The sequence below is a fragment of the Aristolochia californica genome, unplaced genomic scaffold, assembly GCF_029961685.1.
Source record: "Aristolochia californica isolate CCGP_79_NKW_82.1479 unplaced genomic scaffold, dmAriCali1.0.hap1 SCAF_4, whole genome shotgun sequence".
NCBI lineage: Eukaryota > Viridiplantae > Streptophyta > Magnoliopsida > Piperales > Aristolochiaceae > Aristolochia > Aristolochia californica.
This window is the reverse complement of record NW_027182103.1, coordinates 41174001-41234948: the sequence shown is the minus strand read 5'-3', so window position 1 is coordinate 41234948 and position 60948 is coordinate 41174001. Positions and strand designations below refer to the sequence as shown.

The window sequence follows — 60948 nt, the reverse complement described above, 5'->3', positions numbered from 1 at the left end:
ACAATAAACACATTTTCGATCCCCTCAACCATTTCGGCCATGACCACGGGTTGTGTAAGAGTGACCTCTACCTCTATTATTACCATCATGAAATTGACCGTTGGGCTTACCAGTAGAAGATTAAAGGTTAAGAGCAGCTGCTTCTGAGAGGGCTCCACCTGACTCATTCTTATTTACAACTGCACCTTCAGCTCAAACAACTCTGTTAAAAGCTTGCTCAAGAGTGGTCACATCCTCATTAACCAATAATCAGGCTCTAAAAGCATCATACTCATGCCCCAACCCATCCAAAAATCGGGCTACTTGAATTTGATTTTATTTCTTACGGATGTCTTCAACATTCGTAGTAAAAGGATGGAATGCATTAATCTCTTGTAGTACTCCCCTCATCTCAGTAAAATAATATGTCACTGATCTACCTCCACGCTTCATATTAAAGAACTTCACATATAACTCATAGATCCTTGATAAATTACTTTCTTGAGACAAAATGGAAGCCAGTGTAGTCCACATTACTAAACTTTTCAAACCAAGCCCGTGGACTCTATTTAAGTCCATAAATAACTTTCTGTAGCTTACACACCTTTTTTGTCCCCCCCTGAGCAACATACCCAGGACGTTGCTCCATATACACTTCCTCATGTAGATCACCATATAAAAATGCATTCTTCACATCGAGTTGAAAGAGAGATCAACCCTTATTAACAACCACAAATATTAAGATACGTACTGAAGTAAGTTGGGCCACAGGAGAGAATATCTCAAAGACATCAACTCCAAAAGTTTGCGTATACCCTTTCGCTACCAACCGAGTTTTGTACCACTCAATAGAGCCATCAACGTTATATTTGATAGTATAAACCCAACGATACCCCACAATAGCTGCTCCTGCAGGTAGATCACATAGATTCCATGTTCCCCGAGACACCAAAGCATTCATCTCATCATCCATAGCTTATTTCCATTCTGGAGAGCACAAGGCTTCCTGCACTGAACGAGGTATATGAAAAGTAGACAATGACATAACAAAGGACTTGAAGGATGGGGACAAAAAATTAAGTGACACATATTTAGATATCGAATGAGAAGTACAAGACTGGTTACCTTTTCGTAGACTAATAGGCAGGTCCAAATCAGAGACAACAGGATCTGCAGGCAATGAGGAAGTTGGTGGATCATGAGAAGAGAGCTTTGTAGAGGTATCTACTAGAGGCACTGCAAGAGTACGAGAGCGATGACTGTAAACACGAAGAGGCAATGAAGAACTCGATGATGCTGGTACATCCAAAACTGCAATAGGAACAGGATAGTCTAAAGGAGATTCAGGTGATACAGGAAGCTCAGTAGATGATGAAACATATGGAGTATGTTCAAAAAAGGTCACATCGGCTAACACATATGTTTTTCGTCGAATAGGATCATAACATTTGTACCATTTTTGTTGACAAGAATATCCCAAAAAAATACATTTGACAAACCTAGGTGACAACTTTTCGATCGAAGTTCCAAGCATATAAACAAAACAGGTACATCCAAAAATACGAGGAACCACACCAAACAATTTACAATTGGGTTTTAAAACCTGAAGTGGAACTTGACCACTCAAAACAATTGAGGGCATACGATTAACCAAGTAGCACGAAGTTAAAACTGCATCTCCCCAAAAAGATTTAGGAACATTCATATACAATAATAGTGTCCTTGTAACCTCAAGGCTATTTTTACATTCAACCACGCCATTTTGTTGTAGTGTATAAGGGCAGGATGTTTGATGGGTAATACCATGAGAATCACAAAAATACTAAAAATTTATGTTTAAGAAATTCCAAACCATTGTCAGTACGAAATACATGAACACATACACCAAATTGATTTTTTATTTCATTGAAAAGTTTGAGAAATACATCAAATACTTCAGACTTCTCCCGTAGGAGATACACCCAAGTGACTCTACTGAAATCATCAATGAACGACACAAAATACTTAAAACCAAATGGGCTAGGAACCCGACATGGACCCCATACATCAGAGTTGACTAATTCAAACAACTTGGTGCTTTGACTAGAACTAACTGAGAAACTGGAGCAACGATGTTTTTCCAGTTGACAGGATTCACAATCAAATGAAATATTGGCTGACAGATAAGGAAAAGACTGACGCAACTCGGGCATAATAAAATTTTGCCATTCTAAAAATAAATAAATTTGTAATATATTCTTTTTGGGCAGTCTTTTGTGAATGTTGAGATGCCAAATAATTGTCAATGGATGTTTTGGTGTTCTAGTCTTTATATCCTTATCATTTGAATCTATAATACTTTGATTTTCTATTGGATCCAGTTCTCAAACATAAGCTTCTTCAAATAATTGAATATGGTTCAATGATGACATTTTAATATTTTGGTCAATTAATTGGCAAAGGGTTAATTGTAATGGATATGTTTCATTAGATATTATGGGATTCATACTTATTCAACTTATCAGTCAATCTCATTTCTCTTTAGGTATCAGGAGTTTGTGTCATAAGTGGTGCTTTCATACTTGCATGACTTGATTAATCACTTCAAATCAACTTGTTAATCTGTTAATTACCACATATTTTTCTGGGATGTGTTTTTTAATCACGAAACTAATCTACGAGCTTTACACTTTTAGTATTATTTTTTCTCGAAATAAAATTTTTATGCCGTTTATGAGGACTAGCAGTCTAAATCTAGTTCATATTTTTAACTCTGGATTTGTTTTTCTAATTACTTCTTGGGTTTTTTTTTCTTGCCAAAAGCAAACACCATGATCAGGACGGTCTCCAAAAGTATTGCTGGTACTGTTGGAAGTTCCACAGCTGAAAATCTTAATGAAGAATGGACTGTTGTTGTTTCACACCGTGGTAAACATAGAACAAGAGCTATTGGAGAAGAACCTTGGGTTCCTGCTGATTCAGAATTTGATCCAGTCAAGAGTAGCAAAGCTTCTGCAAGAACTGGAATCTTCCATAAAGAGACTTGAAAACTCAATTTTTCCAGACCTTCATCAACCAGCTTGAGAACCCTGAGATTCTCAATATATTTTCTGAGGTTGTGTCATCTGAAAGGCAATTTCTGATGGTAATCTATGGCACTGGTAGCATTGAATTTTATGATTCTTCTCGTTTACAGCTCTCCCTAGCTGTCTTGCTCAAGAGAAATTTTGACAATAAATGAGCAAGGAAAGAGAAGCATTCTTGTACGATAATTTGATTGAGGTAAATAGGAAGGCTGAACTTCAGCAGCGGAGGCGGCAACGACGTGACGTGGCGATGTAGGATAAGTAGGCTGACGGGGACAGTTGACCACTCCAGCATGGTCGGTCAAAGTTTAAATACCGTAGGGTAGTTTGGGAAATAAATTTTGGAGTTGGGTATTTTGGTAAATAGAATTTTCAAATTTGGTGTTTTTGTAAATATCGATTATAAAAATAATTTTAGATTATATTATTAATTGAGTTGTTATTAGAAAACCTCGAGAATTTAAATAAAACTAGGAATCTTTAAATTCAGGAGGATGAACAGAATCTCACGGTGGGAGTTGGGACCCGCACTGACACGTGTCGTCTGAGTGTCACATGGGGTGGCAACTATGACACCTAGGCAGGGAAGGTTTTTTAAAAAAACGAAAAGAACAAAATATCACTAAAAATAGAGTTTCCTTTAACTTAGATTTTCTTTCTTCGCATTGAGTTCAATTTTGTATTCAAAAGGGAAAAACCGTAAAAGCAGGACACCATGGTCGTCGCAGACAAGCCATGAAGAACAGCGGACAAGAGGAGCAAAAGAAGGAGGGCAGTTTCAATCTTGACTGGACATTCAACCAAACCCTCAGAAATGTACAGGGGTATGTCTACTGAATCGCTCTTTCACTGTCTTTCAATCAGATTCTTCTTTGGCTTATTTAAATGCTAATATTTTCCGGCCCCGGCATGACGAAAGTTCGCGTTAAATGCTTATTGTCAAATTCGAAATAGATAATATGATTTTTCCGTAGATTTGCAATTCTATTGCGGTGGTGGAATGATAATGACTCTGCCATTCACTTGATCTGTTGCTTTTAGTGATTTAGTTGGAGAATTCATTCTATTTCGTAGATTAGTTGTAATAAGAACAAAATTACGTGATTTGGAGGAACTGGGATCTTCTTTGATATGTGAAAGCGAATAGCCAAATCGAAGGGGGGCCATCTTTAATGCCCCGAAAGGAATGTTTCCAGCTTGGTGAGGTTTCTGCAATAACTGCTTATCAGTTGTCAGTTTTTTTTTTGGGTTAATGAGGACTAATCTTTTGCGTTATTGTGTAAACTATGGCAAGAGTATACTTATTGTGCGTGTTGTCTATGTGATTCCTCTACATCTAGACAATGTAAGAGATATTCCTTCAAGCTACTTGGGAGTTTTCTTCCAAAATACTTTCTTCATCCTGTCAAAGTAACTACTTGTGCTTTGGGTGATCCTCATTATCCAAGTGCACCATCCTTCAAATCATTGTAAACTAGAATTTCCTATAATTTTGTACAAGAAAATCTGCTACTATTTCCTACTTTTCCTTTTAGCTCTCCCCGAGGGTAGGACCCTTGGCACCCTATTAAATATAACCTCAGTGTCATGAAAAAAATTGTTTTTTATCTAGTGAATCTAACAATGATTTTGATAAAGAAAAGTTCTTATTCTTCCTAACATACATTTTTTTTTTCTTTGTCCAGGTTACTTAAAGGTCGCAGTTTTCCTGGTAAAATTTTGCTAACAAGAAAAGAGTCCTTCAATGATTCTAGCTTTCCCGAACAGTCTCCAAGAACTGAAAGGAGTGCATCTGAAAATGATCTTGGACCCAGTGATCACATGGGAAATCCTTCTGAGGTAACATTGATAGAATTCACACTTCTTGTTGTTGGCCTAGTCTTTAACTCTTATACATAACTCTGTGTGTGTGATCATCAAGAATCCCACATTGAAAAAATGGTTTTATACAGGGAGAAGTTCAAAGTACTGGCAAAGCAGTAAGCAGCACAAGTAAAACTAGATTACCAACTACAAACAGTGAGAGCACTTCTGGAGGTGTGCAGAGACCTATATCTGGGGCTAGATCTACAGATTCTGCCAGAATTTCGAAGTTCACAAAGGAACTGTCTGGAACAACTGTTATATTGGGTCCGTTCTTTAATCACCAGATTGCTTGTCTTTGAATTGTTCTATTTATCTCAGTATTGCCATAATCATAGACATTATTTTGCGTGGGACTTTGATATTAAGAAATTTCTATCGATCAAGTCATAGACATGTGTAAAAAGTTAGAAGAGAGAGTTAGAGAGAGAGAAAGTAGAGAAGAGGAGCTCCAAAGAGAGAGCTGCGCCCAACCTGTATTTATTAATGCTGTTTCAGTAAAATTACAAATATGCCCTTACTTAAGTGAAACCCTAATCTCCTTATATCTCCCATTTTACATATCCTATTTACATGAAACTTGGACCATATACATAATTGGACTTACAGAACAAGATTACATCAAGACACAAGTAAAGATAAATTAAAATGACCAAAATATCCTTGTACTTGTTTTTCAACACCCCCTCAAGATAGAGCGTATATGTGAAAAAGTCTCACCTTGCCACAGAAGTTCAGAAATTCGTGCTTTTCCCAACGCTTTAATGAATACATCGCTGAGTTGATCACCAAACCAAACATATGGGGTTGTCACCTCCTTCTTCACCACTGCATCCTGAATGAAATGACAATCTACCTCTATGTGTTTTGTTCTCTCATAAAACACCGGATTGCTAGCAATGAAGATTGTTGTTTGGTTATCACAATACATAGTCATAGGATTTTTCTGATAGAAGCTTAACTTCTGGGTAACCTATTTCACACACATTAGTTCATTGATTGTGGGTTATTGCTTTGTATTCAGTTTTTGCACTAGACTGAGCAACCACATTCCATTTCTTACTCTCCAGTTGATTAGGTTTCCTCCCAAAAATATGCAGTGCCTAGTAGTTGATTTTCAATCAAGCTTGCAACCTGCATAATCAACGTCAGAGAAAACCTCAATCCTCAAGTGATCATTAGGTCTAAAGAGAAGACCTTTCCCTGGTGCTCCTTTCAGATATCATAAGATTCTCTGTGCAACTCTAGATGAATCTTACGTGGATGCTCCATGAATTGACTAGAAATGAAATATCCAGTCTAGTAACTGTAGCATAAATAAGTTTGCCTACTAATCTCTGATACATTGTTTATCCTCCAATTCTGGATTTTGATCATCATGAAGATCATGTCCTACCTCTATAAATGTATCAGTTGGTTTAGCTCTTGACATGCACTCTTAAAGCATATCAGTGACATGCTTCCTTTGAGTCAAAGTCGTTCCCTCCTTGCTTCTTGTAACTTCAATACCCAAAAAAATATTTTAGTTGACCCAAATCTTTAGTCTGAAAGTGATTCGCCAAGTGGGATTTAACTTCTTCAATACTTGACCTGTTACTCCCGAATAAGATGATATCATTTACATATACCAATAAGATAATAATTCCAGTTGATCTCTTCATAATAAACAGTGAATGATCAAAATGGCTTCGAAGAAATCCCATGGATATAACCACCTAACTAAAATTTTCAAACCGTGACTATTTTTTAAGCCATAAAGAGCTTTCTTGAGTTGACATATTTGAGCAACATACCCCGGAGGTTGCTCCATGTAGACCTCTTCTTCAATATCACCATACAAAAAAACATTTTTAATATTCAGGTGAAACAAAGACCACCCTTAATGCACAACAACAAATTCCAGTATTGTGACAAAAGTCAAGCGGGCAACCGGAGAGAAAGTCTCAAAGACATCCACTCTAAAAGTCTGGGTATATCCTTTAGCAACGAGATGAGCTTTATATTTTTCAATAGACCCATTGGAATAATATTTAATTGTATACACTCACCGACAACCAACTACTGTAGCCCTTGGAGGAAAATCACATAACTCCCAAGTCCCTCTATCAACCAGTGTCTCCATCTCAACATCCATGACTTTCTTCCAATGACGAGTCGATAGAGGATCCTGCACTGAAGAAGGAATAGTGCAAGTAGAGATGGACAAAACAAACTTACAATAATTGTCAGAAAAGGAATCAAATGATACAAAGTGATATAGACAATGGCGAGTACCTTTATGAACACCTTTCCGAAGAACAATAGGAAGGTGGAGATCACTTACCTCAGGATCAAGGGATGATGCAGAGTCATGGCCCAGTGGGAGAGAGGGGTTTGGAGCGGGATGAGATGGTGGCTATTGGTGCCAATATACTTGCAGTGGTTTCTCAGTAGGAGCATCACGTGAAGTATGAATGTAGTCAACAATTGGAATAGGAATGATAGGACTAGGTACCGAGGGAACATGAGAAACTGATTCAAACCTTGAAGACTCAAAGAATAAAACATCTTCAAAGAAAGTAACATCAGCAAATACAAATGTTTTCCTCATAGATGGATAAAAACATTTGTAACCTTTCTGTGCCCGAGAATATCCCAAAAAGATACATTTAAAAGCACGAAGAGACAATTTATCCCTGGATTGATCAAAAGTATGTGCAAAACAGACGCACCCAAGAACATGTGGTGGTACAAGGAAAAGAGATGCAAGGGACAATACAATCTGAATAGGGATTTTACCATCAAGAACAGAGGATGACATTCTATTTATCAAAAAACATACAATGAGGACAACATCACACCAATATGACTCAGGGACATTCATATGAATTAACATAGCTCGAGCCACCTCAAGTAAGTAACAATTCTTGCGTTCAACAACTTCATTTGTTGTGGAGTGAATACACAAAAAATCTTATGAATAATCCATTGAGATTGACAAAAAGAGTCAGACTTCCAATTCATAAACTCGAGAACCATTGGCTATATGCAAGATATTGATAGAGACTGCAAACTGATTCTTTATTTCATTATAAAAAAGTTGAAATACATCAAAGGCTTCAGATTTTTCTTGAAGGAGATAAATCCAAGTACATCTACTAAAATCATCAATGAACGAAATAAAATATCAATGACCAAATTGACTAGTCACAGGACAAGGACCCCAGACATCTGAGTAGACAATCTCAAATAGTTTACTTATTTGATGAGATGAGACTAGAAAAGAACTCTGGTGATGCTTGCCCTGTTGACATGACTTGCATTGATCAGTGATACTGGAATAAAATTCTGGAATTACTTGAATCAGCTATGTGTAACTCATGTAGAGTGTTATCTGGTTTGTGGTTGTTCAGATAATATAATCCTCCTCTGTCATGAGTGGAACTAATTGTCTTCCTCGTCACGAGATCCTAAAAAACCCAATGAGTAGGTTAAAAGGTTAAAAAGTAATTCATGGACTTAGCCACCTGATTGAATGATATTAAATTCAAAGAACTAGCATTGCAGACTGTGGTGAAAGAAAGAAAGCAAAGATGGTATTTCTCACTCCCTGTATTGGTGAAACTGACTCATCAACAAGGTTAACATGCTTAACAAGGAGAAACTCTTTTGTCAAAAAATAGGGAAGACATACCTGAAATGTGTTTTGTAGCTCCAGAATCAAGTACCCAAGACGGGGAATGAAACACTGTAAATGCAGACATACCTGTGGGAGGAGCAGTATGAGCCAAGGATGCAAAAGGAATGGCAAGTTGTGCCATACGCTGTGAAATCTGTTGTTGTTGCTGAATTAATTGTTACAATTCATCTGGGGCACCAAGTGGGATAGGTGTTGTAGTTTCATACACTGGGGCAGTACCCTCGTGTGTAGTAGAGTTTGCCCATACAGGCTTCTCAAACATTATCCAATATTTGTCCAAGTAATGATTAGTACTCCACAATGAATACACTTCCTCTCAGATTTATCATCCTATTTACATGATTGGACCATAGACATGAAATCTATGTCCTATTTACTTGAAACTTGGACCATAGACATAATTGGACTTACAGAACAAGATTACATCTAGACATATAAATAAAGATAAAGGAAAATAACCAAAATGCCCTTGGATTTGTTTTTTAACAATATGCATTTCTCAGTTAAGGTATTCTTGTTTTGTAGTCTAATTGTCTTGATCTATGTATCCATTGGACCTATTTCTACAACTTTTCTCTTAACTTCTGCTAATTCTTCTCAATTTTTTTTTTTTCAGAGAAGTTGTGGGAATTGGCTTGGAGTGGGGTACCATCATATATGCGGCCAAATATATGGAGGCTTCTTTTGGTATGATGGTTTTCTGGAAACTAGTTGCTAATATTGATAGACAAGTTTGGTAAGAGTGATCATGTAGTACAAATTTGTCACTTTGTGGTCATTTATCTCCTGGTTTGTATGTTGTATTTATCACATAATGGAGCTCATTATATTCATGTAAAGTGCATGTTATGATTGGTATTTTTAACATTGTGTATCAGCAGAAAGCAAAAGAGATCTGCTATATTACATGAATCAGATGATTCTAGTTCTTCTATAGAAAGAAACTCATGCTATGGCCATTGACTGTTAAAATTCCTGATGCATCAAAGGGTTTTTCATTTCTGGTAGGAGTGGGCATCATATGGAAGATCTTGTTACTCTTCTGAATATGCTAGCAATATAAGGTGGGAATATGGTCACAGAATATTGAATCAAGGATGAAGTTTTACCCCTTTCCAAATGAAATAATTTGTTTCAGCTGTCCAAGTGAAGTTTTATTTTTATTTTTTTTATCCATGCTCCTTTGAAGTCCTTTTTCTGTCTTGTCGTTTTCCATAACCACAAAATTTATAGTTACTATCATTATTATCATATACGGCAATAATCTTACTGTTTGTGAGAATTAGCCAAAGTTCCTTAAACTTTTTCCTGGTTCTGCTTATATCTTGGAGCCAACACTACAGCACTGCTCAAAAAAGCGTCTTGGAGTTTTATTCACTTGTTTCTCTTTATATTTTAGGATTTAGAGAGTTCTTTATACTTGTTTGAAGTTTAAAAATGAGCTGACGACAGGGATATGCACCACCTAATTCAGATAGAACGGAGGTGGTTCTGAGAAGAAAACGACATGAGTATATTGACTGTGTCTCCCAGTACTATGATATTCCTGATACAGAACGTTCTGAAGATGAAATTAACATGCTCCACCAGGTATGCTTTGTTGAAATCCAAGAAATGGCTGAATCTTTTCCATTTGTTTAAGAAGGATAATGACTTCTTATTCTGTCCTTTGTCTTAGATTGCAGTTGATTGTCCTCGGACTGTACCTGATGTGACCTTCTTTCAGCAACCAGAAATACAAAAATCTCTTGAGCGCATTTTGTATACATGGTTAAGTATTTGTTCTGTTTCTTTTGGTTGATTAAGTTTCACAAGCTCTCAGGTTGATTCAAGGTTCTACTTGATTTTCCCTTGGTTAAGGAATTGTCCCACATGGAGTAGTGAGAACAAATATGACGAGTTTATCAGTTGGGAAAAAGGTTTCCTAAGATGGCTAGTCATTTTGGGATAGGCCTTGGACCCAACTTCACATAGTATTAGAGCAGGTACTCGTATGTGGGCCTCTACCCAAATTATCCACATGTAGAGCCACAAAGAAGAGGGCCTACATGTGAGGGGGAGTGTTAAGGAATTGTCCCACATGGATTAGTGAGAACAAATATGTTGAGTTTATTAGTTGGGAAAGAGGTTTCCTAAGACGACTCTTCATTTTGGGATAGGCTTTGGACCCAACTTCACACCGTTCTATTTTGAAATAGAGTTAATTACTCTTACACTCCTGAAGATTACTGTCACAGTTGATGTAAGAAATACTATCCTCACCCCCTTATTTTATTTTTTAAATACTACCTTTTCCCCTACTTTCTGATGTTGGGAGGAAAGGAGTGGCTGGTCACTGCCCCATCAGCCATCATTGTGCAGGGGAGGGAGGAAGCTCCTCCTTTCCCTATTTATTTCTTCTTTGTTGCTTCTCTGTTTTTACAGAGAAGACAAAAGGGGGAGGTGGGACCTTACCCTTCAGTCACTGAGTGTGGGTGCCCTGAGCCCCTTCCTTTCTCTTGGCATTGGAAGGGAAGGAGGGGAAGAGGCTACCCTCCTTTTATTTAAACATGCATACCATTAATGAACCTGATCTCTGGTACCATCCTTTGGTAAAGACCTTTTCTGTGAAGCTATCCTGTCCTGGAAGATACTGCTTCAATTGCTTTCTTACCAGTCCTGGAAGGGTCTTAAAAAATACTGTGGTAGGTAACTTAGCAGGAGGTTTGGTCCATAAAATACTAATTTTTTTTAATGTCAATAAAATACTAATTTAGTCTAAAAAATAAGGGTATCTTATCCTGCTTTTAAAAAAATCAAAAGAAGGGGTGAATATAAGAGGTGAGAGTAATTTTCACATCTTTAGGTGGGAGAGAGTAATCAATTAGATAACAACTAATAAAGTACATATAGGTATTTGAACATGTTGTAGAATTCCTATCACAATTTATTTTGTTGACTCGTTTTTTTTTTATAATATTTTCAAACAATTTCTTTGTGTATCAGTTGAAAACCACAAACTCCTTCTATGACATTTTTATGCTAGATATTTTCTAAAACCAGATGTATATTTTAGAGATGATGTAAGTGGCTGTTTATGTATTTTGAGTTATTCACCTGCCCAAAATTGCTTTTCAGGGCTATTCGTCACCCAGCAAGTGGATATGTTCAGGGAATAAATGATCTTGTGACACCTTTCTTAGTTGTTTTCTTGTCGGAGCATTTAGAAGACAACATGGATAAATGGTCGATTTCAAACTTATCTTCATCACAAATATCTGATATAGAAGCTGACTGCTATTGGTGTCTGTCAAAATTGCTTGACGGCATGCAAGACCATTACACATTTGCACAACCGGGTATTCAGAGACTTGTGTTCAAACTAAAAGAATTGGTCCAACGAATAGATGGTACTTTTTCCTTTCCTTTGTTGAAGCATTCTTTAACTGTTTAAGTGGATTTTGTTTCTGAGTTTCTGTTGGTGGTGAGAATTTGTTAATACCATTGAAACTTATTTTCTTGACCATTTCACAAATTTGATATTTGTGCATTCTTGCAATTTTCAAAGAGAATTGGCTTAGTTCCTTGTTGAGTGTTTCCAAAGCAATGTCCATGTATACATCATTGTTCTTAGAGCATCATTCTTTCAGTATTGGGATGAGATAGATGGACCCTTTCACTCCATTCCTCATATATGGTGATCATTGTTAGTGTTGAATTTCTGGAAATGAGAAATATTTCATTGACTTGTGTATATTGGGCCTCTATTTATAGTAGAGGAAATACATAGACTTTTTCGTATTTCATTCAAGTTAAACTAGCATAATGCTGTATACTATGGTGCCGTTATGAAGTTTCCATGCCTAAAGAAACAGAAAATAAGGTTTATTATGTGTTTTTCACTAAATCATATTATAATAAAATATAGTAAATAACAAAAACATTATCAAATCTATTGAAAAGTTGTTTTCATATGAACCATTAAAACTTAAAAAACATCATTAAGTGATCAAAGCTATTAGATCATTTATTTATAACTTCAATTGTATAGTACAATATTTGGCTTGGAAAAGGAAAGTTGATTTGACCAAAGAATAAAGTGTCTCTAAACTCATCATATGTATTTTGCTGCTTCTTTGATGAAAGTGATATGAATATGATATAAATGGTTGGGTTCAGTTTTTACTTTTTATAATTATATTTCATATTCTCGATATTTTAAAATGATATTTTAGAACAAATCTGAGACAACCGTTTTATCTCCGGTGCTGCATGTGAACCCAAGACTGAGCTGTGCAATCCTGATGTCACCATTATCTATGTTGTAATACCTTCTGCAAATGTCATCCTTTCTTCTGACTGTCACTATCACCAAAAGTAGCTAGTTTGCACTATCCTTTATTATCTCAGTGAACTCCAATTCTTCAGATTGTCTGCTGTTGTTATTGTTTGCATATAAAGCTTTTGACATACTTTTTGTTGGATTGGTTCTAGAACCAGTTTCAAGGCACATGGAGGAGCAAGGTTTGGAGTTTCTTCAGTTTGCTTTTCGTTGGTTCAATTGCCTTCTGATTCGCGAGGTTTGTTTCAACCAGTTGATAGTTATCTTGACTCCTTGAGTTGATCTAATCTTGGGCTTAAAATTTGGCAGATTCCATTTCATTTAGTAACTCGTTTATGGGATACATATCTGGCTGAAGGAGATGCTCTGCCGGAGTTTCTTGTGTACATATTTGCTAGCTTTCTTTTAACGGTAATATTATGCTTGTTTTCCTTCAACGCTTCGAAAATCTGTTCTTAATATTTGAAAATAAAGATAGAACATTGGCAAAACTGACCTGCTTCCACCTGCTCTGATTTTTTTGTTGACCCAGTAACTTACTTTTTTCCCTATATTGGCTGTTTTTGAATTATTGAAGCTAATCCTTCCGTTTCAATTCAGTGGTCAGACAAGCTGCAGAAACTTGATTTCCAGGAAATGGTCATGTTCCTCCAACACCTTCCTACACAGAACTGGGCTGACCAAGAATTAGAGATGGTCCTATCAAGAGCATACATTTGGCATACCATGTTTGAAAACTCTCCCAGCCATTTACTGAGCTAGAGACCTCCAAATTATTTTTTCTTCATTTCTAGAAATGTTGTTTATTTTCCTTGAGCTTCCTCTTCTTCTTTCCCCCGCTTGTATAAAGTGGTGACCCCCCTTGTGATTTTTTGTATTATTTATGTTTGTAATTCACGTCCCAGGTTTTCTTTGTAGATGTATTGAGTAGAGCAATTCCAGTAGTCGGGTGGGACAACACTCTATAGCCAACTTCAAGTTGCTAAGCTTGTAAAGACTATCTGCCATTCTATCTTATTCATGTGTTCTATTCAAATAAGCAACTAAATAATGGATTACTTGAGGGCTATTTCCCACTCATTTTGTCTCTGAACCTCCACCAGAGGAGTAACCAAATGGGCTTTCAAAAGTCTAGTTTCTGCTATGAAAGATATCTTCTAATCGAGCAATCGCAAACACTGTCGAGGGCAAGGAAGCCTTGACTTTGTCAGAAATCAAGGCGTTCTCGCTCGTGGATGTCATTGTATCCATGCCTGCAACAAGGTTCTCCGACGAATTTCGAATTAGAATCTCTGGAATTGCCGGAAGCGCTGGAATCGCCGAGCTGGGGGCGGGGAAAACTGTGGTGGTGGCTATCACGGCGGTCTATGTCCTAGGAGTTACTACGGTGGTCCATCTTATTTTGTTTGGCAAGGATTCGTGCAGATTTTGTCCTGGTTTATCTAGCATGTAATTATTTATACTGTGAACGTCTAGTGGAATGAGAATTAAGAGTATTCTGTGCAGAAACGCTCAACTACCATTCCAAGGTCAGGCACCTGAATTTTCAATAGCAATGAATACAGATTGTATGATACAACAAATGAAGGAAAGAATTATGGGAGAACAAGATGCATCTTACATAAATAGCTGCTGAGGCAAGGCAATATAATCTGGAAGTTTACTCCGTAATTAACCATCTTATTCTTCGATATCCAGTTCCAGGCCTGGAATGTATTCCAAACTCACGTCGAAAATCACAGGACTGCTTGGAGGGACTCTGGGCCTTCCTGGCGCGGAGGAAAGGCCTTTTGGAAATGCCAACTGTTGGAAACAGGAGAAAAAAAGTGAGAAAACCATTAGGTCATGGTAGTTATGTATTAACCGACAAGGTGTAGTCGAAATACTAAACCGGTAGCGAAACAGATAATGTATTAAAAAGACATGAGCGAGACCTGCTTCACCATTTAAACTTGTAAAAGCCATTTCATAACAAAATAACGTTCCAGTTTTCTGTTGAGATACTTACAGAGCCTGGAATGTATAACCGACGCTTCCCTCCAACTTTCATGCTCAGAATACCTTCATCTAGTCCCTTAATCACCTATTCTACGTCATGGAAATTTATAATCAATACAATAAGGACATGAAAAGAAACTACAGAAATCGTAAGGATATAGTTAGTTGGATGATTCTCCATAATGATGAAAGTTGATACTTGTCCGGTTTCAAGCTCAAAATGAAAGGCAGAAAGCACTCCTTTTCAAAATTCAAAAAGTTTCAATGTATTAAAGCAATCACGCCAATCCACTAGGAGAGGGAGAGGAGGCTCTCAAGAATCATTTGGCTATGTTCCTTTTGGAAATCTGGCTGGCCACTTGACCTATTTGCTGAAAAAACCATAGAAAAACTCTATCTATCTTTTATGGGTCAGTATCCTATTACAAAGTCCTTGGGCCAAACATTGCCAACGATCAAATTTCTTCTCCTGTCTTATAAAATATTCTGCCAAATTGCATGGGCAATTCCCCACAGAAAATATGGTTGCGGCCCAAGCTTAAACTCGTTTCATGAATTTCTTCACTGCCTAACGAATCATTGCCCAGGTGGTCCATGATGTCAAAGATTGCTATGCATTTGTCTTTGATGGCAATATACTAATTTTTTTTGAATGAGACAATTTGCTAAATCTATATAATGTAATTCACTAATCCTTTTGCTGCTCACAGTAAACCACATACAGAATTCATCTAGCTGAACACAAGATGTTCTGCATTAACACAAAATTTTGTGCCCTCTTATATAAGGATCAGTTGTGAAAGAATAAAAACCAACATAATTTGAAAGATAATCTGCCTCAACACACTGAACCTAGCAAAAGCCCCCTCCAAAGCAGTGCTATGTTCGTCTCCAGTGTTTTTAGGACCATTTACATTTTCTATCAGCTAGAATGATAAGAAATTTATGAGACCATTGCAATAGATAAAAAAGATGGGAAACTCAAAGCTCCTTGGATGATGCAGAACTTCCCTGTCATCATGCCCCTGATGAAAATAAGGACATTCTATCCAATCACTTTTACAGTCATGATATGATGCTGGTTAATTCTTCCTAAAGGGTTCTGATGTTCAAAAGGAACTTAGGCCTTTATCATGGATAAGTAAGATACAAATAAACATGCAACCAACACTCAGAAACACAATGCAAATGGGAATCTAGCAGACTCTAGTTGAATGAAGTGCACACTGGATGGTGTTTCAACTTTCAGTTTCACTTTGGAATTTGTTGAGAGACCAATATCTAAAATATTTGGAAGGTTTGAACTGTCTGATGTGATTTGCAATTCAGAAAGATTGTATTTCGAAAGGTGAAAGATAAAGTCCAACAGAAAATGGGATTGTCCAATGCAAGATAGAAGGAAAGAAGGGATTTTCATGACACACCTGACCGGAACCAACACGAAATAGATAAAGCTGCCGTTTCTCGAGAGAGCTGCATTTCCAAATTACAGTAATAAGTTCAACCACCCATGAATTCGATGCATTTACCGGAACAACACTATTGTTTCTTGAGATAATCCACAATAAAATAACACAAGCAATAAAGCATCTCAAGAAGACGCAAATCATAAAGACCCCAACACGATAGAGAAATATAAAACACAAATTGGAGATATATCTAGTAGGAACCTATCAAATATTTGTCCAGATGGTACCATGGCAACATAATTTGCAGCGACCTGCAATGATTGAAGGCATTAGACAAAGAAGTCAAAGTGTAAAAACTACAATTTATATTTTCCTGGCTTCATTTCAATGAATACTTTGAGGGGAGTGATACTATCAGATGTTTTAATTGGCAAGAAATACTACATGCCCTAACAAAAAATGCACACAAGAAACCTCTGCACTGCAGGGTAAAAAGTTAAGAGCAGGTCCTGTGTTCATGGAAGATTCTTATTATATTGTAATTTGAAGACTGCTCTGTTCCATACCTGAAAACCAATGGGAGGGCTTGGACCTGTTCCAACTTTGATTTCCTTGTACTGCAACCCAGACTCAGTTGTTGTCATCGGTACCTGGAGAAAAAGGGTAACATCTGTCATACCAGGGTTTGCATTATAACACAAGATTGCAGAGCAAAGTCCTATAGATTGAAAATTTTGAGAAAAGTTAAGAAAGAGGGCAAAGTGGTCTCACCATACATTTTCAAGTTCCTTTTCACATTCATCATCACATAGTTTTGCCTTTTCTTCTGGGGGCAATCCAGCTCCCTTGGACATAGCAGGTGTCAGACCAAGACCAGAAGTAACAAAAATAAATCCAATTGCAGACCGCCGACTGATGATACGGTCGTCCTTGTTGTACCCATTCACTTCATCAGCTCTGCTTCCATGTCCTGGAGCTGAACATCTAACTTCTAAAGTTTGAAATCTGGGACCCACTAGTTTATGATGACTGAAAGCTGGAATTTTAGGAATGAGAGAACCTACAATGGATTACTTCCATAGTTAGACAATTTTGATGGGTTACAACAGATCCAGTTCGATGAATTATCAAATTCACATGTTCCTACCAGGAAGCCCGCTCACGTATTAATTGTAATATCATTAGTTATGTTGATCAATTTGAAGAAAAACAGATATTGGGAAAACGCGGCATGCTTTTTCCAACGTGTCAGTCTCTAAAACTACAGAGTTTCTTTTATGAGTTCTTACAAACGTCCAAATTGAATTCGCTCCAGTCTTCAGTAATTTGATCAAGCAATGCAACAGCGATGTATATTCTTTACTGTTTCACTGATAATCCCTTCGTTCGTGGCGTCAAAAAATGTCGCACCGTGAGAAACAGAGAGGATATGGTATCAAATGAAAAGATATTACGTCCCAAAACGAGACACCAAAAACTGCAAATACACGAGCGTAATTTTACTCTGGAATCTAGAAAAGGAAACCACAAATTTTCTGCCCATAAAATTGGAACCTTTACGGAGCTAAACGATGAAGAGAACGTAGCTGTTCTCATCCTCGTAGACAGAAACAATTTCATGAATGTTTTTTTTCAGTTTTTTTTCAGAATAAGCGAAGTACAAAGTAAAATCCAGTAGAATGACCTTGCAGTCACGCTCCACGTTATCTGGATTTATAGACGTTCTCGGAAAATTCTGCTTCCATTGATCAAAGAAAAGATAATAAAAGCAAAGAGACGGGGAACAGTGGAGCTTACCCAAGGGCTGAAGTAGGATTGAAGCGGCAGCCATTCGGAAAGGCTGGAACGAAGTGGAACCGGATAATGCTCTCATGCAGTAGTTATTAATTTTATTATCATTAAAAAAAAAAAAAAAAAGGGCAATGACGTAAATGTACCTCTCTAGACAGAACAGTCTCGGTTAAATAAGCTCACCTAGGGGTGGCACAAGCCACTTGACCTGGGCTCCAAAAAACCGTTGGACTCGGTTCAGTTTTTTATTAGAACTTGAACTTGAACTTGACCTGGGCTCCAAAAAACCGTTGGACTCGGTTCAGTTTTTTCTTAGAACTTGAACTTGAACTTGTTAGTACACATGGAAAGTTGAGGGTGAAAATGTTTTTACCTAGTGAATTTAATTTTACTCGCTCTTATAAAAACGAGTGAAAGTGAATTTACTCTCCAAGGAAATTGAATTCTCTTTAGCTGGTTGATAATTGTTCTTATTTTCCTTAAACCTCAAAGACAACGAATCTATTGCAAGGTCTTGAACCAAAGTTCATTTTTGTAATTTTAAGTAGCTTTAATCTATATTAAGCTTGAACCTAACTCAAGTTTTGAGTTTAAACTCATTTAAAAAATTTGAACTTGAACTTGAGTTCCAATTTGAAGCTCAAATTTGAACTCAACTCGAGCTTGAGCTTAAAATCTTCAAAGGTAAGTCAAACTCAAAACCTACACAGAATTGAGCTTAGATTAACTACATGACGACCCTAATCTCACCCTCACCATCTCATCAAGACCAGGATGACTTGGTCCCCTTCCCTACACGGCACTACCCAGTCATCACTGCATAATCAAAAAATGCATTTATTATCCAATGCTTCGTTCCAAACTTAGAAATCAAATTCTGCTTTGTTTCCTTTGATCATGGCTACAATGAAGAACCAGTGAACTGTCTGTCACTCCGAGTAATAATTTAAAGCCTCACAAAAGGCAGAGCGAAGTTTACCATTCAGGTTGAAGGGGAAGCCTGAAATAGAGCTGTCGATCAAAAGGCAGAGGGAGATAGGAATGAAATCATTTATAATCCATGTTTGTTCAATCTACAAAACCCCCAAAACTGAAAATTACATTGAACGCAAGAGCCAGGAGGAAAGCCATGAACAAAATTGGGAGAACCGTCCCCATTAACCAGAACTAACATTATCCCTAATTCAAACAGCGAGCGGAACTACCGAAGCAGCTCCTAAGGAAAATCAAAGCTGCTTGCCAGCGGCAGCGGCGACAATAGGCAAGTATGGCGTCTTCCCCGTGATACACGACACAACACTATACACAAAACACATAGCGATAAACACAAACATCGCGTTATATCCCATGACCACGAACTGCAGCCCTAGTCCCCTGCCAGGGTTAAAAATCCTCTGGAACAGCATAGGGATCGACAGGAGGACGTCCAGTACAACGGCCTGCATCGAATTGAAGCGAACATATCGGCTGAAATTGGGGTTCCGAACAACTCCGAGATAGAGAGCGAAAAAGGCGACAAAGCTCGCGTAAGGGATGGAGCGATAGAAACTCATTAGAGGGAAAAGGGGTTCGAAGGCGAGGGCGAGAGCCGGGTACTTGGTGAACAGATGACGGCCGTACTGAATTCCGTTGAAGAAAGGGAGAAAGTAGGCGGCAGCAGAGATGAGCCTATCGGTGGCGGGAACAGTCTGATAAGACATGGAAATGACGGGCTTCGATGGGGTAAGCTTGGGGCGGACGATCCGGGTTGTTGATCGCAGCGAATGAGGGATACAGACGGTTAAAGTTGGGGAGGAAGTAAACCTGGTCGAGGGTTTGGAAGCTGGGAGGACAGAGAGACGGAGAAGCGGGAGAGAAGCCATTTCTCGTCTGGAGTGGAAATCAGAGGCATCGCAGCTCCCTACTTCAGGGACTTTATTAGGGTGGCACAGACCGACTCTTGCAAACTCATTTTCGTTTCTTAACATTTCAATGCTAAAGGAATCATCAAGAATCAAGAGAAATTTTTTTCTTTCTGATTCCCAGGTAAGTCTACTATTAAGGGTGTGTTTGTGTCATTAGGATAATGTAGGAAAATGCATTAGAAAATTTTTCCATTGACCAAAAATTTTCAGCCTTTGTACCATTTTCAGGGATGGAAAAAATTTTCTCTTAGATTTTTAATTCCTCTTACTTTTATGAAATTTTGAAAAAGATAGGAAAATAAATTTCCTATTGCTCCAATAAGAAACTATAGCATCATTAGTGTCCTTAGGTTGGAAATTTATAATCCAGGAAAAACTACAAATATTTTTTCTAGGATATTCATTTTCAAGAAACTTTCAGATATAATTGTATTAGTGTCTTACTAGGAAATTACATAGAAAATATTATAATTTTCCAAGGAAAATTAAATGGACTTGTTAGTACATTTTTTAGGGAAATAAGTGGAAATTAATAATTAATCTGATACATTACCATCTTTATCCATTAATTTTTTTAGTAAAATAAAATATCAAATACAAAAATTTAATATTTTTTTTTATCTAAAAACAAATTAATCATGTTAAATCAACTATTGTATTCTACATATTGTCCCACATTTGAACTGCATCATCCTTGATGATTTCAAGTGGTTAATTTCCTTCGGTCATTTCATCCTTATGATATGATATTTGTATAAAATTATGAACATTATTAAACACTTTACATTGAAAAGATACATCAAACTCATATAATTTGAAAGACAACAAACAAGTAACACTAATTTTTCGAAAAGAATACTAGAAAAAACTACAAGATAGAGATATATAACAGGAATCAATTACAAGGAGCTAACATGCATGATATAATTCACTACCATTTGTTGTCCAGCAAAGGCCTAACATACATGATTTCGTGATTGAGAAATGAAATGACCGTTCACCCAATTGAACTCTACATGATTTCTCGCAACATATAATTCCTACACAGCCTGCCTTTATGTTGTCTATATTGAACATGTCTAGATTAACAAATGAACCAAAACACATTTTATCAATCTCCAGTTCAAATTAGATACACTTGTCCTTATTATATGCTTTCAAATTAATCATTTATTTTATGTTTATAGATTTTTTTTGCATAATAATTATTTTTCAAAAGTAAATAGTTGTTATTTTTGTTTTTAGTTTATTTAATTTATGTTTTATTTTAATTTAAATTAAAATATATTTTTTTTTTTTTTTAAAATTACAATTTATTTTTCAACTTATGTGTGTATAATCTATTCATTAAAAAACTAGAAATACTTTAAAATCTATTAATTTTTTAAAAATCAATATTTATTATTTGCTTAATTTTATAACAAAATTTGTTCAAAAAATATTTTATATTTCCCATTTTGTATTACTATATAAATTTATAATTTACTTTTATTTTTTTCTTTTAGTTTCTCTTATTTCATATTAAATTATTTACATATTTTTATTTTATTTTTACTTAGTTTAAGTAACCATGTTTGTTTAGGTATATTATTATTTATATTAAATTTAATTAATAATTTTTATATTAATTTTCTTATTTTTTAATTAAATAATTAAATAAAACTATCTAAGATAGTTAAATCTATCAATATTTTATTACTCTCTTATCCTTACATTTTACATTATACACAATAATACAAAAAAATACTTTACACTACACTAACAACATAAATTCATGTAGATGAATGAAATGAAATAAAGATGAACTTCAAATTTCACTAACAACATAAGTTCATGTAGATGAATGAAATGAAATGAAGATGAACTTCAAATTTCCGTTTAGTTGACTTTCAAAAATTCACTTTCCGTTTCACTGCACTAACCCCCCTAAAAGTGCCTCTGATCGATGAGGCCATGGTCGCCATCCTCAGAATCAAGTAACCGCACACACCCTTCTCTCAAAATCTCGATCTAAATCTCTGTGTCGTGTGTTTCTCGCTGCGTCTTCGACAAGGTACAGACTTCAACAGTTCTGTTTCTCAACATAGTCTCAGATTTCTTATTTGATCCATCTTGGAATTGTTTCTAATTAAGCTTCGACAATCTTGTTCTTTCCTCGCTTTCATTTTCTCCACTTTCCCTTTCCTTGTCTCAAAATTTTGCTTTTAGGATGAATTTTATTGTGCCTTATCTGAAGGGTTTGTGATTTTTTTTTTTCCCGTGCGTCTGCTTCTGGCCATTCTTTGCATGTGATTGTTAAACGTTATCTAATAAATTCGTCTTCCTGAGAAACTGAGCCTTCTGATCGTCTGAGAAGAACAATCTAGTTCCAGCTGTTACAATTGAACCTTTAAAAGTTGATAGGCTACTCGAATTTTCTTTCTTTCAGAAAATGTAATTTACGTCGCGTGGATTTATTTTGATTGGTAATTATAAATTTTGTTCCTTGTACTATAATAATTTTTCTCTGATCCTTATTCTCAAAGAAGAGAAACAAATGAGTGTATATGTATTTTTTTTTCCTTCCTACGAAGATAATGTTGCTGCAGTTTGTCTTGGTTGTCTTACAGGATGTTGTTAGGCTTTTTATGTCATTTCTTATTTCTTTTTGAATAAATAATTAGTTTGATTCGTTATTTTGATTAACAGGTAGTTGTCATCATCATCTTATTTTTTTTAGAATTATGTTGATGTCAGCTGTAGTTTTTTTTTTCCTTTCAAACATCTCATCTCCTTTATTTACAGGGCAAAAAGGCACCAAAGCCTCTTCTACCATAGGGAGGTCTAAAGAAAAAAACTGTGAAAGAAAATGTTACTTGCGGTTCTTTTCTCCAATTCCGAGGGCAACATACTGATTGAACGGTACATTATACTGCAACCTTGCTACCCCCATATTTTGTTTTCTCTAAAGAGAGATCTCGACCTGAACAAAAACCATGTATTTCTGCTAATTCTGCTTTATCTTGATATGTCAGACTCACTTACAATTATGGATTAACCTATGAAAGTGGGACTGAGTTCGACATTATAAACTCAAATTTTAAAGTTTCAATTGAATCAGCACCCAAGCTCTTTCTCAGTCATCTTTATTATTGCGACTTAAAACTCAGAGGTTAGCATGATCTAACTGTATAATTTGAGGAACACGTCTATTGCCAGCAGAAACTAACTGATTGATGGTGGTTCTGGCTAGATATTTATTGGACTCATATGTAGAATCTGTTGTTTCATGGATTAGTGAGCTGCTGTTACAGTCACATGTTATAGGTTATTTTGTACCACTCACCGTATGGTTTTATAGATCTGTTGTCCCAGTATGCAACTAGATGTGGGATACATAAAAAATAAAATGAGCATCACATACACTAGAAAGTGATTAGGATATATGCTAAAAATGTTTGTTACAAATGATAACATTGTATGGACACATTCTTGGAAGGTTGAAGTGCCAATTGATCAATGTCATTAAGCAGGTAGAATCATTTTTTTCGAGAGTTGGAAGTGAGGGAAGTTGCTTGACTGTGAGGTTAGAAACCTTATCCATTTTGACTTAAAGTCAAGAGTTGAAACATGTGCTTATATGAAATTATGAATTATATATGTGCGTTCTGGATCATTTGCGTGACTAATAACTCAATGTGTACCCTTTAGGACAAAATTGCACTTCTGCATGTTTTTGCTCATCTTTGCCTCGTTTAGGATTCAGCATGTGATGGGCATATAGCCAAACCAACTAGGTGATTGACTGAACCAAGTTAAGTCAAATTCACTTTGTTTAGGGAATGACTATTTTGTATAGCTTGAACTTTTGACCAGGAATATAGAAGTCTGAGTTCAACATGAAAAGTTCATATCAAGTAGGATACATGGAAATGTCCTATAGGGAAACCCTTGTTATGCCAAAGCCATTCAACCCCAGTCACCCTCCTCAACCCACCTTTTCACCAACCCAGGCTTCTCTTCCTCTCTCAGTCTCTCATCCAACCCCCTCATATTTTCCATCCATACCAAATGAAGCTCTTAGGCTTTAAAAAATGTGAATCTCTAGCAACAGTGCAATTTAATTTAACAATTTGTTGTAATATATATTATCATTATACCATTTTCTAAAAGAGAGAGAAAAATAAGGGTTTTAGAGTTTAAATATTACAACAATGAGTAATGGCGTTTGCTAACTAATTAATGGGGAATTATTTAAACTCAGTTGAAGTCTTTCAAGGGAGCATTGTAATGGTACAAACTTAAAATTTTTGCAACTGGAAACGATTGATCTCTAAAAATTAGGTTCTTTGACAAATCTGATTACCTGGGCTGTTCTATCTTTCCTTTTCTTTTTAATCTGCTTCTGTTTTGTATAAAGCTCCAATTTGTATCGGAATCATCACATCTTAGCATGTTAGGCAGATTATACTGTGGCACTTTCAATCAACACCCAATTTGAGTTTTTTGGATGTACTTAATCCAGTAGTTGTATTATGTTTGTTCTTTTGCAGCTTTCATGGTGTACCAGCTGAGGAGCGGTTGCATTGGAGATCTTTCCTGGTGAAGCTTGGAGCTGATAATCTCAAAGGTGTCAAAAACGAAGAGCTATTCGTTGCTTCACACAAGTATATAAAGCTTCTACATTTTATCAATTACTTTTTTACTAAGTGTGTGTATTGCTTGTTTTTCACAAAGACTTGATGTTCCTTTTAAGTGCCACATTCACCATGGTTGCATCGAAATTTGTCCTCAGCTTATACTTAACAGTAGTTCCCCCATTAGAGGGCCCTTTTATAGTTTTTATTTGATTTTTATGAGCTTCCTTTCAGATCAGTTTATATTGTTTATGCCATGCTCGGAGATGTTTGCATCTATCTTGTTGGCAAGGATGAGTATGATGAGCTGGCATGTAAGTTTCCACTGTCTTACTTTGTCCTTTATGTGTTTTCTTACTTTTTTGTCCTCCATTAATTCTAACTAATTGTATTCCAGTGGCAGAAGTGATGTTTGTGATAACGTCATCAGTAAAAGATGCATGTGGCAAACCACCAACCGAGCGACTTTTCTTGGACAAGTATGGAAAGATCTGCTTGTGCCTGGATGAAATTGTTTGGAAGGTAAGATCAGAGCCTCACTTTCATATGAGATAGATTGCACTTTGCTCCAAATAACTGGTTCCTCGCTTCCTTGGTTTGATGCATGCAATTGATTTCTCCATGTTGATCACTTTCCAGAAGATTGTTTCTAGAATTTTCTTTCTATATCAGTATTATTCCAGAAGTTGTTTACACCCCCCTTCCTCTTTTTTTGTTTTTCACTTGCTTACTGGTATCGAATACTTCTTAATCCTATACCGTCATTTATTTTCTTGTTACCTAATGAAGGGTATGCTGGAGAACACTGACAAAGACAGAATCAGAAGACTCATACGGTTAAAACCTCCCACTGAAGTCTAAATCAGAAGCCTCCTTGTTACTTCACTTCCAAGATGGCAGATATGTTTCCGGGTCCAGGAATTTTATTTGCAGCTTATTATCTACACTCCATTTGGTCATATTTGTATTCTGAAGTTTGTGGCCTCAGAAACCGTATAAACAGTCATTATAAACAGCTCATTACAACTACTGGATTAAGTACATCCTTCATGAACTCGTACTATGGATCTGTTTTCATTCATCCCCAGAGATGATGTGCAAGCTTAGGATTAATTAGTTGGTCTTTGTTTTTTTTCAGTCGGTTATCATCAATGCTCAATTCCGAGATAGACTTGTAAAACACATTTGCTCAAATTGAGATCATCTGGTACTTCGGCATTTCAATTGGAACAAATCAAAAAATGAATAACAAAAATCTACTAAAGAAGACATTTGCTTTTACAGGGTGGGATACAAAGGAAATCATAAACCTGTACACTCTCTTATTCATGGTACAACATTTCCAAGCCAGAAGAAGACAGGGAACTGAGCAGCAGCTATGAAAAGCATGAAGTAGTGATGCCTTTTGGAATGTTTCGCGTAACTTCTGACCTCTGCAAACAAAACCCTTTTCATGGTCTTCACTAAAAATATCCCTGTGCAGATACACATCCAAGGCAGGAGAAAATAGTAAGCATAGCGCCATAAAATTCCTCCCAGAATGGCCACACACATGCCAGTGAAAGGATAGCCTGTGTAGGCCAATATGTCCAGCAAAGGGGCTTCCCCACTACGCAACGAATATAATATTGCTTTAAGCAACAAGAACTGAACAAACCACCCAAGAACTCCCTTCGTAACCAGCACGCTCATGGCTTCCGGGCTGAACCTGCATTGCCATAAAAAACAAGAAAGTAAAGCAATTAGTGATGGAAGCAGCATCGGACCTGAAGAGATGAACCATAGAGAAAAAACGATTAATAGTTCACCCCAAAATCTCCCCAGCAAGTTGTTTTTCAGAATTGAACCTTACACTGATCACTTCCAATTTGAAGAAACATTACCAATGGTCACAGTTCATTAATAGAAACATTTAGGGATACTAACTAATAGGAAACTTTCAGTCATCTAGAGTAACCCACACAAAGTGACACAGAAAACTGATAAATATTTTGTTTTTTCTTTTACTTTTCACGAAAAAACATCTTACCGTCCCACAAGACCCAAGGAGAGACCAGCAAGAAGAACATATGTTCCGAAGGCCATTAATGGAATGTACAAATCTGGAGCATTTATATCATAAATTGGAGCTTTATAGGACAACCTTCCTCCAACAGGCTCAGTCATCCTAGTCCAGTGACCCTGAAAATCAATTGTAATAATTAGCAACAGATTAAGAGAGAAAAAAATGGACGAAATAGAAGAAAGAAAAATCAAATTATCAGTTTACCCTGTGCAGGAACGGAAACAAGATCACCTTCAACTTGTTTATCACATATTGGCCGTTCACTTGAAAATAGTATTGAGGATCAGAGAAATACCTACTGATCTGTTTAATATTCACAAGAAGAACTCAAGGTTATTCATCCAAGTAATAGCATTGCAAGAAGAGCAGTGACGCAGAATAGTATGATACCAATCTGAATGGTCCAAGAAGAGCACTAATGAGTGCGATGAGCTCTTACTGATTCACGATCAGTTTCACAAGCTCTCATATGGCTCTTGCATCAACAAGCATAAGCGCATGCTCGCAAATGAAACAGAGCTTATTTTCATGACAACATAAAAACACGGGAAATCAATTCATTTGTCTTTCTGTATAGGCATCAACTCACGTTGCTCTGTACATAATCTGAGCTTGAACCCAGGATTCTTTCTCCATATGCACTTAGTCCTCCGCGGATGAACCCTGATCCGGTGCCCGTGAATGCCTCTCCAAATGGTTTAGGCTGAGGGATCATTGGTGATCTTGGAATAGCAGATGAACTACCCATATACTCATACATGCTTTAATACAGCAGAAAGAAAGAGCAAAACCAAAGTTTCATCAGCCAGTGCAAATACCAACAAGAGAAATGAATCTATCATAGCCTAAAAGTGCTGGATAACTTCATGGTTTGTAAGTACAGAATGATACACAATAGTTTATCCAGCTCACATTAAACTCTATTAGATTGAATCCATTTCTTCCACAAGCATAGTAATTAAAAATAAAACGAAAATTGAGACAAAAAATACAGAGCAGTTTAACAGATTTAGTATTTTCCTTCTTCCTAATACTGTTTTTTCTTTGCTAAGCTTTTGCAAAACTTAATGAAAATGGTAGTATCGTTCGCTGACAAGGTTGTTGCTGTCTGAGATTTGCCAATGATACCGATCCTTCCCTATTTTAATAAATTTTGCTCCCCAAACAGAACTGCGTGATCTACAGAGCCAGAGTTCTCATAGACAACCTCGATAGGTCATCAGAACTAGCAAACAAGAGATCCTCCATTAACTTGTACAATCCTGATAAAGGCCTGCTTTTCGAGTTTCTTTCTATCCTGATAAAGTTAGTAGAAGCTTTTGGAGTTCTTTCGATTAAAAAAACGAAAACATCAATGAAACTTTGGCCAACCGATATTGATTCGAGGGATTCGGGGGTCCAAAAGCATTACAACATAAAACTTTTGATATTTTCCATTCTAAAAGTGGAAAACAATTTTCTGTATGCTACTGGAACAAGTAAGAAGAATAATGATCCAGAGAATAAATTCTGTCTGCCCTGAGTTGTTCGAATTGCCAAATTTCTTAACAACCCTCACCAAAAAAAAAAAAAAAAAAAAAAAAAAAACAGAAGACTGCTAAACGATTAATCTGACATCTTACAGAAAGCAGTATGCCACGAAAAACTGTACCCAACGAGAAGAAGAAAATCAGCCACTAACAACAAACCAAATTGCAGGGAAAAGCCAAACGATTATAACAAAGAAGAAATCATCACGTGGAAAGGCGCTCGTCGTACATTCAAACCACAAAGTCTCAAACTTGATATCAGACAAGATTCGACAGAAATTATCCAAACAAAGGCGAAGAGGGAATGAGAAAGCATATCGCGTCCACGACAACAGGCAAGAGAAAACGCAGGATTGCCTCTAAGATGAAACCCGTGTCTCTTCGGTTACTACGCATTCGCTGCTGTTGATCCGAAATTCGATGAGGGGAGGTGGTGAAGCGACGACAAGAGTTGCGGACTTGGCAACAAGTATGCTTCGTCGTGAAGCAATTTCGTAAGAGGCGGAGGAGCTATTGCCGACGTGAAACGGCGGAATGCAAGTGGCACCTTAAGCGGCGGGCAAGATGTCTGCGATTCCGCACTTTGCCTGTCACACTCAGGGCCCATCATTGCACATCATCGAATGAGTCAGCCAAGGCCATTGTGTAGGACTGTAATAAGAGTCGGAGAGCAGGGTCGAACCCAATTAAACGGAAAGACTTCACTGGGCTCCCTGGGTCCAGCTTCTTAGGGAGACAACAAAACTGGGCCTCGTTTTCTTTCTCGTACCGAGATCCAGTACCGCATAGAAGCCTGTTGGGTGGGACAGGGTCTTATCACAGTGAGAGATACGGGACGAGATACTGGAAACCCCTTCGGCTCTCGCTTCTCGCAAAGAAAGCCACACGATCTCGACTTCTTCACCTTTTCAAGTTAAAAGAGTACACAGCCAATTTCAGTTCAATTTCTGGGTCGTCTTCGTTTTCCGTTTTGCAACTGGGTTTGCTCTGGAAATGGCACTCGAAGCCCCTATCAGTGGGTTGAGCTTAGCAGCTTCGGTGTCCTCTTCTGTCCACCAAGCTCCTGCTAACAGGATTGGCTTCGCTTCGAAGCTCCTCACTACGTCTTTCTTACATGGTAGAGGTATGCTGTCAAACTTTTCTCCTGGTTGTTTACTGCTTTAGTTTGCTAAACACTGGAATTACGAACTTTCCATGCAGTATCGTCCTGTTTGCTTCTTTGCTTCCTTGTTCTGAGGAGTTGTTTTCGTTGGGCAATTGACGCTATTCCTTCATGCGAGCTGTTGTAAAGGGCATTGAGATAGTTCATTATTATGATTTATTTGGAAATAGGCTTTGATGATTCAACTGACTGCATTTTGTTAGAGAATTCATATGTCGATGATATGAGGCTTCCGACAATTGCTGGCTTTAGTAATAAAAAAAAACCAGGTTTTTGTGAATGAAAACGAGTTTCAGTGTTGGCGGCACAGATGGGCATTATTGGAATATGCATCCTATTCTCACCTTCTCGCTAGTATATGTGTTTAATGACATATATGGGACTTACTAATTTTATCTTATATGTGTTTTCTAAAGTGGGAGCTCTAAAAGCTACAGGAATACAAAAGGCTATGTCCTACAAACCGAAGACTGTGAAGCATGGCGGGGGCGCTCTTGGTGCCCAGATGAACCTCTTTGATCGGTTCGCTAGAGTTATTAAGGTTAGACCTCCATAAGGTTTTCTGAATTGCTTAAATACTGTGGTTTCTGGCCTCTTTATTAGTTTTTCTTCAGATACTAACACCATGATTTAGTGTGGCTCTCCCAAGTGTAGTCATATGCAAATGCACTTCTGAGTTCTGTAGAAGATCCTGAAAAGATATTAGAGCAAACAGTACTAGAAATGAATGATGACTTGATCAAGATGCGTCAAGCCACAGCACAGGTTCTTCTTTCTTCCTTTTTTCCTTCTGTTTTCAACCCTCAGTATTTTTCATTCTCAATTTAGTGTGCTTGTGCATTATTTTCTGTTTTATCTTTTGTGTATAGGTTTTAGCGTCTCAGAAGCAATTGGAAAACAAATATAAAGCTTCACAACAAGCTTCGGATGATTGGTAATTTCTGTGCTGTTATAGTTTATCTGAACTACCTAAAGGAGCAGACGTGCAAACTTACCTTATGCTTTGCTTTGACAAGAATAGGTACAAAAGGGCACAACTCGCTCTTACAAAGGGTGAGGAGGATCTTGCTCGTGAAGCATTGAAGCGGCGCAAATCCTATTCTGTAAGTATTTCTGTTGAAGGAGATTGTAAGTGTGGCTGTCTAAATTTATTCCTTGATGTGTGTGAATAAGATGAAGTCTTGACTTGGGGTGGTTCTGACAAAGACCTGGTGCCACTTTAGGTTTTCATACAGATTCAACTTCTTTCTTAGATATCTTTGAAAAACCAGACTTAGCTTGCGATGACAGAAAATGGCTATCCCTGCACCTATAGTTATTCCAAGATATGGCCAGTACAAGCAGTTTGAATCTTTATTATAATTAATGATATGCGGTAACTGCGCATCCTGTCTTATAATAGTGCTCTAATTCCAGTTTCTTGGGCACTTAGATGTACCACAATGCAGGAAACTGTGGTTGCGGATGCTTGACTGATATGTAGAGGGTTGTTTTGCAACCACCAATTACTAAGATAAAGCCATGTCACGTCATTTAGATAAGGTGATGAAGGGCTATATATCTCAGACTAATATGGTTTATGCATTTTAATCTGTTCAGTGTCATTTTTACGATCCTGTTTTCTCACTAGAGCTTCCAAGGCTGGAGCAATAGGTTGGGGACCCCTTAACTTTGGTTTGAAGTCGGAAAAAAAGGTACCTTGAATGGAACTCTGGCAGGTTGGATAGAACTTGGGTTGTGGTTCTATGGTTTCAGGTTAAGATAGGCTGGCAGGGAAGAAAAATTTGGAAACTTGGGTATGAGGTAGAGGATCTGGGGAGAGGTCAGAGAGGCTAGGGTTCAGGGTTTGAGGATGTGCAAGGGATGAAAAGAGGTGGCTGATGGGGTAAGGGACTCGGTTTGACGGGTGGAGGGTGTTTAGATGTAGACCAAGGGTTAGTCAGAACTCCAGCTTTTTTATCGAAAAATCTACAAAAACCGTATACCTGCTCGGATACCGTGAGAACTGGAAGTTTAGAAATGGTTTACAAGTCTGGCTGAGAGTTCTCTGTGTTTGAAAAGAAGAAAAATGCTTAGTTAGAGAAGATTGGGGAGAAAATTAGGGTAGGACAGCCATGTTTACGTGAGAAGAGGAAGGAGAGAAAAAGTTCTCCTCCTACACGAGCCAATTTCTTCTATTTCTCATTAGGTTTTAAATCCATTTTCCAAAATACCACAATTACCCTCACATAAATAATGAAGTTTAATACATGTACAAAGGACACCTATCTCACATGTATGCAAGCATGCAAGCTCACCCTCTCATAGGGGCCTTGAAGTATTTGTGCAGCAGCTTGAGGTCTTCTTTTTTCTTCAATTTTTTCTTTTTCAGCTTGGCACATCTGGCATTTTGATCCACGAATGCCTTAGGTCCTTCCAAGAAGTTGTATAAGGTACTACTATCTTGTTCAGCTCTTGGAATCTTAACCATACTTTTTCTCCTCTTTTACTGTCGGGGTAACTTGAAAATTTTGAAGTATTGTTTGGTGAGGAACATTACCAACCTGCTAAAGGTTGACATATCCTTGGTCTTAGCTGCACCATTATCTTCTGCTTCTTGGCTTTTGTCTGTCAATCGACCTTTTGTCGTTGCAGTGATGTGGTCCTCTACTAATGATCCAGCTCAATATTTTTGGATACTTGGTTAACCTTGATGCTCCTAGTAAACGGGTTTTGCCTGTGGTGGTCCCGCTTCTTCTTTCCTAGCTTGGTGACTCAGCCCAAGGTAGGTTTCCCATTTCCTTTTATGAAGGGAATGCTGGCCTGCTTTTGCTCTTTTTTCTTGGCCACTATAAAAGCTTTAAACTTCTGAACTTGTTCAATCTTTTGTCTCATCTGTGGTGGTTGAAATAACTAACACCTTTGACTTTTGCTCAGCCCTGGAATCAGAGCTGGAGTGTTGGGGCTGAACTCTTGGCTTTTCTTCTGTCTGCATTTGTTGCTGGGCTTCAGTATCATGTGACCTCTGTGCTACAATTTGCTCTACGTCGATGCAGTCATATGTAAGCCCACCAATGGTTGACAATTTCCTCAGCTATTCACTTGTCTCCTTCCTTGTCGGAGACTCGGTCTCATGGAGTTTTCTCTTTGCCCGTGAAATCATATGTAAGCCCACCAATGGTTGACAATTTTCTCAGCCATTCATTTGTATCCTTCTTTATCGAAGATTCAGTACCATGGAGTCTGGTGCTCAACACATGCACTGGCTGGTCCTAAGGTTCTATCTTTTATTCATAACGCATCCTTTGAAGTCTGCATGCTTATGTCTTGGACTTAGTGAGTTTCACCTATTGAGGATTTACTGATTCACTTGACTTGATTTTGTGACATGAAGTAATGACTTCTATGGTTGTTGTGCTCCTATCATTGGGACTGATAGGAGCCTTGTCAGTGCAGTTGAAGGTTTGCTCTACCAGTTGAGCTACATCCCTATAATGGTTGCTTTCCTTGATTGGGAAAGAGTTTGATCTTACAACTGGTTGCCTTGGACCTTCTTGTTCTTCCAAGTGCTCTTTGAACATCCTTACTAGCGGCTGATCTTCTTCCTCTTCTTCTATGATTCATCGAACGACTTGACTAGGGATTGACATTCTTCCTCTTCAAGGAGTTATATGAAAAACCAATTGTACCAAAGGTTGATTGCTCGTTCTCTTGTCCAGGTTGAGCTTTGACTGCTTTAGTCTTTGCCTTGAGTGTTGTCCCATTGAAGGCCTTCTTTCTTCTTTATCTACTGAGGGTCCCTTTTGACTTGGTTGTCTGTTGGATTTGGCTTGGGAGATCCTTTTGGACTTAGGAAGAGTATTCATCGGGCTCTTCTATGGTCGTATCCATTTCTAGGATTTTCAATTGCATGTTGCAAAAGAATTGATCACTCAAGTTGGTTTCCTCTTGTATCTTTTTCAAGGCTTCAATTCCCTCCTTGAGACCTTGGCCGAGTTGGTCCATGTTTGCTAGGACCATATCTCGTTCAATCATCTTTGCGATCATCTTATTTGGAAGAATGTAAGATAACCAAGAGTCTAACATCCTTTCTAGAGGATGATGGCTGCCTCAATCAGCAAGTGCATGATTGTGGTATTGATGGCCGCTTGACCGCAACCTTGAGCTTCTGAGGGGCATGCCTACTCATTGGCATGGGGGGAATAGGGGTTAGAGAGGTCGTGGGAAATTTAAGGTTTTGGGTGTAGGGGGTTGTATGAGAAGGGAAAGAGATAGCAAGATCGAGTGGGTTCAAGAAAAAATGAGAGAGTTTTGCAGAATTGACCTTTGCGGCTTTGGAGGCAAATACTCTTCCATAATTAGCCTAGATCCTCAAGTGGTTGTTGCACTAGAAACCAGATTCAAAGAGCTTTAATTTGATATATAGTTTGATCTATAAACTCTGACATTAAATATTCCTTATCCCTTGATTTGCTTTGTCCCATAGCACAAACTTTACCGATTCCAATGAGGATATCTTCTTGTGGAGGGATCGAATTGACACGAAACTTGCTGTGTTTGAAATTAGTTGCATAAATTCTGCTTCTTTGAGAGATAATCTGATAGAAACTTTGACTTTGCTGTCAAGCGGAACTGTCTTGCCTCCTTTGATTTTAGTTAGGGCTTTACGCCTGCCAATCCTGCATCTCTACCAAATTTTACAATCCCATTTACTTGTTAGAGCTTTAGAGGCTAAAGCAATAGGTTGGGGACCCTTAACTTTGGTTTGAAGTGGGAAAAGAGTACCTTGAATGGAACTCTAGCTGACCTTGTAGAATTAAGGTTGCGGTTCTAGGGTTTTGGGTTAGGTATGCTAGTGGTGAAGAATAACGTCGAGACTTGGTATGAGGTAGAGGATGTGGGGAGAAATTAAAGAGGCTAGGTTTAGGGTTTGGAGACATGGAAGGGATGAGAAGAGTTGGCTGGAAGGAGATATTATGGCTCGAGTAGGTCATGGGGTAAGGGACCTGGATGGATAGGGGAGGATGTTTAGGTGTGGATTGAGGGTTAGTTGGACTATAGAGGAGGAGGGCGGCTCACTTAATGAAAGGGAAGGGCTAAGATAAATAATGAAATGGATGGAAAGTATAACCAAACCTTTACCGGAGGGATCTTGATGGATACCGTTTGGGGTGATTGGGTGGGGAGTAGTACCGAGGGCTCGTGCCTTTGCCAAGGGTCTCCTCCTTGGAGGAGCGCTTGAGTTGGTGAGACTCAATAGGTGGTAGAAACCCTTGAGTCAGGGGTTAGCCGCCTAGAGCGTTTTTCTGTCAATTAGACACTTGAAGGTTGGCTGAAGCCGATAGGGGTTAGCTGAAGCTAGATAAAAGGGTTTTTTGTCTTGAAATTGGATGATGACAAGATTCATAGAGCTTATAATCTATAGGCCGAGAACTAGAACTACTTCTACCCTCTTCTCTATGTGGGACTAATGCTTTATGCCTCTAGAAATTTCTTTATTGACTTTTTATCCCTAGCTTAGTTGGCCCCTCTTTCTAGATTTTTTGTCTAGACATTTTTACCGCTGATGAGTTGGTCTCTCCTATTTTAGAGCTTCCTTTACTCTTCTGCCTTCTATAGTTTTTCCTGGGCATTTCTGACATGTTTGCCAGTCTTGATTGGCATCACTTGTCTCCTCATTGGGTTTCTGCTCCATTTTGGTCTCTCATACTTGACTTAAATAACATCCTATGAACTTCTATTTTAAGACTCAATCCTACTATGCCCATGTAGGAGCATAATTTTCTCTCTTATCTATCTCTTGTAGCCAACATGACCTCTCTAGACACATTAACATATGGTTCTAATATATATAACCACATGGTACATTGAGAGCTGCCATTTAATTGTTATGACACTTCAATTAGCAGGTTACCTTGCTCAGAAGTCATTGTGCAAATTCTAATGGCGTTCATCTCCTTTGCTCAAAGCTTGCATCATTATCTTTATTTGTGTGGAATCTACAACAGAGAGTGCAGGAGATGAATAATATCAGGGTGTTGACAAAAATGAAAGAAATCAGATTTCCTGCATGCCACTGGTTTTATTTTAGAGCAATCTTTAAGGAAATGAAACTCACTCCAGACAACCAAGCAATGCACATAAAGCGTAATTCATCACCTCCAAGCCTAACTTTGTTAGAAGACAATTTCTTCTTTTAATTTTTCAAAACAATTTGTAGATACAGGTCGGAAAAGGAACATCCAGTCCTCGAATGTGTTACTGGAAAGTAATATGAGCTAATTTATTTGGTATCAGCAGAAAAGTTTTTTTGACTTAGCAGGTGTATCCCTCTCTTACTCTTCCAAAAATAAAATAAGTGAATAATTTTAGTTAAAGAAGGTTCTTCTAAATGCACATCCAGGGGAGGATTTCTTAAGGAGGCCTGTTTTCTTTTCTGAGAAGAAAAATAGCAACTTTCCTGAAGCATGTTAAAATTTGGGATTTTTTTGGGGTTAGGGTTATCATTTTCAGGGTCTTACATTTGTTGATATTTTGCTACCGCATCTACGTTATCAGATTCACTAATATTAATACTTCAAGTAAGAAGGTGGGAGCATTTCATAGCTATGTACATTCTCAATGACAGAATTTTTGTTTCTCCCTCTTGTTCATCATACAAACACGGTGTTTTGGTTCATGTTGCTGTATAATGATCAACGTGACTTTTTTCTTTTCAGTGGAAGTAAACAAACTGCAGTACCTGAGTCAGCTTGGATATCTCGGTTATGGTCCTGTATATCTGCTTTTTCTGGGTTCTAATCATTTCCATTTTCTTCTTCTTCCTTCTGAGCAGGATAATGCAAACGCACTCAAAGCACAACTTGATCAACAGAAAAGTATTGTTGATAACCTGGTGTCTAATACACGGGTGAGGTCTTGTTTCCTGTATGATTAGAATCATCTTCTGCTAGCTGGAGCAGTTACATATTTAGTTTTGGAGATATATGGTATATATATTCTTCTTATTGGTGTGAATGCCTACGTCAAAGTCTGTTGTTAATTTACTTAGCTGAAGAAGTTTTCAGATTGGGAGGCCCAGATTTTCCTATATAAATTTTTTGATGATACAAACTCCTCTTGCATTAATGCAACTATTAATGTTTCATTTAATACTAGATTTCTTTTATCAGTTTTATTGTTATTTCCAATCTCTCTCTCACACACACCACACACTTACTCTCTTTTGTTCTAGTTGTGTGACTTGTCTTCTATCTTCTACTTCCAGTATTCCTTCTCTTAGTTTGTTTTTATTGTTGAACTATTAACATGTCTTAATCAAGAGGGGGCTTCATTTTCCTATTCAGTGGATGGGAACACGTAACACACTGTCCCTTTTTGTTCACTTTGGGATCCTGTTACGTCATGCATCATTAGGTCTCACGAGTAACCTTACAGTGTACTCTCAAAGATGCCATTCTGGCATTGTGAGTTCCATGTGGAAATAAGCCAAAGATTTGTGGTGTATTCATCTTAACCATGGGAAATATCATACTTCCAAAATAAACCAGTTGAGACACAACAATCTATGGAGCATGCTCACCTTATGCTGTAAGCATGATAGGGCGTATAAGTTAGGCTATGTACCTGACAATTGTGTGGAAGGATCCTGAATTGAGATAGAAATAATGAAATAATAAGATGAGAAACCGAGACAATAGACTGGAGAAGGACACTGAATTTACCATTTCCACAGGTAGTACTACTCGCATCTCTTAAACAACTATCACGAGAAGTTACAAGAGCTCTTCCAATGATTTTACTTATCCTTAGTCTAAGTTTACAGGAAAAATATTCCTTTTAAAGAAGGTGAATATATGCTGAGCTACCTTTCAGATTTTGGTGCTTGAATTTTAAATCTGTATCATGACATGGATTAAAATGTAGTGTAGATTTTGACATCTGCAGATTGGAATCTGGGAAAGGCTAAAATAAGAAGATTAAATTTGCCTTGGCTTTTTTTTTCGTCTAAGGATATTTATCTTTTGATATATATAAAATCATCTCAATTTTTAACTCTTATTGATTTTGTAGCAATCTCGATTTTCTGTTTTTTGGAGGATTCCAGTGTATTAATGGCTCAGGCATACAGTTAATCAAATTTTTTCTAATGCTTGTAGCTCTTGGAGAGTAAGATACAGGAGGCCAAGTCAAAGAAAGATACACTAAAAGCCCGTGCCCAGTCTGCAAAGTTTGTTCCCATCTGCTTTGTTATCATTAAATTATATTATTTTTGAATTTTAGGATCATCTGCATCTGGTCAGCTGTGATTCTGATGTTTTACTTGTGTTTTTGAAAGAAATAAATTTAGTTGCTGAAGCATTGATGGTGCTGTTGTTTTATTAGGACTGCGACCAAAGTGAGTGAGATGTTGGGTAATGTCAATACAAGCAGTGCTCTCGGTGCATTTGAGAAGATGGAGGAGAAAGGTATGTTATTTTCTCATATTTGAAGCTTTATTCTTTAATGGGGTTTGCCTCAAAAGAATCATCACAAGAAGAAGAAGAAGAAGATTTAAACAACAGCTTAAACTATTCATGTTAGCTGGGCTACAACTTAAGTAGGTCAAATAACTAATGGATTAGGGCCTATAAAGGCCTAAAAAACAGTAGAGTGAATATTAGTAGTAGCATTGAAATCGTAGGCCAGTGTGGAGGCCAACAAGTCCTAATTGTTTGCTTACTTCAGTAATTTGATCTAATGTCCGGAGAGATGCTAAATGTAGAGCTGAACATGCCTTGCCCTGTCAAGGGAGTCAACTTCCCAATCTGGGTGTTGGCATCTAGAATTTTCATCTAGAAAATAAATAGTGCTAAATTGAGCTCTTCAGACTAGGACAAGGGTGAAAAGGGTGTAAACCCTACTTCAAGAATTTGTTGGAATTTTCAGGAAGAAAAAAGATGAGAGAGATTAGGGTTTATAGACCAGACTCTCCTATTTAAATTACATCCATGTCCTTGTTCCCCATAAAACTTAGGAGATTAGGGTTTTTGAGCTTGTACTTGATCCGCTTATACTCTTTTCTCACCCTTAAGCTGAGAGCGGATGGCAATGATCTCCCGGCTTGATCATAATATAAACACATTTCCACAATGTGCTGTTAGCCTTGCACAATTTGTCTTAGAGTTGGTTGAATAATAAAAGAAAATTTTAAAATTTGGTGATCTTTACATTGTCTCAAATATTTTTGGTCATAAATACTTAACCTGGTTCTTTGTTTTTTGGTACTGGGAACTACTTTTGGGTGAGCCTTGTGAGGTTCTCTTGTATTCTGTGATGAAATTGGAAGCTTCAATATGTTTGAGAGCACAGGCCGTTATATTTCTTGATAGATGTGGAGTCTGCATCTGTTGGATAATAGCTTGAACTGTTCTAGCAAACACTATTAAGACAATCCTAATGTCAGAAAGAACTATTTGGTTTGTACAGTTTTGGCTATGGAGTCTCAAGCGGAAGCCCTGAATCAGTTAACCACTGACGATCTTGAAGGAAAGGTGGTTAACCCCCCATTACTTCTCACTCGATCATCCTTCTCTTCTGGTACAATATAATCCTAAACTTTCTGTGGCTGCAGTTCGCATTGCTCGAGACTTCTTCAGTAGATGATGATCTTGCACAATTGAAGAAGGAAATATCAGGGAGTGCACCGGTAATTAATCTCTTTATGTAAGAGAATATTTTTCTTTCAAGTTATGGAGTCTCATATTTCCGCTGAATGTACGGGCTTCAATTGTTTTTGTTCAACAGAAGGGTGAACTTCCTGCAGGAAGAACTAAGGTAAGTAGTTCCAGCACTCCATTTCCATACCAAGATTCTGAAATTGAGAGGGAGCTCAATGAACTAAGACAAAAAGCGAAAGACTTTTAAGTCTCTTCCCTTCCTGAGGAGCCCAAAATTCTTTCATCTGGCTGCTATCCAACCCAGACAGCATAAAACCCAGAAAGCAAGGATGATGGGTGGTGACTTTGCCAATGCGTGCTAAAGAGGTGAGAGGTGGATTAGATAAAGAGGGTTGGTTGATCTGCTTGACACTGTATGCTTGCCATTAATTCAATTATGAGACAGGCAAATTAGTGTACATGCATTATGTATTTTCTCTAGTAATTACCCATTTTTAAATACTGGTGGGGGTCAGGGTTTTTTGGGCAACAAAGCCAAAGTGGAACTGGTGGTAAAGAGGCTGCTGCTGCATTCTTAATAAATAACTATTTCAATTGTTCAAAAACTATAGAAATAGCTTCTCAAATATTTTGTGGTTACTCTTCATCCAAGTCACTAGGCCAAATTTCCTGAAGAAATTTTTTTAAGCCAATTGTGTAGGGTTTGCTTGACATAGGAGTGAGCTTAAGCTTAGGTTCCTCTTCCAAAACCAAGTTTGAGTTATCTCATTGTCATTTCATTATTGATTTAAGTTATTTTGTAATATAAAAATCATTTTAAAAACATTAATTTCTGGTTTTAAAAATCTTACACATTTCTTTACCTTTTATTTAATGTAATAAAAAATAATTGGTTTATTAATTATTAATTTTTTTAATGTAATTAATTCCTTACATTATCTATTTAAGATATTATTTAATTTAATATAATATTTTATAAAAAATAATTTAGTTTTCAAAAAATCGTATTTGTTGGTACACATTTTATTACCTTCTTTTTTATAATAGAAAAATAGTAAAATTTTATATTAATTAATTAAAAATTATAATCTAATCTATTTAACACATTTCATTATTGATTTAATAAAATTTTAAAATTTTAAAATATTTAAAAACTTATTTTAGATTTTAAAAATCTTATTTGTTGGTTCGTGTTTTATTATTTTCTAATATTTTAATAAAATGTAAATTTTGTGTACTAATTATTCAAAAAAAATCATTTTCTAATCTATTTAACACCTTTCATTATCGATTTAATTTTTTTCAAAATTTACAAATATTTAAAAAAACTTTTTTGTTTTAAAAAATTTAATGTTTTAAAAAAACTGAAGTGTCATCCTGGACTTTACACGTACAGTTGACTGATCAAAGTTGTGTATTTTTTATATTAAGTTTGGAAGTTGTTTTTTTTTTTTTGTTAAGTCAATTATTCGTCTTCCACATAACACCAAATTGATAAAATAGATCTCTTAAGTTGGATCAATAGGTTCATTGAGCTAGGGGTGGCATCGAGTCGAGCCAAGCCGAGCCGAGTCGAGCCCGAACCTGCTTATGTTCGAGTCGAGTTTGATTTAAATATTTCGAGTCGACCTTCAAGCCGAGTCTCGTCTCGAGCCCAAAATTGTTATCGAGCTCGAGCCCAAAAATTTTAACTGAGTTAGAGTCGAGTTCGAGCTTCAACATACATATAAAACTCTTCAAATATATATATATCAAATAAATTGTATATAAAATTATGCATACATTTTACATAAAATTGGGCATAAACTATATATATAATACATGTATAAGATTGGGCATGACCTCAACTTAAAATTGAGCATAATCTATGTATATAATACCTGTATAAAATTCGGGATGACCTCTACTTAAAATTGGGCATAATCTATATACATAATACCTGTATAAACATTCCCTAAACACTCCATGAAATTGTTTATACACTCCATAAAATAGTCTAAACACTGCATAACATTATGAATAAACTCCATACAATAATCAAACACAACAAAATTAAATGAAATATCACTATCAATTTACAATCACCCAAATAAAAACTATAAATCTATTATAAATTTACAAACTATAAAATTGTAATTGAGATCGAGCCTAATAATTTTAACCGAGTTCGAGTTCGAGTTTGAGCTCGAGCTCTAGCCGAGTTCGAGGATAAACTATATTTAATACTCTACATAAAATATATGTCAAATAAATTATCTATAAAATTACGCATACATTTTTTAAAAAAAGAATGATAGGGGAGGTTTGGGATTGAATCTCGATAATAGATTAGAACCCACCAATATTAATCTTTTTTACCCCAAATGTTGTCTAGCTTATTTTGTAATTTTTGAATCTAGCCATAAATTTACTATGACCTCCTTGGTGCCCTAATTGAAAATTTATATTCTAGGAAAAACTAGAATTTTTTTCCTAGGATACACATTTTCAAAAAAACCTTTAAATAAAATCCTATTACTATTAGAGACTTGAAAATTACTAAAAGTATTTTAAAATTTTCTTAGAAAAATTAAATGGACCTCTTATTGCCACTTTTAGCGAAATAAATAAAAATTAATAATCAATCTAATATATTACTATACTTATCGATAAATTTTGAATCAAATAAAATGTCAAACACAAAATTGCTATGAAAATTGCCTCATGCTAAAAGTATTATAGCATCAACTGTCAAATAATTATTAAAAATTTTTCTATACGGTTTTCTAGCCCATCTTGGCAAAAAAATTTACTTAGAAAATTATATGATTTTTTAATAAAAATTTCTAATTCGAAAAATGTTTCCAAAAAACATGAGGCACTAATGGTCTCTATATTTCTACTAAAAATGTCTTTTCAACATTTATTGAAAAAACCACTAATAATCTCTAGAAACGTATTTCTACTAAAATATCTTTTTTTTTTCAATTTTTTGAAGAGCGAGGAGGAAGGGAAAAGAGTTTTTTTTTTTTTTAACTTGTTTATGATCTCACACATGCGAAATCGTCGGTTTAGATCTCACACGTGCGAAATCGTCCGTTAGATCTCACACAAAAATCGTTAGGTGGGAGGGAAGAAAAATTATTTCTCCCAACTTAGGTCTCGAGGAGCGAAATTATTTCTTCGTCATCGACTCTCACTTTGGTTTTCAACCAAGACGACGCAGAGCGAAGGCGCGGCATCGGCGAGGACCTGCCGTCGGCGATGGAGGCGGTGGCGATGGAAGCGGCGGCGACGGAAACAGAGGAGGCGAAAAATTGGAGGAAGAGGAAGAAATCAGAAGGAAGGGGATGTAGTGGCCGGTGAGGAGCTGTTGAAGGCGATAGTGGCGGCCAGAGCGGCGGACAGGGGGCTTAGCATCCTTCCCCCCCCCCGTTCCCCGCTCTCGCTCCTGATCCAGCTCCCGATCCCACGACTCGCCCGTTAACGAGCTGGCTCGCGAGCTTTCGAGCCGAACCTTGATTCAGTTGAGCTCGGCTCGTTAACTCAAATGAGCCGATTTCGGTTCTCGAACTCGAGAGATACCGAATCGAACCGAGCCGGTACCAAGCCACTCATGAGCCGGCTCGGTTCGAAACCACCCCTACATTGAGCCCCATCTATATCCTAACAAGAGAAAGATCCACCATTTTAGTTGACACACGGCGACTTTCTTTATGTAAAAAAAGAAAAAATTCTTGCTCTAGTGATGCATATTTGTACCTTGAAAATGTAAGTCCTTATTTAATGATGTAGAGTTCGGTTTCCATAGACGGCTTGATTTAAAATCCTTGAACCATGCAATCACATTGGTAGTCACAAATGAAATAATGCACCATCTATCATAGGGCCTATTCACATTTTGACCATGTTGTTGGCCAAGTCTAGGGTCCTGGACCAAACGGACCTAGACATCCCATCTAGTGCCCGATCCAACGAATGTGTAGGCGCCAGTTAAAATCAGGTAAACTCAACGAGAACCCATGCTGAAGCGCTGCTTTCTTTCTTCCTCCTTGCAGTTGACGGACTTGACTCGCCGGTAGAATGCAGATCCCAAGTCCTCACGGAAACGCATATTCTCTTTTCTGCAACTTCAATGTCCAAAGATCGTTGTCTGTCCAGTCTAGTACTTAATGTTTCCAACGGCTCCATTCCAGGCCTTAAATCCAAACTCGACTTATTTCTTGTTCCTGGAAATTTCCGACACCGTTTTATTGGACCGACGACTGTAAGATGAAACTGTGAAGCCCCTCTTTGATTTCTGGAACATGTGGGATTGCTCTCTGCTCTTTCGTCCAATTGGGCGTGCTGCCTTGGGGAGCAAGCCCAGGACGACTTCTTCGATCAATAAATTAATACTCGAGTTAGTTATCCCGTTTTTTAGCTCGCCAGTTTTTCTCTTCGTTGTTCATTTTTGTTTTGTTTTTCTTGTTTCTGTCTTTTCGTCGAGAGATTCCTCTCGGATTTGTTGCTTCCGCGTTTACCGTTCTGATCCTTTATAAAAACCTAAACACTTGGACTTGAATTTAATGACCAAGTCAGAAGAACTGTTTATTTAACCAGGTTGGAAGTAATGAAGGAAGCTCCAATTTATTAATTTGTTTGACGAATTCATCAGGCAGAAAGATTTAGAGATCGTTGAAAGTGCACCCACAATAGTTTTCCTGATCCAAGCAGAGAGGCTTTTACTCGTCTTAGTCACAGTTGCAGTTCTCATGGGGATGGTGGCAAGAAGCCACACCTGATGCCGTAGGTCAAGGATAAACTCCTCATCCTCAGCGTTTCATTAGCCGCCACCTCCGTTGTTTCTGCAACTACTCTCTCTGATTTGATTTCAGCGTAAGACCAGGCATGAGCGCCTTCGCGGTCAATTCAAAGTTTCAAACCTTGGACTCGACTACTCTGGTTATCACCTCCGTTGATTCTACTCTACTTCCCTGTTTAAGACACATGTTAATTATTTCCCTGTTAAATGTCTATGACACCCATCGCTGCTCGTCGACTTCTTCTCGTTTTGGTATATGGTGGCGATTCTATAATGGTAATTGAAGCCATGACAGTCTCTCCATGGTTACATATTCAAATCAGGAGAATCATTTTTTTTCTTCTGAGAATAAAATACCATTCCATGCTCGTAATTCAGCCTGCACGACGCTTTCAAAATCTGAATCAATGACCTTGGTCAACAAGAAACACCCGAATCCTCCAAATATCCTAATTTCCTACGCAAGCTGACGAGTTGAATTGGGAGGGAGTTAAGTGGATCGCCAGCCTATAAATACTGTTGCATATATGAACACCAACCACTCACCTCAACCCAGCTGCAGAGATTCCTTGCAAGCACTCGCGAACCCAGAAAAAGTTCGGCACATAGAAGTCTTCCGAGGACGAGAAGAGGGAAGGTCGCGGAGATGAATTACAGGGGGATGTGCGCTGTTGTGATCGTCTTGGTTGTCTGCTTTGCGATCATGGAGAGAGAGAGGGCGGAAGCGGCCAGGCTGTTGTGTAACGACTACGCGGAACAGAATCATCTGGCCGCTTATCCTCTCGTTTACGAGAAGGCGAAATCGTTCGTCGATACTTGGCTCAGTCGACTGGATTCCGGACCCAGCCCTAAGGGCCCCGGCCATTGAGTTTCCGGCGGACGATCGGAGTACACAAGGAAGAGTATTGGAGCTTAAAGGAAGTCGAGAAATTCTGTAGGGATGTTCATACGGGAAGCGTATATTCAAAAAGCTGTACATGAAAAAATAAAAATTCTTTCTATTGTTTGATCAAATCTTTTACTTTTATATATTCAAGAAGATGACATGATTTTTCGTTAACTGAATTGCTCCCAAGTCTCTTAGTCTACAGAAGGAAGATTGCAGATAGGCTCCATTGATTATTGACTGTAATGCATACTCAGACTCCCGGACAGCCACTGTCATGAATCATTTCTGAAAAAAAAAAAAAAATAGTTAGAATGCAGTAAAACCAATTCTGACTCGATCTAGCTTCTCCATAACCCGTTCCAGGCTTGCTTAGATATGATTTCTAGCCAAAAAACACAACAAGAACAACAAGAACAGCAAGAACAACAAGAACAACAAGAACAACAAGAACAATAAAAAAAATAATAATCTGCATCTACGTTCAAATAAGGTGGGCTATTTGGATTTTGATGAGGTTGGAAATGAGAAATTGATCTGTAGTAGATTAGGGGGGAAAAAGTTAGAATTGACTAGGATGATCTATTTAACATCAACAATTAGAGTGAAAGAAGTGCAGTGTAAGCCACACAAATTGATACTCTTAAAGAAGAAAGGATTTTACCCTATGTTGCTAGTCATAAGTGTAATTTCTATGTATTTTAGCACTTAAGTGCCTCCCTAAGAGTTTTTTTTATTGGTTAATCCAGCAGCCGTTCTTGTTATATGTCTTTCCATACATTCATTAAAATTCTGGTCATACTTAGTCGGTATTATGCATGCAAGTGAGAGCACATGCATGAATCTTAAGAGAGGCTGCTGAGTTAAAAGAGTGTTAATTCACTACACTTGTGCTCCTAGCTAATTGCTGCCTTAGTTTGTCATGTGTTCAAGTCAAACTTTTCAAAAGGTTTTGAGAGCCTAGTTAAGCATGGCTGAAAACCCTATAGTTAAATACTCAAACGAGTCTGGATAGAGAAATAATTAATCGACTTGATTGTAACTGAGTATAATGAACCCTCTTTATAATAGAGAAAATAAGTAGAATTAGATGACAATTAAACTACCCACCCATGTCCCAGTTACATCCAAAGTCTAACTCTTAAAGAAAAGTTCAAGAATAATTAAAAAAATTAAAGATATGTAGAAGAATGAAATAACTAAAGCACATTTTAACTGAGATATTTCTGTGTGACTTCCTCAGATTCCACCATATGAATTGTTGTTATGCGAGACTTTTTGTTGTGAGAGTTATATAAAATTCTCCCTTACTTGTTCTTCAACACTCCCCCTCAAACTGGAATTTATAATTTTAGATTGTAAGGAAACAAATCCTTGGTCTTCAAGAAAAAAATTCTTCGTATTGTACTTAGATATTCTGGTCACATAAATTTGATTACCACAAAACATGGAATTCTTAATGGTATATTTTATCACTTGCCTTATCCCTCATATTTCTCATTCTATTCTCCCCCCTCAAGCTAGGAGATAATGGTAGTGATCCCAATTTGAAACACAAAATAATGATAATAATCACTAAACAGGGTTAAGAAGGACGACAATAAAAAAACCCAACTTGAGAGCACTAATAAAAAAATCTCAAAGGAATTTTAAAAAAGACCCATATAAACAAAAAACCAACCCAAGCAACGTGACAAGGGGTTAGACTAAAAAGGTAAACAAGAGTACAAAAAGAAGATGGTAATGAATAAAAAGATTATGGGGGATATAAATAAACACCATGATAAAAAAAATAGGAGACTATAATGGTAGAACTGAAAAAAATAAAAAAACAAGTTTAACCAAGTGTGAGCTTAAAGGAAAATCACTGGAGGAGAGTATAACTTTTGGAGATGAAGATGTGAAAGATATGAGATGCAAACAAGTAAGCTAACATTAGAAGAGAGACCTTGAGCCAAATCGCTTCATGCGATTTCCCCTGATAACAAAAATAATAATTTTATTCCTAATGAGTATTTCATGCCACTTATAGACTAAACCGGATCAGACCTAATGAATTTGACACAGTCCTGAACCTAATATTTTTTTTTTTGAACCAACGAATTTGACCAGAACTAATGATATAAACCTTTAAATCCATAAAAGTGATTAGCCGTCCCACCAACATAAGAACCAATCATCGAAAAGTTATCTTTGATAAAACCACTAATCCATGTGAGACTATTCCTTAATACTCTCTCCCTTTTTTGTGACTCTACATATAAATAATTTAGGTAGAGGCCCACATATAATAAGTACATACTCTGATACCATGTAAAATTGGATCCAATGCTTATCCCAAAATAATTAACCAAATTAGAAAGTTTATTTTTCAACTAATAAACTCAAGATATTTGTACTCACTAATCCATGTGGGACTATTTATTAAAAAAAAACTATACTACTAAACACGGCAAAGAACTCGTTGCAACAGCTGTTGTTGCTGCTGCACCATCTTAAGAGTGTAAATAGCTTCCCCAAGATTGTTGGCCAAACTGCCGTTGCAATATGTGGGTCTTCAAGTTGTGGTGCGTGATGCCATTCGAATGACAAAAAAAAATCTATTGATTGTCCGTCTTCGATTCGGTCGGAGGAAAACTAAGCCGGAGGTGGATTAACGGGGAAAAAAAAACAACAAGCCGCAGCCAAGCGGGCTTGACGGAAACTCTATGGAGCTGATCATACTCCATCATCAAGTGCTCCAGATCCTCATTATTGGGTGGCTTTCTGTCTGCTACCCTGTCTGTTACTACCTCAAAGACAATAGGCAGATCATTAATCATGCTACTAGGTGATGAAGCTTTCCTCCTTTCCAGATGACACCGAAGATCAAAGGAAAAAGCCCCCCTCTGCAATTCTGAAACCAAACCCAAAGGGAAAAAAGAGGAAATATGGCTTCGAAGGATAGCTTGAAGCGAATTCAGGATGGAATGGAACCCACTGTCAGACGCTGAAAAGCGTCACGCTCTGCGTGCCAACGGCTGTGGTTTCTTCAGCAGTGCCGCGACTCGAAACATCTACTCCGTCTACTACCGGGATTACAAAATTAAATAAGAACAGGAAGCTTCGGCTAAAGCTGCAGCAGAAAAGTGAAAAGTCCCTTAATGCGCCAAAAAGCGAATCGATCGTGTCTAAAACCGCCACGCCAGCGACGCCTTTATCATCTGGACCAATTTCTTCATCGTCGTTGGCCGCGATAGCGCCACGGGTGGTGGTCGTGTCTTCGCTGGACGCGACACTGGCAGCACCCCCAAGTTTGGTGGTGTTGAAGAACGATGCCTGAAGAAAAGGAGAGTTCTGGATGCAGCCGCACTGCTACTGGTGCCATAGGTGTTGAAGGACCACGGATGTGGTAGCACCTGTGCTAGTCGCTACCATGGCTCATTGATAGCAAGGAAGAACGGTTAGAGATAGTCGGAGAAACTTGTCCCAAATTATATTCCACATATAGTCTTCAAAAGCTTGATGAAAATTTTCAGGCTATGTATATGACATAATACAGTGATAATCTTAATGACTATATTGCTAAATTTATACGATTTCTCCAAGAATGGAAACTTGGCAATCTTATTTTACAGATAATGTCACTCAATATTGAAAAAGAGAGAGAAGGCCTTGTTATAGTCACTTGTCTTACCAATTAAAAGCAATGCGGCCAAGTCACCAGTTTTTACTTCCACAACCATACCTTCTTTTGATGATATTTGTACAACCATTCTCCAAATTTTGACCAAATGACTTGATTCTCTACTTCAACAGGGGGAGTGATAGTAAAAGCTGAGGCACAGGAAAAGGAGGCAGAAGTAGTGGCGAGGAAAAGGAAGTAATAGTGATTCTACTGCTTGAACATGGAATGGTTATGCCTCTTCCTCTAGAATAAACACTTTTTATGGTCACAATAAGCTTGTGGTAAAGAAGTGTTGGAAGCTAAATAGAAAACCAGAATTTTTCAAGGCTAATCAAGCCCCTAACACTACATTTGAAGCAAATAAAAAAAGCCCTACAGAATGATGACTATGATCTACAAGATATGATGACTTTAACAAAGGAAGACTATGATCTCTTGCATAAATTAAAAAGTATGATGACTTCTTCCACTATTGCTCCTAGTGCTACAATTGCCACTACAAGTATATCTTTTTTTTTTTTCATGTGCTAGCACTTACTGGTAAAATTGGAAAATTTCTTCTCTCTTTCCTTGTACAATGAACCAGTTTTGTTTCCAATGATAATGGATCCCAAACCAAAAGTACAAGTGGTGGGTAAATCCACCTTGACTCCTTGGTTATCTCTTTCCAATGTCCTATTTTCTCCTTAGTTTCCTTTAAGTCTTACGTACATTAGTCAATTAACAAAGAAACTCAATTTTTTTGTGATTTTTTTCTATCTCATTGTATTTTTTAGGACATCCAGACAGAGCGGGTGATTGGTGGAGGACACGAGAGAGGAGGTCTTTATTTCCTAAACAATCATATAATTTCAGCAACAGTTCCATCAAATCAACAGGCAACACAATGGCATGATCACCTTAGTCATACCTCTTTGCTAAAACTATACTATCTTCTTCATTCTTTAAAATCTTTCACAAGTATACCATGTTAATTTTGTGAGTTGGGTAAACAAGAAAGAACAGTTTTTTCTCCTAGACTTGATAAAGTTAGCATAAGCCATGTTTCATTAGTACATTCAGATGTTTGGGGACCATTTCATGTTCCAAATATTATTCAATGCAAGTATTTTATTATATTTGTGGATGATTATTCTTGTGTTACATGGCTTGATTTGATGACATAATGATTAGGAGTTTTATCCATTTTTTAATCCCATTATACTATGGTTCACACCTAAGTTGATACAAAAGTACAAGTTTTTCGATCTTATAATGCCAAAGAGTATCTCTTATCTCAACTACAAGTTCTTTGTAAGGAAAAGAGAATTGTTCATCAAACATCTTGTGTTTATACCCCTTAACAAAAGTGTGGCTTAAAGAAAAAAAAAACACTTGTTAGGAGTTGCCCAAACATTTATGTTATCCATGAATGTTTCCAAGTTTTATTGGCCACATGTTATCCTTAAATATTTTTTTATTATAAATTGCATGCCTTCTAGTGTTCTTAGTGAAATAACTTCTTGTTCAAAATTATTTCCTAGTGTGGCTCTTTTTCCTTTACCTGCTTAAAAATTTGGCAGTATATGTTTTGTCCATAAAATATCTATCTGTCACAATAAATTTGATTCTTGAGCAATTAGCAGTTAAGTGTATCTTTTAGCTATTCCAAAGACAAAAAAAGTTATGTTTGTTATATCCCTACTCTTCATGAAACATTCATCTCAACTGATGTCACATTCTTTGAGGGCATATTGTATTATTCTGGTATATCACTCAACATGACCTATTTTTCCGCTAGATCATCCTATGTCCTTGGATGAGATGCCTTTAGATTCACTTTTAGAGCATCCTTCCCGTTTTGTTGAACCATTACCCATGGAGTCCAGTGATGATCCAGAGGTAAGTCTATCACCACCTTCACCTATTATGATTGAACATCCATATGATACTTAACATATTGCTCTTTGCAAACAACCTCGCTCATGTGTTCACAAACAACCATCTACCTCTCACCCTATTTCCCATTTTATTTCCACTCATCAATTTTCTTTGAGTTGTTATTCTTTTTTTTTAGCAGTTCCTTTTGTTTCGGTTCTAAGAATTTTGAAGAGGCTTATAGAGATCCTAGATGGACTGTCATGATGGAAGAGGTGACAACCGTGTATGAAAACAAGACTTGGGAGTTGGCTTTCCTTCCTCCGAATATATATATATAGTTAGCTTCAAATGGGTATTTATCTTAAAGCATAATCCTAATAGCAGAATTGTTCAATGTAAAGCTTGACTGGTTGCCAAGGGCTACACTCAGTCATATAGCATTGATTATGAAGAAACTTTTCAATTTGGTACATGTCCTTATCTCCCTTATTGCCATCTTCCAATGGTCAATTTATGAATTATATGTCAAGATTGCATTTCTTAATGGTGATTTACATGAACAAGTTTATGTGTTGCAACCACTTGGATATGTGGTTGAGGGGGATAAGGTATGTAAGCTTAAAGATTCTATCTATGGACTGCAATAGTCACTATATGTTTGATTTGACAAACTAAGTCAAGTGGCACTCAGATTCGGTGTGTTCTTCAAGAAAATAAACCAAGGCAGGATTCTTATGGTTGTATAAGTAGAAGATATTATTATAATACGAGATGACATCAGTGGCATTCAGAAGGCAAAAGAAAATGTAAGTATGGTATTCAAAACAAAAGACTTGGGTTTGCTCAACTATTTCCTTGGGATAGAAGTCCCTCAATCCACACATGACATAATCTTGTCTTAAAGAAAGTATGTATTAGATATGTTGGAAGAAACCAGTATACTTGGGTGTATGCCAATTGATACTCATATGGATCCAAGTATTAAATTAAGTTCAAGGACATGTTAAGAAGTAGATGTCAGTAGATTTCAATGCTTAGATGGCAAATTTTTCTATCTTGTTATTACAAGCCCCGATATATCATTTGTTACTGATGTTATTAGAAAGTTTATACATCAACCTCAACAATTTCATTGGCTTGTGTTGGAAAGGGATCTTTTGCTATCTAAAAAGAGCCTAGTGTTAACTTGTATCACGGTTGCCCTAATTTTCTCTTTATATTTTGGGGCTCCGATATTAGGGTTTTATCATTCGAAGAGCATCAGTTGCGGCCGAGAGAGGTTAGAGAAAAAAACACCTGTAAGTGTGTGCTATTTCTCTTGTAAACTATTTCATCTGTACAACGGATTACTACAACGGTGGAAGACAAGACACAATCTTACCTTGAGGCAAACCTGTATAAATCTTGTTTGTTCTCTTGCTTGTTTTTCCTTTCTTCCGCGATTATTATTATTACTCTTGTTAGTTTGGAATTAGGGCATCTAATTCCTAACACCTAGGACAAGTACTACTCGACAAGTGCTAGTTATACTAACATTGAAGTTTTTGCAGATGCAAACTAGTTTGGTTTCCCTGGTAATCATAAATCCACCTTTAGATATCGTAGAATGGTAGGTGGAAACTTGGTTAAATGAAAGTGCAAAAAAACCTTTGGGAGTTCAAGCCATCAAGACTTCAGTTCTCCTACTTAAGTGGTCAACTTCTTTTCTCATTTTACTCTTTTACTCTCTTTTTGTTTTGGCTAATATTTGATTGAACAATCTTCAAGAAAGCCTCTTCTCTCTCTCTCTCTTGTCCAATCAGACGGTGCTACTAGGCCATTCGGATATCTTGTTTTCTGGCATGAGATGTCTTTTATATGGGGCATGCGATGAGATCACATCCGGTCAGATGGATATACGACCAAAAATCTCCTTTTGGGGTTTTTGAGCTGCAAGACATACGTAATATACATTATTAGTAATTTACTTATTTATTATCATCTAAAGTACCTCAATAGAAATCTTAAAACCAACACAACTCCCTCTATTTTATTTTCGAACAAGGAATACACCAACTAGAACTCTAGTTCTAGCTCTTCTCACTACAAGATAAGATGAACAATTTAAATTTAGTTTCCTAACTTAAGAGAAGATTTTTTGTTATCTATTTTGTTGATTTTCTAATTTCACACAAGTCTCCTCCTATATAACTTGTTGTAATCTTAAATTTCTACTCAATGAACTTACATCAAATACAAAATCTTTCTATAGCAAACACTTTTTCATATGGTTTCATGTGTCATTTACTTGAACTTCTTAATAAAAATTACTAATCAATTCAAATAAATAAGTTATATATAATTAAAAAATAATTATTATTATTTAATTTAGTACTTTTGAAACTATATTTACTATTTATCAACTACTAGAAATTTTCATTTAAAATAAATAAAATAAATTAAGTTATCTATTGGTGATTTTATTTTGTCTCCTTTTTCATCTCAGATCTTTCCTAGCTTTGATACTATATTGAATTTAGGATCCCATTATTAGAACCTTGTGCGAAGATGGGCCCAAACCCACATAACCAAGGAAGACCTACACATCCTAGAGTGTGAAAGATGGGCTCGAGCCCACATACTAAAGAGAAGCCCCACAGGCCCACACAGTGGTGGCATGATGGTAAATAAAGAGTCATCTGATAAAGATGGCATTGATTTAATTAGTTTATGATTTATGTCTCTTATTCACTCTTACTATGGTGAAAGATATTCTTGTAATATTACTACTTATGATATCTATAAATGCAACTTAAGGTGGAGGGTTTGGACAAGTCCATTACCCTAATCTTCCTCCACTTTTCTTCAAATTCGTCACTCTTCCTCTTCTCCTCCTAAAACCTTATCTCTATAACTCTTCATCTTCTTCTCACCCATTAATCCTCTTTTACTATGATTATACGTCATGGAATCCTAAGTTTCAACATGGTATCAGAGCGGGCCATTATCTGAGATGTAGAAGGTGAAGAAGATGGAGAAAAATATGGAAAAAAAAGGGAGGAAGAAGAAAAATAAAAAGAAAAAAAGAGGAGTTTCTCATTTTCCCTCAAGTCTTATTTCTCAAATTCTATATTTCATTGGATGTTTTACTCTCTTTCCATATGTTTCATATAGAAAATTATATACCGTTGGAAAGATATTTGAATCTAGTTATCAACTAAAAAATAATCATTGAAATCAGATTTTTCTAGAAAAATAAATCAATATCTAAATCAAAAAAGGTAAAAAAAAAAAGTTTCGTGCAGCAACAAAAAGCTTCAATTTTTTAGCCATTTTATGCCATCAAGAATGCGACTTTATATAGTTAATTATATATCAAAAGAAATATTTTTAAGTCCATTTTCTTACCTATTAGACCAATTCTTATTATGAGTTTTTTAGATGGTGATATCAATCTCGGAAGAGTCAATGGACATGCCGATCAAAGAAGAAAGAGTACTCAGTTCATCGAGATTAATAGTCCAAAATCTATCAGATTATTTATATCAAAAGGAGTATATTTTATGAAGAGAATTTATATTTGGTTGAAAGGTATTTATGTCTAGTTTCAAAAGGAAAAACATTTATACCAATCTGATCTATATTTAAGGAAATGTTCGCATTAGAAGAATCAAAGGTCATGTTGGTATACTGTTGCATGCGAAGATCTGGATTTAAGCCGATTTTTTTGCTTAAATTTTTGTGTCGCTGTTATTAATAAAAAAAATATCAGAAAAATATCTCATGATCTACCCTTGGAAAGTTTCTATGTGTTAACTAATAATATCTAGAAAGAATCTTTAGAAGATCATCTTATTTTCATAAACTTTTCTTGATTTATTGGTCAAAGATTGCTTTGCCTAAATCTTTTTTTTTAAAAAAAGGCAAGGAAATGTGTCTTCTTTGATTACTAAGTTGGCACCAATTGAAGGAGAAAACTACCTTATTTAATAAAAATTTCAAGCAACAAATTTTATGAGATTTTGTTGGTATTTTGAAATATTAAAAATAATTTGATTTGGTATCCTTGCCTAAAAAATTTAAGAAAAGATTGAGATATTTGGCTTGGCTTGAGTTATTTGGTTTACAATATTTGGGCTAGTGAAGTTGTTGATACTAGACTTGTTTTACTTGATCATACAAGAGGTGGATTAACACTAGAGCTTGCAAATATCATTAACATTTTCTCCTAGCTTGAGGGGCGAATAGTAAGAGAAGTATGAAGGATGAGCATATTGGAGATTGTTTGATTTATTAATTATAAAACAACACTAGGATCAACTTATTATTGGCAGTCCATTACTCGAGTTGACTCATTCACTCACTGTCAAAGCCACTATATGCTATCTGCTACTGTTTTGACTCTGGCTTGATTATTACCTTGGATTATGCTCAGCTTATTACTTGTTGCACAACTTCCTTCTTCAAGGACGGACTTGCCAAAAATTATCTTATGTCTCCTTATTGATCTTAAGGACTTTTACTACCTACCTATTTAGTTTGTGTTATTTGGGCCCAGGCCCAAGCCTATTTTAGTTGTTGATATTGTGTCTCTCTGATTGAGACATTATTATTGAATGACTTCTCAGTTGTTGATTGTTGTCGGCATTAGTCATTGTGATGAAGAAGAAAGCACATGATGACCCCAAAATATTATCTTTCGGTGATTACCTTTTACCCCCTTATTTGGCATTTTTATTCCTACCATTTGACAATTGTTGCCCTATGTTGGGACACCGTGATAGAGGAGTTTATTACTACACTTCTGAGAAATGCCTATAGACCCACTTCCTATAGAGGATAGGAGTGTGCCCAATATCCAGCGTGAGTCAAGTCTATTATTCACCCAAAAGGTGTTTTTTTTAGCTACCCTGAGAAAGTGGGTAGACTTTGTGCCCCACAATAGGGATACTTTTATGCCTGTGAAATTGAGGGAAAAATATTTTTGAATATGACCATTTGACTGGAGTATGAAACAATGTCTTACGGGTAGGAGTGATTTTAATCTCTCTTATATTATGCCAGCTAAGTCTCTTGTATCCCTCACTCCTAGCTTGAGGGGGAGTGTTGAAAGATGGGCCCAAGCCCATACGACTAAGGAAGGCCCACACGTCCAAGTGTGTGGAAGATGGGCTCATGCCCACAGATTAAGGAGAAGACCCATAGCTCTCACAGTGATGACATGATGGTAAATAAAGAGTCATATCATAAAGATGGCATTGATGTAATTAGTTTATGATTTATGTCTCTTATTCACTCTTATTAGGGTGATGGGTATTCTTATAATATTAGTACTTTTGATAGCTATAAATACAACTTAAGGGGGAGGGTTTGCACAAGTCCATTACCCTAATCTTCCTCCTTTTTTTCTCCAAAGTCGTCACTCTTCCTCTTTTCCTGCTAAAACCTTCTCTCCACAACTCTTCTTCTTCTTTTCACCTCTTAATCCTCTTCTATTGTGATTATATATCATGAAATCCTAATTTTCAACAAATCTCGAGCAAAGTAAGAGAGGGAGAGGAGAAGAAAAGAAGAAGAGAAGAGAAGAGAGAAAGGAAGAGAGAAAGGAAGAGAGAGAGAGAGAGAGAGAGAGAGAGAGAGAGAGAGAGAGAGAGAGAGAGAGAGAGAGAGAGAGAGAGAGAGAGAGAGAGAGAGAACCTTTAAGCTAAGAGAGAGTTTGGACAAATTAAGAGAAGAGGAGAGAGGTTGAATTCTCTACCCCAAGCCAAGGGCTTTTGTTTATAGTTTTTGAGAAGATGTTACATTGTCCATAATGCCCTTAGGGCTACAATCTTTACTTAAGAAAAGGCATGAGTAGACATGTTCCTCCTTGACTAATTACATCCTTATGCCATATTTATGAGAAGTCTTCTTATTTACCATGATGCCACCTGTCTTGGACGTGTAGGATTTCTCCTTGGATATGTGGCCTTCCTTGGTCGTGTGGGCTTGAGTTCATCTTCCAACAAGGCTCATATGGAGGTGAAGATGGAAAAGTTCAAAGCCTACACCGAAACTTACTTAGCTTGTGTGTATCTATATACACAAAACATAAATTACTATAGGCCCAAGCAATGGATCTAGAGTTTATGATATGATGAGAGACCTCGATAAGAGGATCCTAGTGGAGTTTAGAGACTTTCATAGGAAGGCATCGACATCCTATAGTCCACTTTTCACTCACTGGATGGATCATATCTTGAGGGCTCATATGGAGGTGAAGGAGGAAAAGTTTAAAGCCTATACCAAAACTCAGTTAGCTTGTGTGTATCCCTATATTGAGGTAAATACTACAAATTACTCAATTAAATTTTCCTTTTTTTGTAGCTTACAATGTTAAGTTTGATAATCTTGTGTTATAGAAGAAGTTTGATGTTGATATGAATAGTGAGGCAGCAACACAACTTGTCATGCACTCTATATTGGATGTTGCATTTCAATAGTATCAGACTGTTATCCACACTTGGTATAGAGAGCATAGAGGGTACCCCACGACATTCTCCACTCCTTATAAAGGGTTTCCCTTGAGAACTAGCAATGGCTATGCATGAATGTGTTTCAGGGGAAGAGGTTCCAAGTGATTAGATTTCTAGGGGTTGTGTTTTAAAATCTCAATTATTTTTAGGCTTGAGTCTTTTGTGCATATTAGAGAGGAGATGGTGTGTATTTAACTTAGAGTATATTTTCTTTCAAATATACTACTAATGTAATATATTTACATACGTGTGTCCTTGTAAATGTGTAGGGTTCAAATTGTTTTGATATTGAGCAATTTCACATTACTAATTAGTCTCAATACAAGTGGATTGATAGATCTGGAGAACAATATGTGAGTATAATTATAATATCAAATTTATTATAAAATGTATCTTTATTATAAATAATATATTTTATTTTAATAAAAAGTAAATATAACTATCTTATGTTATTTTATATAAGAGGAGATGCAACTGTTGGTACGAGAGGCACAAGAGGATGGTGAGCAAGTTAATGGGAGTACCATTGTACTTCGGGTCGTGAAGCTAGGTTTGGGTATGTTAAGGGGTTAGGTTTAGCTCAATTGTCTATAGTAAGGTTGGCCCCACTATCTTCGTTTCAATCAACCGCACATATGAAGGAGGAGTTGCAGAAAACTAAAGAGATGTTGTCCCAAACTCAGGAGCAATTGAGAAATGTACAATGTCAGACTGAGGAGGTTGACCGTCGTGTTGAGTCTAAGCACGAGCATAAGATAAAGATGCAATGGTTCTTTTATCAGTTGTAGACTCAGAGTCAACCACCCTCAAATCCTCCCACAGATGGTGTATAGTTTTTTTTTATATAATTTATAAAATTTTAGGATTTTATTATACATTTTTATGTTATATTATTTAATTTTATTAATTTATTTTTATTTAATTTATTTTAATTTTTTATTAAATCTAAAAAAAATATTTTAACACAATATTAATTATATCATAAGTGAAATTCACAATTCATTGGCAGGGGTTGTACCTCAAAAGGACCCTTCTCATGGAATCGAAGAAATCCACACTAGCAATAGGTGCCTCTGTGGAGACTTAAGCATGAAGCCATTAAAACGCCCATTAAAATGAAATAGGAAGCTCACGCCATCGCTGAGACATCTTATCTAAAACTGAAGATGGAAACACCTGCCCTCATTGGAACCCGTTCGGACCTCATGAATTTGAGTTGAAAGAAACTGGAAGAGCTGCCTGTAGAGGTCAAATTCAATCAGTTACAGAGGCCCTATGAGAGCCAAGTCTCAACACACCAACCGGTCCATAATGTCGAAATGGGTTTTACTGTTGCAATTGAGACAGATCTTTAGTTTCAACTAACGAAAATTAACAGAGAGAGAGAGAGAGAGAAACATGTTCGGTCTGCGGACTGGACCTTGCAACTGTTCAGGAACCACCAGAGATGGTTTAACAGAGTGTGAAAAGAGGTGACGTTTAGACAGCTACAAGATTGTTCGGTTGGACAGGACAGACTTCAGAATTACCATCCTAGTTTACTGGTGTCTGATGAACTAATACTCCAAGTTTTATAACAAGGCATCAAATACTATAAACTGTAATTTTATTCATTGACACTACAAGGAAAAAGTACTTAGGCCATTTAACATGTAAGGTTGTCACCAGGAGAGACACCCAGTTGATCGCAGTAACTCTTGTAATAGTTAACGCGTGCGTTGACAGTTGCAGGGTTTGCACCATCGCATTCCAGTTGGCCATTGATGGCTCGGATTGTGGCTCCAAATCCTTGGCCAGTGGTTATCAGAGTATGACAGTTATTCATCCAATACCACAGAGCTGTCTTGAATGAAACCACTACGTCGTTAGCCACCGTTTCCGGCGCATTGAGACCGTCGAATCCAATGCTCTCTCCTGCAGGTCCGTAGTTGTAGTTCCATGAAAGTTGGATCGGTCCGCGGCCATAATACCCTTTTCCGGCAGCACAAGGATACTGGGTATTGCTCTCGTCGCAGTAGTCCTTCGAAGGACCGTCAATCTCTTCTATGTAGCAAAAATCTGTTCAAACATTCATCAGAGGCATCATTTCATTTGATCTGGAGAGAACTCAGTAAGAGAATTATGAAGCATTAGATTGGTTCCAACTTACGTCCGGTCTCGTGTGTGACATGGGCGAAGAAGGCAGCTATCTCACGCTTGGAGTCGTCGATGGTACCCACCCTTCCGAAGCGATTGTAAGAGTTGAGGGAGTCGAGGAACGCCGAACGAGAGTAGAAGCTCTTTCCCACACAATCTGAGCCGGCTTGGTTAATGATCCCGTTAAAGAAGTTATCGGTGACGATATCGGAGACGACCACGTCGTTGGTGCTTGGCGGAGTGTTGCAGGGACCTGCTTGGCAGCCGACGCCGCAGTAATCCTCGCCGGTGCCGCAGTAGCCCCACCGGCTACAGCAAAGGTCGTCGGAGCATCCACAGTTCTGACCCAAGGTAAAAGGCGGAAAGAACGCGACCACTAACCCGGTAAGGATGATGACTAGAATGCTCTTCCCACTAATGGCCACCATTTCTGAAAGAAAGGATGAGAATTTGAGAGATCGTGGAGTGGTGTTTTATAACCAATCGTAAACGATGGAAAGTCAGATACAAAGAAAAGTCAATATACAAAAGTCTCGTAATTAAGAACTTGCAAGTCAAGTCCAAGTCCAGAAAGGTGAAACACGGATTCAAACTTCCCCTTAACGAAATTTAATCGTCAACGAAGTACACCCGCCGGAATTTTATGAACTACGGTCGGCGAAGATCAGATGTCGTATTTCATCTCTTCTGAGCGAAAAATTTCAGAGCAGTAATTTCTCTTTAAGGCAAAACCAATCCGGACCAAATTTGTCACTATTGCCCTTCCATGAGTAAGAAATAAGATTTCAATTTTTGTGTGTATTGCTATTCACATCGTTTTACTTAAATAGCCGATTTACAAATTGTAATAATCTATACACGTAAGGATTGAGAGAGATTATAGTTATTGCACAATTACAGGGATTACAAGATTTTTAAAAATAAAGAAAGAATATCTTTCTGTATACGGGAAAAGATCTCAACATCTCTCCTCAAGTTGGTGCATAGATATCACTCATGCCCAACTTGTCGAAACAATTGTTAAAAGCTTGGTAAGACACTGCCTTGGTTAGCACATTGACAAACTGATCTTGAGACCGAGCATGAGGAACTTCAATGATTCTTGCTTCTAGCTTTTCCTTGATAAAGTGTTTATCAACCTCAACATGTTTAGTTCTATCATGTTGGACTGGGTTGTGGGCAATATCACATGCTGCCTTACTATCACGGTATAATTTCATATGACTTGTGCGCTCAATTTGTAGTTCTTGTATCAAATTCTTGATCCATAATAATTCACATATTGCCTTGGCCTTTCCCCTGTATTCGGCTTTAACTGACGATTTAGCCACCACATCTTGTTTCTTACTTCTCCAAGTGACCAAATTTCCACCTACAAATGTAAAGTATCCAGATGTAGATCGTCGGTCCTCTATTGACCCAGCCCAATCGGTATTGGTATAACCTTTAATTTTCAAGTCGCCTCCCTTTTTAAATAAAATTCCTTTCCTTGGAGATGATTTCAAGTAGTGTAGGATATGGTTGACGTCATTCATATGTTCTTCACTTGGAGAATGCATAAATTGACTAACCACACTTAGTACATAAGTTAAATTTGGTATGGTATGTGCAAGATACATTAACCTCCCGACTAGTCTCTGATAACGTTACTTGTTAGCAGGGACTTGATCTGAATGTGTTCCCAGTTTTAGAATTTCTTCCAAGGGAGTACTGACTAGACTACATGTTGTCATAACAGTTTCCTTCAACAAGTCTAAAACATATTTCCATTGAGATAGAAAAATTCCTTCCTTCGATCTTGACACTTCAATACCAAGAAAATATTTTAAGTAGCCAAGATCTTTCATTTCAAACTCTCCGGCAAGATGAATTTGCAATGATTTATTTTCTTCTAGATAATTCCCACTTACTATCATATCATCAACATACGCAAAAAGAGTTGTGATTGTTTCCTTGTTAGATTTCTGGGAGAGAGTATGATTTGAGTTGCTTTGCTTTATCCGATAGATTTCATACAATTGTTGAACCTTCCAAACCACACCCTCGGGGACTGCTTCAAACCATATAGGGACATCCTCACTTTACATACTTGTTTACATCTTT

General features: G+C 37.1%; 7 protein-coding genes across 11 annotated transcripts; 3 read left to right on the top strand and 4 right to left on the bottom strand.

Moving 5' to 3' along the window:
• The first annotated feature begins 3741 nt into the window (after nt 1–3741).
• On the top strand, nt 3742–13787 carry LOC137963559 (uncharacterized). Of its 2 annotated transcripts, XM_068810684.1 has the most exons (10): nt 3742–3868; nt 4730–4883; nt 4997–5174; nt 9203–9273; nt 10039–10176; nt 10265–10356; nt 11704–11975; nt 13060–13145; nt 13217–13318; nt 13508–13787. In XM_068810684.1, the coding sequence occupies exons 1-10, from the start codon at nt 3780–3782 to the stop codon at nt 13667–13669; spliced, it is 1344 nt and encodes a 447-aa protein (XP_068666785.1). In that variant the 5' UTR covers nt 3742–3779; the 3' UTR covers nt 13670–13787. The 2 variants fall into 2 exon arrangements, with proteins under 2 accessions (XP_068666785.1, XP_068666786.1); XM_068810685.1 differs by lacking the exon at nt 13217–13318.
• A 630-nt stretch (nt 13788–14417) lies between these two features.
• On the bottom strand, nt 14418–18159 carry LOC137963748 (peptidyl-prolyl cis-trans isomerase FKBP16-3, chloroplastic). Of its 2 annotated transcripts, XR_011115239.1 has the most exons (8): nt 18112–18159; nt 17091–17374; nt 16881–16964; nt 16576–16625; nt 16330–16378; nt 14916–14990; nt 14529–14710; nt 14418–14445 (listed from the first exon to the last, which is right to left on the bottom strand). XR_011115239.1 is itself a non-coding variant. In XM_068810930.1 (7 exons), the coding sequence occupies exons 1-7, from the start codon at nt 18143–18145 to the stop codon at nt 14588–14590; spliced, it is 699 nt and encodes a 232-aa protein (XP_068667031.1). In that variant the 5' UTR covers nt 18146–18159; the 3' UTR covers nt 14452–14587. The 2 variants fall into 2 exon arrangements, 1 of the variants encoding a protein (XP_068667031.1); XM_068810930.1 differs by lacking the exon at nt 14418–14445 and having other exon boundaries at nt 14452–14710.
• A 980-nt stretch (nt 18160–19139) lies between these two features.
• On the bottom strand, nt 19140–20025 carry LOC137962379 (protein TIC 20-II, chloroplastic-like). Its single transcript, XM_068809210.1, has one exon. The coding sequence runs from the start codon at nt 19965–19967 to the stop codon at nt 19332–19334; it is 636 nt and encodes a 211-aa protein (XP_068665311.1). The 5' UTR covers nt 19968–20025; the 3' UTR covers nt 19140–19331.
• A 1906-nt stretch (nt 20026–21931) lies between these two features.
• Nucleotides 21932–25685, top strand: LOC137962380 (uncharacterized). Its single transcript, XM_068809211.1, has 6 exons — nt 21932–22062; nt 22794–22910; nt 24542–24655; nt 24860–24939; nt 25023–25147; nt 25415–25685. The coding sequence occupies exons 2-6, from the start codon at nt 22858–22860 to the stop codon at nt 25484–25486; spliced, it is 444 nt and encodes a 147-aa protein (XP_068665312.1). The 5' UTR covers nt 21932–22062; nt 22794–22857; the 3' UTR covers nt 25487–25685.
• A 182-nt stretch (nt 25686–25867) lies between these two features.
• On the bottom strand, nt 25868–28821 carry LOC137962378 (uncharacterized). Of its 3 annotated transcripts, XM_068809207.1 has the most exons (5): nt 28449–28821; nt 27280–27451; nt 26895–26993; nt 26655–26806; nt 25868–26333 (listed from the first exon to the last, which is right to left on the bottom strand). In XM_068809207.1, exons 2-5 carry the CDS (start codon nt 27448–27450, stop codon nt 25952–25954), a joined length of 804 nt encoding a protein of 267 aa, XP_068665308.1. In that variant the 5' UTR covers nt 27451; nt 28449–28821; the 3' UTR covers nt 25868–25951. The 3 variants fall into 3 exon arrangements, with proteins under 3 accessions (XP_068665308.1, XP_068665309.1, XP_068665310.1); XM_068809208.1 differs by having other exon boundaries at nt 27280–28821; XM_068809209.1 differs by lacking the exon at nt 28449–28821 and having other exon boundaries at nt 26895–26988; nt 27280–27407.
• Nucleotides 28822–29068: 247 nt separating this feature from the next.
• On the top strand, nt 29069–39633 carry LOC137962911 (membrane-associated protein VIPP1, chloroplastic-like). The gene is made up of 11 exons (XM_068810038.1): nt 29069–29342; nt 29798–29922; nt 30036–30146; nt 30251–30315; nt 30403–30484; nt 36196–36270; nt 37520–37590; nt 37746–37828; nt 38829–38893; nt 38974–39048; nt 39147–39633. The coding sequence occupies exons 1-11, from the start codon at nt 29213–29215 to the stop codon at nt 39264–39266; spliced, it is 1002 nt and encodes a 333-aa protein (XP_068666139.1). The 5' UTR covers nt 29069–29212; the 3' UTR covers nt 39267–39633.
• Nucleotides 39634–58253: 18620 nt separating this feature from the next.
• Nucleotides 58254–59273, bottom strand: LOC137963824 (endochitinase EP3-like). The gene is made up of 2 exons (XM_068811031.1): nt 58859–59273; nt 58254–58767 (listed from the first exon to the last, which is right to left on the bottom strand). Exons 1-2 carry the CDS (start codon nt 59271–59273, stop codon nt 58355–58357), a joined length of 828 nt encoding a protein of 275 aa, XP_068667132.1. The 3' UTR covers nt 58254–58354.
• Between the last annotated feature and the right edge of the window lie 1675 nt (nt 59274–60948).

What these genes read in the sequence shown, in the direction of transcription:
- LOC137963559 (XM_068810684.1), top strand. Translation starts at nt 3,780, where the DNA reads ATGAAGAACAGCGGACAAGAGGAGCAAAAGAAGGAGGGCAGTTTCAAT. An exon ending in TGGAACAACTGTTATATTGG is followed by an intron (nt 5,175 to 9,202) that starts GTCCGTTCTTTA and finishes TTTTTTTTTCAG; the next exon opens with AGAAGTTGTGGGAATTGGCT. An exon ending in TTGCTAGCTTTCTTTTAACG is followed by an intron (nt 13,319 to 13,507) that starts GTAATATTATGC and finishes GTTTCAATTCAG; the next exon opens with TGGTCAGACAAGCTGCAGAA.
- LOC137963748 (XM_068810930.1), bottom strand. Translation starts at nt 18,145, where the DNA reads ATGGCTGCCGCTTCAATCCTACTTCAGCCCTTGG. An exon ending in GTGAAAAGGAACTTGAAAAT is followed by an intron (nt 16,965 to 17,090) that starts GTATGGTGAGAC and finishes CTTTTTCTCCAG; the next exon opens with GTACCGATGACAACAACTGA. An exon ending in TCTGGACAAATATTTGATAG is followed by an intron (nt 16,379 to 16,575) that starts GTTCCTACTAGA and finishes TTGGAAATGCAG; the next exon opens with CTCTCTCGAGAAACGGCAGC.
- LOC137962379 (XM_068809210.1), bottom strand. Translation starts at nt 19,967, where the DNA reads ATGGCTTCTCTCCCGCTTCTCCGTCTCTCTGTCCTCCCAGCTTCCAAA.
- LOC137962380 (XM_068809211.1), top strand. Translation starts at nt 22,858, where the DNA reads ATGTTACTTGCGGTTCTTTTCTCCAATTCCGAGGGCAACATACTGATT. An exon ending in CTATTCGTTGCTTCACACAA is followed by an intron (nt 24,656 to 24,859) that starts GTATATAAAGCT and finishes GCTTCCTTTCAG; the next exon opens with ATCAGTTTATATTGTTTATG. An exon ending in TGGATGAAATTGTTTGGAAG is followed by an intron (nt 25,148 to 25,414) that starts GTAAGATCAGAG and finishes TACCTAATGAAG; the next exon opens with GGTATGCTGGAGAACACTGA.
- LOC137962378 (XM_068809208.1), bottom strand. Translation starts at nt 27,450, where the DNA reads ATGTATGAGTATATGGGTAGTTCATCTGCTATTCCAAGATCACCAATG. An exon ending in CAGATTATGTACAGAGCAAC is followed by an intron (nt 26,994 to 27,279) that starts GTGAGTTGATGC and finishes AATATTAAACAG; the next exon opens with ATCAGTAGGTATTTCTCTGA. An exon ending in TGTTTCCGTTCCTGCACAGG is followed by an intron (nt 26,807 to 26,894) that starts GTAAACTGATAA and finishes ATTGATTTTCAG; the next exon opens with GGTCACTGGACTAGGATGAC.
- LOC137962911 (XM_068810038.1), top strand. Translation starts at nt 29,213, where the DNA reads ATGGCACTCGAAGCCCCTATCAGTGGGTTGAGCTTAGCAGCTTCGGTG. An exon ending in GGTTCGCTAGAGTTATTAAG is followed by an intron (nt 29,923 to 30,035) that starts GTTAGACCTCCA and finishes TCCCAAGTGTAG; the next exon opens with TCATATGCAAATGCACTTCT. An exon ending in AGCGGCGCAAATCCTATTCT is followed by an intron (nt 30,485 to 36,195) that starts GTAAGTATTTCT and finishes CCTTCTGAGCAG; the next exon opens with GATAATGCAAACGCACTCAA.
- LOC137963824 (XM_068811031.1), bottom strand. Translation starts at nt 59,273, where the DNA reads ATGGTGGCCATTAGTGGGAAGAGCATTCTAGTCATCATCCTTACCGGG. An exon ending in TGTCACACACGAGACCGGAC is followed by an intron (nt 58,768 to 58,858) that starts GTAAGTTGGAAC and finishes ATGTTTGAACAG; the next exon opens with ATTTTTGCTACATAGAAGAG.